This window comes from Rhipicephalus sanguineus, chromosome 5 (genome assembly GCF_013339695.2).
Source record: "Rhipicephalus sanguineus isolate Rsan-2018 chromosome 5, BIME_Rsan_1.4, whole genome shotgun sequence".
Lineage (NCBI taxonomy): Eukaryota > Metazoa > Arthropoda > Arachnida > Ixodida > Ixodidae > Rhipicephalus > Rhipicephalus sanguineus.
This window is the reverse complement of record NC_051180.1, coordinates 140,896,952-140,969,040: the sequence shown is the minus strand read 5'-3', so window position 1 is coordinate 140,969,040 and position 72,089 is coordinate 140,896,952. Positions and strand designations below refer to the sequence as shown.

Below are 72,089 nucleotides of genomic sequence, written 5' to 3'. Positions count from 1 at the left end.
GCCTGACAGCGCAGAGAGAGAGCACGAAAAGTTAAAGAACAAAGAGTAATAAATATCCGCAAAGGAAGCGGAATTAAATTCGGGAAAGTATAGAAGCGAGACCTTCAAGCCGCAAAGGGTAAAGGCTTTTGACCCCTACGGAGTCTCATTGGAGTCGGAAATAAATGACAGCAGGCTTATATGGTGAGAACAAATAAAAGGCAAAGCGGATGGAGCGAGCAAAACACATTACTCATCTTCTTCACGTGCCACCGATCGCGAAGCTCGGAAAATGAGTGAGCTCAGCTTTTGCCATGATTTATGTGTGTAGGTTATTCTTCGCTAGAACTTATTTTTAGGGCTGTTGAATGCGACTTGGATGTTTTGATTATGTTTGAAAGATTGTTTCTGCGTTGTGAATGGGGTGTATTCGCTGTATATTATAAGCATGCACAATAATTGGCTTCGTTTCAGCCCTTGTTTTCAATAAATATCAACCGATAGATTATGACGAACTGCAAATTGAAGTGGAGTTTAAGAAAAGATTGCACACTTGCGGTTTGAGATTTTGGCCAGGCAGTGGTGTGTTGTATATATTTCTTACCTTAAACGCCGCGTGCCCATTACTTTCATGTCACGAACGGCGTATGACTATATGCGCGTGACGCAGCATGTGCAGTTGGCAAGAATGCAGTGATTACCGAGCTTTAAAAGACAGGAAAAGGCAAGCAAGAAAGACGACGGTGTTTATTTGGAGACGAGATACGCTCGAAAGGGTGTAGAGAATCTCCCCAAGAAGTGTGCGCGCTTCTATTCAGCCTTGTACATGAGATCATTGTCATACTCGAGATAAACCGACCAGCCCAAAAACGTACGTTCATGCAGTTTATTGTCATATGAATTCTTCTACAAGATGTGGCAACAATCTCACTAGTTGCTCATGTTCTCAGCCTGTTTATCGATCGTGACCAGGCCAGTAGCCAGTAATTTTTTTACAAGGGTGGGTGGGTGGGTGGGTGCCACTTGCTGAGAACCTTAACTAGTTGAGAAAAACACCCATTTTCATTAATTATTTTTGGTAAAAACACCTACATCCAGAATATTTCGAGGGGGGGGGGGGGCTAGGCCCTCCCTGGCTACGGGCCTGATCGTGACCATGACATAAAGCAGGTGCTGAAACACATGCGCAGATATAAAGCACGTCTGAAAAGTAGCATGCGCACACGTGTAACCCGAGCCCATTTTTTGTTCGCGTTTTCAATATGCACACAACTTGCATATGATGCCACATTAAGATGAATTTACAGTTTCCGCGAAGTTTTCGTTTGGTATTTTGCTCCAAATAGCGTCAAATTCCGACATATCATCCAATCACTTCAAAAAACAAACTCTGTCTTGCAGATAAGGGAAGCCAATATATTATGACACTGTTGATATGATCGAATTTGGCGATGACAAGGATAAAATCTTTGGATGAACTGCCCGATTCCAATTGAACTTGTGACCCATGGTTGTAGATGGGGGTGGCGAAACGTCGGGAATATACAGCACAGTTGGTTGTTGTGGCGACCATAAATCTCCCAGAGTTCTCTGCGGACGACACTTCATACACAACGCCTTTGCGCCGACTGCCCGAGTGACTTTCTCTGTGGCTATAAAACCTAAAACGCGCGCGAGAGACCGAACCGAGCTGAGTCTGTAGCGAAAGTGAGGAATGTTCCTTCCGGAACGCCGTTATTCATGGCCGTCGCTGACTTTTTTACGACGCCGGACACAAGGGGGGATGGATGGGTAAAGGGGGAGGGGGTGCGAAGCAGCGTCTTTCGGACATTTTATGGCGCTCACTTCCTGGCAGTGCAAAAGGCAGCGTGTCGCGACGTCTTCCACGACAGACCCGCATCGACCACCAGAGCGTGTTGTTTCGTATCACAAGATAGGAGTAGCACGCGAGTCGCTCGTGTATGTATATTCAGATGAGAAGGACGCGTTTTTGTCAAACTATTCGAGTGCCCCCGCGAACGCAGTTACACGGCCCGGAACGCCGGCCGGCCAGATCCGTTTCTCGGCCCGACCGCGTGGTAGCGCCGTCAACGCTAGGCCTTCTTTCTCTTTCGGCCTTCCATGCGGACCAAAGGCGCATCCCCCGCGGACCCAGCCGGCGCCGATGTTTTCTTTCCGTGTTCTGCCGGGCACCGAACAAGTTCCTTTCGCCCCGGCGCACCGGAGGAGAGAGAGAGGGGCGCAGGAATGGGAAAGGAGAGAGAAAGGATAATTAAAGATGAGGAGACCGCGGCGGCGGCGGCGGCAGGCGGCGTTGCCCGGCGGCTCTGCGGCGGCGCGGAGACCTCAGCCCTCCGGGACAAAACCACGCCCACTTGCGAGTTCGATGTGCGCAGACGTCAGCCGACCAATGGCGTTCGCTGGCACCCGGAGCGAGGCGCCCTGCAGTGAGGCTAGAAAAGGTCGAGGGAAAGGGTGAAACCTGCTCTTTCTGTCCCTTTCACATGAAAGGGTAGAAAGAAATCAGAGAGAGAGAGAGAGAGGCATAAAATAATCTAAAAAAAAACGAAGATTCTTCGAGGGAGCCGGAGGACTGTGCTCGGAGGGACGGCGGAGAAAGCGTCGCAAAGAAATAAAATAGCGATGCGCGCACACAAAACGCACTACCGCGCAGAAGATGGAAGAGTGGGCAGGAAAAATGGCTCCTTCCCCTCGCTAAGCCTAGGCGAGACGCGTGAGAAGAGAGGGCAGAAAAGAGAAGAGAAAGAAGCGCGCGTGGAGCGCAGAAACAAAAGAAATGCGACTCGGCCGATGAGAAGAAGCAAGAAAAAGATTGAGGAAGAAACTTTCGTCTTTCCCTCACGTTCGCCGTGTGCCTTGCACTTAAAGCAGGCTATTTGTTACTACTCGGGAAAGCCGGGCCAAAGTCTTCTCGACGGCCACTTTTTTCTTCTTCTTAGTCTTCTCTTCTTTCATTCTCTAAGTCTTCTATTTATCTTTCTTTTTCGGGTTTGCCTATAGCTGCCTACTTTATTTACTTATTTATTCCCTCGGTATTCCTCAGGGCTATCGACTTCTTTTCCGCGCTGTGCACCAGTCGCTCGCTCTTCGAAATTTCTTGCTTCTTCCCAACTTTCGTTCCGCACTCATAGCGAAGCCTTTCTTTCGTTCTCAACTCTTTCTTTATCGGCGCCTCCAGAATCCTCCAGCCACCAACTTTCCACCCCCCCCCCCCCCCCGGCCGTTCTATTTTCACGTTGTTCGTCAGGGTTCATTCGGCTTCTGCGCATGTTGTTCCCCTAGCCAGGCCTGATGGTGAAGCGAACTTTACCTCTTTTCGAGCTGCCAGTCTTGCCTTCCTTCTTCAACTTCTTCTTCCACAGCACTGCTTTCGATTGGGACTCGCAGCAGCTAGTGTCGTTATTTTCGCTTAGTTCCATCTTAGTCAACACTCCTTCTCCTTTCTTCCTTGTATTTGCCGCAGGCCTTATTTGGTCTTCTTATCCTATCCACGAACTTTCCTCTCATCAGTCCTAGCTTCACAAAAGGTGGAGAAAGAAAAGGAGAGAAAGCACCGGAATGACCTTTACGCGCCCCCTGCAGGCGGGCCAGGGCAGGCGCAAGTACAAGAAACAAACGCATTGAATACCGGCTATACAGCCAACGTATATTGCGAGCAACGATGAATGAATCTCAGGGTGAGAGAATAAAAGCGGTGTTGTGTGGTGCTGAATCCAGAATCGAAGAAATGGCGTCTTCTGGATCGGCGACAGGGTTCATTAATTGCTCGAGGCGTGTAAATTATTTCCGACGTCCAATATATAGACTCCCATCCATCCCCTCCCTCTATCTCCCAGACTGAATGCCTGAAAAGAAATTCCTTTGGTTCGAAACGCGGAAGTAGTTGAAAGAAACTGAGAACGTTGGCGCCCGGTGTCGACGTTACACTCGGCGCGCTTGCAGAAGCGTCGGTCGAGAAGGATGTCCGGCTTACGGAAGATTCGGATAGCATGCCAGCAATGTTGAAAGGATATTTTCTTCGTTTACGGTTTGAAATAAAGTGTCTTAATTGCATTGCAAACCTCACAAACAATGGCGAATACGAAACGTTCCCTTCTCTAGTACGTCGGGCTAGTTGATACTACTGGCTTAATCCATACCATGTTCTACCGAACACACACTACATACTACACAGAAACACATGTCTGTCATGTGTGGTTCTTTCTAGTCTGTAGAGTGTATTTGCTAGAATAATGGATGCATTATAAGCCCTTCTCTCATCGTGGAGACACACACACACCTCGTCTCTCAAAAGAGTGGTAAGCCCTTGAAGGAAATATAGTGTTATGCATAAAAGACGTTTCTTATATGTTCTCCGGAAAATGCATGTGGACGTCTTGGCCCCAACAAATGATTGATTAGTAACGAGCGTGTACTTTGTCGCAAAGCTTCCCTTAATCGAAACGCGAGGGCGAACAGCAGCGCCACTTTATGTACACGGGACGTTACTCTGGCCTGGTGCAATTCTCTGACCTCACGCAATTCATGACCTAAGGAGGAGCATGACGTCATGGATTGGCGCCTGAAGACGTCTTCCTCATTTGTCCTCTACGTGCCTTACCACGCCTGAATTGCCGGTGAGGCATTACATTATTTGACATTACATAAGGGTTTCAGACTCTATTTGACGAGAGTAACGTTTGGGTCAAACAGCATTCGTGTTATCTTCACTCTCGGAAGAGCGTGTAGCGAACGCAACCCACGACCTATGACACGGGGCGTGAAGAAAACAAGAGAGAGAGAGAGAAAAATGCAGCGCTGACAAGTGAACGTCAAACTTACAATATGGTTGCGCAATACTGAACTGAGCTATATTGCACTATCCCCAAGTATCTTGTATTGCAAAGCTGTTATCTGCCATAACCGCGCTCATTTCCATTTAGCGGCCCTTTCGCTGTATATAAGGGCACGGTCACACGAGGTTATAGAAGATTCGACATGGTGCCAACCGGGAGTTCATCTCTTCACTGAAGTATAGCCAGAGGGGTTGTTTGGGGGTTTTCAATCCCATCCCCTCTGGAAATATGTACATCTTGTATGTGTAATACACGTGCGCGCATACAAACACACGCCCATGCATGCATAAAAAGGAGTCCCCGAAAGAAATTTCTGGCTAGGCCCCTGATGTCTTCTACTTTACTTCTTTTCATGTGTTGGCTACTGTAACGGTGACGCCACCCGTAACATCATGTGGTGACATCCACGACCTGTAAACGTTGTCATGTCCTGGGCCAATACTGCCAAGAAGGAAACATGTGTTGCGAGCTCTGTCCGCATCCACGTTGTATATGTAAAGATGGTGTTTGTGAAGGTGTCGGTGTTGAGGTGCCTGGTGCTGCGTTTTCGAATGTGAACGGTTTAGAAGCCTATAGGCAAGGTCAGAGCGCTCGTTAAGTGTCCTGTGTGATCTTACCGCGAGGGATGCTATGAGAAGAATTGAAAGCTGGGCCAGTTGGTGATAGTTCTTGAACATATTGAAACAAAGCGCAGCCACGACGCGCCACAAGAGAAAAGAGGAACAAACAACAGCGCTGTGGTTTTTCCCTCTTCTCTCTTGGTCCGCGGCGTGGCTGCGCTGTGTTTCAATATGTTCAAGAATACTATGTGAACTGCTAATAACGACACTCTAATTGTCGCTAACAAAGTTTTGCGAGGGTTCGTCGTGCAATTTTCTATATGGCCTATGCCACCTCAGCAGCGTATACATTTACTCATCCTAGGACTTCTAGTTTGTCCGTAGACTTCTTACCATTTACGGACACCGAGTTACCGGAGAAGTATACATCATGGGAGCAATAACACCGGTAGCGACATCTGATGATGCAGAGCCTCACTAGAAGCGCCCTAGAGGCAAAGACGGATACAGAATTTTTCGGAAAGGGAGGTCAGCTTATTGAGGTACCTGATTGAACATCTCCTTGGTGGTGCACTCAAAAATTGAGGGGCAGGAGGGAGGGGGGTCAAGACATCCAGATCTCCCCTCCCCTCTGGATCCGCCCGTGCTTACATGTTCTTCTTAACTGCTGGTGTAAAGCAATGGAAGTGCGACAGCCCGACAACTCGCAGTACCTTAACTACTGTTGTTTTCACAGCAACATCCAAGAGACTGAATCTTCTTTTTTTTTTTTTTAAGTGTATAGACCCTTTCCTAATCCGCAAGTGCGCTTCCCTGCGCTGCATATCTGCCCAACTAATGGCGGCACCTGTCTTGCTTAGAGTGCAGACGAGGTCCTAGTTGCACGTGCTGGGGCTTGTCTATTATGCATGTTTATTTCAAGAGAGCCGAGTCTACATTTTCCACGTCCATAGCGTAAGAAAATACGCTAGAATACGCTGTTTTCAGTAAGTGACTAGCCGCCATTAGTTGGGCAAACTGCATAGCAGGAAAGCTAGCTTCACAATTGCGAAAAGGGTCTATTGTATTCGGACAATACGTGAACGGTTCCGGTAATCCGGTGTCCACAAACCGCAAGACATTCATGCACAAAGAACACTACAGCGCCAAAGCTTGTCAAAGAGAATGCTAGCTTGTCCCATGTGCACCAAAAATCCATATCTTCCGCTCCGTGTGCTTCCGTTTATACTTTCATCGGTAACGATGCGCACAGCGATGCGGATAACCAAGCAACAGAAGCGTTAGCTGTTTTATTAAGAAGTCTATAGGCTAATACACGAGTCTGAATCGTTTTCAATGATACCAAAAGGTCACCGCTCTCATTAATTGGAAATGTGCAAAATTTTTAACACCATTAAACCTAAGCACGCCTAATCAAATCAATCAACTGATTTTTTCTGCCACATTGGAAGTTGTCTCTCATGTTTCACTTCCGCGCTTCTCATTACGCTATTTTACTGTAAAATAAAATTGTCTCCTTTTCACTCGATAGAAATCGCTCTGAGTTAGAAGCTTCAGCGGAAGTTTTCACTACACGGGTTCAAACGCCCACGGCCAGCACTAAAAAGAAAGGGCAGTGCTCACATTCCCTATAAGCACTAATATTCCCCGAGTTTTATTCCGGCAAGAAGAGAGACCTATCTATCTATCTATCTATCTATCTATCTATCTATCTATCTATCTATCTATCTATCTATCTATCTATCTATCTATCTATCTATCTATCTATCTATCTATCTATCTATCTATCTATCTATCTATCTATCTATCTATCTATCTATCTATCTATCTATCTATCTATCTATCTATCTATCTATCTATCTATCTATCTATCTATCTATCTATCTATCTATCTATCTATCTATCTATCTATCTATCTATCTATCTATCTATCTATCTATCTATCTATCTATCTATCTATCTATCTATCTATCTATCTATCTATCTATCTATCTATCTATCTATCTATCTATCTATCTATCTATCTATGTTCCAAACAGCTTTCAATGAATGAATCACGTGACGTGATACGGCACTGCATTAGGGTAGCAAAAACTACTTACAAATGAAGTGAAAGGCAGGGGAGAGCGGCGGAAGCAGGTTGCGCGTAATATACAAGCGCGCAAAGTCCCCCATGCAGTTAGTTGATCTGGCAAACCAGAATGTACAGACTAGCGATGAAACATAACTAAAGAGATGAAACCAGCGCAGTTACTGCCAGCGCGCGCTCGGCGAATTAAACAACTCCTCGGCAAGGCCGACGAAATATATTGCCAGGCCACGAGTGTACTCCTGACATCTCGGCCCGCGTTTATAAGCCGCCGTCAAAAAAGCCTCCGCCGACGTGTGTATACGTCTCTCAACCCTGCGCCGGGTGCACACCTATTTTTCACGGCGCCCCCTCACGTCCGGACGCTATACGACCGAGACACGACTACCACCCAACCTGTCAGGCCAGCCTGTCCAAGGCGCCATGTGCGATCGAGTCGGCGAAAGCGGAAACCGAGCGTCCAGTTCCAAACGCGCGCGGCATTCAATTTGGGCCACCCTATTTCTCAATGCCTCGCGTATCGCGAAAAAACTTTTTTTGAGGCATTCGTTTTCACCAACTCGCTCTCTCTTCCCCCGTCTCCCACATGGCGTGTTCCCTTTCAACGCACGAAGGCCTCCCTTCTCCGTGGACGGCATCTTAGTTGCGGGCCATTATCGTACGTTTCCGCCCGAGGCGGCAGGCCAGGCGACCGGGATTCGTTTTCACCACATCTCTCAGCCGTCACGAAGGGGCTGAAAGAAAATGCCCTCCAGAAACTTGAAGAAGCCGGTCGCGAGCGCGCTGCGAAAACGACCACACCAGGGGCGACCACCGGCCTTGCACTGCAGTGAAGCGGGGCTGGCGGCGCAAGATCAAGAAGCTGCGAACATCAACAAGACTCCTGGACGGGCCGGTCTTGGGGGAAGGTGTCTGCTTGACTGGGCTAGCTCGGCGTGAGAGAGGGATATTGTGCGTGCGTGTTTGAGAGCGTGTACTGCGCGTAGGCCTTGCGCAAGCCAGAACATAAAAAGAGGAGAAAGTCGCGTCATCTGTATGGCGGCAGCAGTAGCAGCAGCGAGCGGGCAGCTATATATATTTATAAAAGCTCCACGTCAACCGAACACCACCGCCCTGACGGAGAAGTTCATTTTTCAGAGGGAACACGAACGCACGCACGCGTATAAGGTGTAAAGGACGAGGCACGGTCGGTCGTCATGCGGTGTGCCGCGGTTATAAGCTGTGTGCGTTGCAGCGGCCCCATCCCACCACCCATCCAAGCGCCTCGCTGGCGCTGCCAGCGCTGTCGCGCGGCCGGCGGCGATCGCGTCGGCCGCAGGAAATGTCGGGATCAAGTAGCGCGTTGACACTCAAGTGGAAGTAAATAGAGCGGCGGCCGCGCCTCCTTTGGCCGGAGAGAAAATAAACGGCCGTGCTGGAAATAAAGCGCGGATAAAGAAAAACGAAAGAAACGCTGAGAGTACGCTGCGCGCGTGCGCGTCACCGCTTATGGATAAATCGCGCGAGGAAATCGCAATTTTCTCGCGCGCAATCACTTCTCCGCGCGGTGGTTCCGCCTTCGCTCCCGCCTGAGGACACTCCCTCTTTCTTTCTTTCTTTCTTTCTTTCTTTCTTTCTTTCTTTCTTTCTTTCTTTCTTTCTTTCTTTCTTTCTTTCTTTCTTTCTTTCTTTCTTTCTTTCTTTCTTTCTTTCTTTCTTAACCTTCAGCTCCACCCTTCGCTTTCTCGGACTTACGCTGCAACAGTGCCGGACCAAACATTTCCTTTTTCGTTTGCCGTAACTTTTTCTAGAGTCAGCACATCTTTCTTCTTTCTCTCGGCCTCTCAGCCGCGTATATACGGCGCTATAGGCTCGAGTGAGTGCGTAGAGCCAACAGTATTTCTCTTACTGAGTAAGGCCCGGCCCTGTCGGAGTAGCTGCTGCAGTAGCACTCTTGATTGCTCCGCCTTTGTTTGCGGCGCGTTTGTTTTGGGGCTCCCATGAGTGGTGAGAGAAGTCGGCGCCGCTTTTCCCAGCCATCTTTCGTCGTTGGTCCCCGTTGGTGCCAAGCCAGCCCTGTTCCGAGGTTGCGCTTCGCCGCATAACTCACGCGGCCCAAGACAGAGCGCGAATGTCGAGCCCGGAGCGAAGGCTCAACAGGGTTCTTTGAATGGGCATCGAAGGGTCGCGGTTATTTGACGTCGAGGCCAATGCGTCCCGGTATAACTCACCGCGGTGTTCGCATTCAACGAAAGGCCGGTCTATGTGTATATACTGGTGCCAAGAATAACGGTAAACATCGTTTTTTAAACCGGATAGATTGCGCACGGCCTTATAGAAACGTGCTCTACATGATGTTCTATGGCGTTGCGTCGTACAGACGCATTATTAACCACTTCGTGTGTTGCAAGGAATCGGATATCGAGGAAAGAAAACACGTTTATGTAGGCCTAGTGAAGGTCTAATAGATAATGCAGTCCTGTATTGAGTGAAATGTTAGTTACGACTGGCGTGGTTACGCCCTGTAAGGCCAACTTTGAAGCTTTTGGTGCTTTCATGTGGTCTAACTTACAATTTCAGTCTTAGTTTGCTGAAATAATAATGTGTGTCCGCCTATTATGACCTGTATTCATCCTCGACTAGACCCGTTGAACACTACATTTTTTCCCTGTAATATTTGGACTGGTGTATGCGAGAGGCCTTATGGGGGCGTGTTATAAATATGCGTGCAACGAGTCAATGTGTATGTTCTGTTACTTTACTATGGAATGGTTGCAACCTTTGCGTCTTCTGTATTGTAGCGCGTGAGCGTTTGACCAACTGAAGGGATGTGACGTTGGAGTCCATGCCCATCCAGCTGCATGAGTACTTCCACAAAAATTGTGGAAGTAAACGCTGTTTCGATTATTGGCATTTTCAAACCAATTGAAGATTTTCCGGTGTCACTGCGAAGGCTTGATGCTTTTCAATCACGGCCGCCATGTTGCAACTCATACTGAACGGGACTGTGTACATTCTTCGAAACAATGAATGACTTGTAGCACCTACGCCTTTCTCAATATACCTTGAAAATAAAACCGATGTCCTGTCCTAATCAATCAAAGTTCTGTGCATATTTGCTGCAAACCACAACTACATCTTTTTATTGCTATTACGTCCTGACTACTTTCATTATACTGCAGCCAAGTCGGCGTGAATGACTCGCTCGCTCGCTCGCTCGCTCGCTCACTCACTCACTCACTCACTCACTCACTCACTCACTCACTCACTCACTCACTCACTCACTCACTCACTCACTCACTCACTCACTCACTCACTCACTCACTCACTCACTCACTCACTCACTCACTCACTCACTCACTCACTCACTCACTCACTCACTCACTCACTCACTCACTCACTCACTCACTCACTCACTCACTCACTCACTCACTCACTCACTCACTCACTCACTCACTCACCTTCACCTGTCTCATGCGCGCGCTTCTCAACATACGCCTATGAGCGCTGCGCCTCATATTGCATGCCATTTCTAAATACTGTAAGGGCAGCAGTTGCCCCTGTACACGTGAAGTGATAGCAAGAATTGATAGGTGAGAGCCGGTGGAAGTAGCGAGGACAAAATTTTAGCACACTGCGCACAATTTCCGGTAACAATTACGTAGTAATTTTACCAATACACAACAATGAAGTTCTTTTTTTTTGCGCTAGTCTAGTGATGAGAGGGAGTAGAAAAGGAGTCATTGTGTCGCACATGCAGGTTTCCGGCAGAGCTTTGGACTAATTGTGGCAAGGTTTAATCCAACTGACTTTCAGCGCAGATTAGACCTCGCTGTGATCTAAGAACCATCGACGTACTCATTAAAAAATTTAAGGCAAAAGCCCTAGCTGTACCATGAAGTACAAAATAAGGCGTCCGTCGGCGAGCGTCGGCGTTACTGTCCATGGCAAGAAAACTCACGCGACCAAGTGATGACATCAGTGTTGGTGTCATGAGTTAGCGTCACGTGCCATGGAATACATTGTAGTCTTGACACAAAGACATACCATGGTTTCACATTCAATAAGCGTTAGGAGATTGAAGTGCTGTAAACCTGTAAAGGAAAGGTGAGCCCTGCAGGGCTCCGCAGTTGGATCGCCTGCGCTTCGCGGGAAATAATTTTTGCATAGGCGTTTGCGGTAACTGGTTGCACATTATAGGTTAGCGTTGTAGTGTATGGTTGTCGCTGCCAGCTCGTTTCCCTGTGCGGTTGTGTTTTAGTTTATTTGCAGGCATCAATGATCACATCGTAAGTGATATCAGTAACGCAGGAGCGTAATAAACAGGCGACATTGGATTATGGTTGCCGACTTCGACTAGCTCATCAGGAACACAATATTTGACTAGAACGCTACCCTAGTGCATTCCTTTCGTTCTATAAAAGTTCCATAGGAAGCTTCAAACGTTCACCTTAAGTAAATGTAAGCGCCTGCGGTTTCGTAAAGTACGCCAGCAGGCACACTGAAAGATTCAATAAAAGGAAGATTAAGTTTCGCTCAGCAAAACTTAGTCAAATCTATAGTTGTACATTATTATTTACGAGCCTTCTTTCTTAAAAAAGAAAAAAAGAAGATCAGTTTGATGTAACGCTTGCATTATATTTGCCATTAGCGATTATGCAAATTTCAGTACCCTCGACCTTATATGATCCACCTTTAAACAAGACAAGCATGTCACCGCCACTGAATATATATGAAATGATCAACTCTGTAAACCCAAATTTATACATCAGCTTGCAAGCAGGCATCAATCACCGACTCAAGGCGCCGAAAATGCTGTACCATGTAGTACAAGTGCTACGTACCCTTTAGGTTAGGCTTCTCTCTTCACTTAAACGTTCAGTGGCGATGCAACCTTTACAAGCAGAAAAAGAAAGTGGCAGAAAATGAAACGGGTGGGAAAAAAAAGTACATTACTTAACATAGAAAAGATATATTTGTGCGGCATAATTTAAGTTACATTTTAAAACATCGAAAATGTCGTTGAGATTGCGTACCGCGCTCAAGTGGCAGCATCAGCCAGCCCCTAACATTTCTCTTGCCTATTTACAGGCATGTTCTTGGGTAATACAAATAAGCGTTAAAATGAAACGCCAACTGTATCCTTTCAAACATCATTGCTCCAGAATTTAATGTAACCGAGCTTGAACGAAACACTTCCATTGAGCTGCGACTCGCTTCATTGCAGATTCAACAGGCGTCATAGCCAGACAGTTCATACGCAATTCTTCCCCCTTCCATTCCAGCCACTTGTTTTTATATTCCGGAGACCACATAACACGCAGGCGACAAAGGGAGGGGGCACATTTACTTTCAATAAAGGCCTCATAAAACCTAATGCAACTGAATCCACCACCCACTATACATTTGGAGTAGCAACACGCGAGCACGGGGGATGGCGCATGAAGCGATATATTAAGGGCCTATAATCCTAATGGTACTTCCGAACGGACAGAACGACAAGGGGGCAATGAAATAAAGAAGACAGAGACCGGGGGGGGGGGGGGTGAGGGGAAGAGAGAAGCCATCGAGGGTGGAGAATGCAACAGGGGAAACAGCGAACTGAGAGAGAGAGTGAAAGAAAGATTCGAAAGTGTATAGCGTACCGTCGTTCGCTCATACCAGTGCTTCGAGTCACGACGGGGAAGACGTCTGTGCGTCCATCCTCTCATCCCTCCGCAGCCGGCAAGGATCGCTCAAACGTAGTGAACTGCGAAGAAAGAAGGGAGGGGCGGAGGGCAGGGGTCTTCCTCAAAAAGCGCCGCCATAAACGGTTGCCAGACAGACCATTTCGACAATGACGCGGCGGCCAAGGACGCCATTTCGCGCCTGGCGATGATGACAGTTTTATGACCAATTTGGCCATTCGCGGTTTCCTGGTGTACGGCAAACCACCGACCGAGGGCTACCCCTCCCCCCATCCCCCGAGGTTGTGTCCCTTCCATCAACCTCCCCACTTCTACTCCGTGGTCTCCATCTCACCCCCTTCTGGAGCCCCGCAGCGCAGACAACGGGATGCGGTTAGTGCCGGGCAAACGTTGATTCCGATGGCATATAGGCCCTGAATCCGGAATGACCCGAAAACGGCCCGGCCGTGTGATGTCTAGTTTAGAGACAAAGAGGGGACTGCTGCTCTCGGGGCGCTGTGCTTGTAGTCGAGACGCGTATCGAATGTGTGCTCGCAAACGCCCTCTCCCGTCTTTATTCGCCCTCGTCGGCCCATTTTCGTAAGAGCTCGCGTTCTGAGCACCCGGATGTCATTGGCTAAATTGATACAGTCATTGTGTATAGGCATCAGTGATAGCATATTTTAAACGAGGCTCGGCAAACCGTTCGATTCCGACTCCGCGCGTTACCGTCAATAGGCCGTAAAGGGCATCGCACTTCCGAGCGCTTAGATGACAGTGGTTCGTTACCGATGGGAAATGGAGAGACAAGGCGGAGAGATGTTAAGGCGCAGTTACGCGTCAAGTACAGCTGTTTGTCAACAGGAGCTTGTCTGGGGCCGGAAGACAAAGTGGTCTTCACAAATGAAATGTGATCTGGATCATGAAATTTCTTTTGTGTCACACTGTTGCAAATGCTGCCATTTAACTTGGGTACTGTAAATGATACAAAGTTGAGAGTGCAATGCGGAAGTCATTGAGTCCGCTAAACTAACGCTAAGGAAATCACCGGCGAAAGCCCATGCTCAGCGAGGCACTCTAAACTTGAATCACTCTAGATTCCCGTGGTTCACTTTAATGCACGTCAATTTACTCTTCAATCAATTTAATGTACTCTGATTCGCATTAAGGTCACTTGATTCATTTTCGATGCACATTTAAGTCACTCAATTCCCGTTTGATTCACACTTAAGTCGCTCGATTCATTCTTGATTCACAAAAGTCACCTTATTCACTCTTGCTTCACTGGATTCACTTTATTGTACATTGATTCCCTCCTGATTCACTGTAAATTCCCTTTAATTTGTACTCACAACTATTTGGCATCATTAACTCTGCGTTTAACATCACGAAAATTTGGGTGCCACTCGTGTTCGTGATGCCACCGGATGGAGCCACGGGACATATAATTTTTCGACCGATGAGCCATGTAAGGCCCTTCATAAGCGTTGGGAAAGAATAGAATGTAGAGCCTGCACTCCTGATGTTATATGCAATTCAACAGGATGACAACGTGGGACAGAAGGTATGAGGGAATCGCTCAAGCGGACTTCAATTTAACATCGCGCTTCTTCGTGGTATTGAATCTATATTTCTGCCTTCGAGGCGCACTACGGTCTTGTTTCGAAGCCTCATCGTGTTTTTTTTTCTTCTTTTTTTTTTTTACGGAGGCCACAACAGTTTGCTCAGGGAAGTATATATGCATGTGGGGTTGCGGAGGAGGCGGTTGTACCCCCCCCCCCCCCCCGAAATTTTTGCATATTGTGCATATTAGCACCTAAAACGAAATCCAGGGTGCGCGGCGAAGTCAGGCAACGCTGGCAAATATGGCGGCTGTAAGAAGGTCCATGTGGGAATTGTTGCTGCTGTAAATACTGCATTTTGTAGATTGAAATGGGACGACGCGGTGTGTCAGCGCTTTGTCTTCTGTTTTCTTCCTTTGCCCCGTCTGTGTGCTCTGTAACGTTTCTAAAACGCGGTGTTTTATCGAAGGTCCTTGCTGCTGAGTACCTTATTTTGGTTGTCGCGAAGGACAAGGTCGACGATGAAATAAATGTTGTTGCACTCTTCGTGCACTGAAACGTCTGGTGTGAATTCGGACGTGCAAGAAACACCATTGCGGGTGCGAAGTGTTTTTAATGAGCCTGTGACATCGGACGGCCAATGCTCCTGCACTGCTGGCTTTTTAGCAAATGTGCAAACACATATCGGTCGTTCTTATCCACTGCAGTGCAGCAGCGCTGTCACAGGCCGCGTAAATCAGGAAGGCAGACAAACTGTTCGGCAGTGTTTTGTAGGCAGGTGGGCTAACTCAGTCGGCAGTTGCCAGTGGGCATTGTTTATCAAATGCTGATTGCCATGAGCAGCATGGCGACACGTCAATATTGTGCAGCGACTGAGTCTGTCAATCACTTCCTCGCGTTCTTGTATACGTTCAAATCCGAAGGATGATGAGGTGACGGTACACTGAGCGGAATAACGAAGTTTCGTGCTGCATATTCGGTGCGGCTACAAGAAGAGGCGGAGAGAATCAAAGACTACTAACTGCTAAAAAGTGATGGTAGGAAACTTGTTGACCATATTTTTAAAGCAGATAGCCTTATCGATTTGTCTGTGCGTTCGTGTGTGTGTGTGTGTCAGATATATCCGCATACGTGAGCGGAATTGTGATGGTCGCAAATAATTCTGCTTACCTGCTGCTACAGCGTGTCGTTATAGGTAAGTGTAAATTGACCCCTTCATAGCTCCGTGAACCCTACGATATATAAGACATCGGACAGGTTTTACAACTTACGCGTGCCCACAGGTCAAAGGAATCGAGCACACAGCATCTGAAGATCAAGGTATTAAGCTGCTATACGTCCTAATATAGCAAGCATCTCTCGCCTTGATGCCATCCCCAGTGCGCGTACGAGAAAGTACGCCACGCAGAAAGCACGCTGATGTCAACACTACGAAGATTTCGATTTTGTCCGCCGCTGTTGCACTGTGGTTACGGTGATTGGCTGCTGACCCGAAAGCCGCGGGTTCGATCCTATAGTTGCGGCGGTCGCCTTTCGACGGAGGCGAAATGGTAGACGTCCGAGTATACTGTGCAATTTCAAAGCCTCGGCTGGTCGAGAATACCCAGAGCGCGCTCCTATACGGCCTCTCTCGTAGCTTGAGTCGCTTCGGGATGTTCCCATAAACCGATTCAGATTCATTCTAGCTGTGTTATCCATATAATTCGTTGATACCCTTCGAAGAGCGCAGCAAATTTTTAGCACAGCAACGTATTAATTGTTCCTGAAGTGCCGAGAATGAACAACCATCGACGGAGTAAGCTTGCCGGTGCGGAGGTTGGTTATTTACGCCGGTCTTCGCCGTTCACTCAAAAAAGGGAAACTTGCGAAAAGATACTATATCCTACCTTTCCGCCTCACCAACGGGCCTATAGGGAAACGCAGAAAAACTGCTTCGCAATGCATTTTTTTTTCTTTGCTGACGGCGAATCCATTCACTAGAACCGCTACCGCAAGTGCGAAAGTGAATGTCGTCTGCTAGATAGACCTGTTTCGCGCGCTCTCCGCAAGGTGGCGCATCGGATCACATTATTCGCGAATACACACGTGCACATACAAACACATGCACGAACATACCATCCGGAGAATCATAACATCCGGTTTGCTATGAAAATAATGCGGCTTATAAACAAGATTGTTTAGGGTATAGAAATATCATATCACGAGTGCATTCAGGGACGTTCGGATAAGCAGCGAGGACAATTCACAAAATAAAATCGAACTGTCATAACAAACGGGTGAACCGGCGCTGTTGGAAAATAAAGGCATTTGAGTTGAACTTGTGGTTGGGCTATTTGGTGTTTCTGTTTAATTACGCTTACCGCAACGCAGACGCCTGCAAGACGGGTACAGAAACACAGTGATCGTTCCGCGCGTGTGCGTATCTCTTGTGACCATTTGATTTGCACTTACGTAAAATACAATGACGTAATGACAACTGGGGCAGTGGTATGAGGTGCTTCTTGTTACTTAAAGGAGTTTTTCATACAGCGGCTTTTCGCAGCCCACTGTGGTTTTACCTCTGAGAATGCTGCCGTGCTGGCCCAAGACATGAAGTCAGTGGGGCCTCGCAGTTTACATTTAACATACACATACACACCTGGCGTTATGTTGTCAGGCCCAGTCTTCATCGCAGTTAGAAAACGTGATGTTATTGTTTGAGATGGTATTCACTTTTAAAAAAATTGAACCAGCCACAAGCGCAGTTGTCACAATATTTTAGCATGTTTTAGTTCTTTTTAGAACAAGAAGTGACAGCACAACGATCCCCTCCCTCTCTCCACTTACTATTATTATTGTTTGATGTTGGTTAGTACTTCAGCACGTAAGTAATTTTCGTAAGTGCAAGAGATACAAGGCAGTCAAGTTAGGAACTTATTGAACAATCTTAAGGTCCCACAACATGCTAAGGTTATGGAGGAGCAGAGAAAGAAAGAAAAAAAGACTCCCGAGGAACAGTTATTAATGGTGCAGTGCCCTTAATCATAGTCGCGCCTCTACGCTGCAACGCAATACCCTGCAGTCCGTTTTTAGAACGCTTCTTTGTAGGGTTATTTCGCGTAATGATACTATAGCTTGAGGCGGGTCAGAAACTTTCGCTCGCGGTGGAATAAAAGTAACCGAAATCGATAGAAACAGACCCCGTACAGGGACTGCACAGTAGCCGCACTGCCAGGCGTTCTCAGATGTGCTTCGAGCGGGAGAACCTAGATCACGGCGATAAATAATTCAATTAGGGAGGTTATCAGAATGCTCTCCACTCTAAATGGGCGGGTCTTATACAGCACTCCCCTGTATAGAAGAAAGCCACTGAAGGCTGGAGACCCCCTAAGGTACAGCAGAACGAACACACGCGGTGCATAGTTAATTGCGAACACCGCAGCTTTCGGAAGCGCCATGCTGCATGCAGTACAGCAGCGCGGCGAACCGTGATTAGGAAGCCTCGGAAGAAAGAAACAAAATGCCTGCGCGGAGCCCTCCGCGTGAAACGTAAGGTGTCGGGTGAAACAGAAAGGGAGGCTCGTTTATGCGATTTGCGAGAAAGATTAAAAAAGACAGCGATTGCAGCCGCGCCAGCCAGCTAGCCAGCCAGTCAGCCAGATGCCACGCGCTGCGAAGCGTTCTGGATACGTTCTCAGCTGAAGAAGCGAGCTCTGAAGCAGAGGATGCGGCCGGATGCCAGCTCGAAGAGCATGGTGCTGCTTGTATGTTTTGCGCTATCTGTACGGCGCGGTGGCTTCTGTTTCGCTCAGTATGCATACAAAGCAAGCGGGAAAGCGAATAGCAGGAGAAGCTGCGTAATCGTGAAGCGTAACGTTTTACTTACACTTAGTGAAAACAAAGAGCAAGTTAGAACAACAGAGGCAGCGTGCGCAGCCTCTAATTGGTCATCAGGGGTAAGGAAAGTTGGTTCTCGAGAAACGGTATCATTTGTGCGTAGTAACAGCGCGAGCGGTTGTGCGGTTGGCTCGCTAACAGCGTGCGAAGCTGGCAGATTAAAGTGGCCGGTGCGACGATAGCGCTCCGCCCGTGGAATCACACTCGCTTGCCGCGTTTTTTTGCGCAACGCCTTTACCACATCCGTACACAACGGAAAAGTCGTCTCGTTAAATTAAATTTTCATTAGTGTGGAAGAGCGCCTCGGTGCAGTAATCCCATACATTTGTGGCATACCAATGCGTGCTGAGTAAACGGGCGCGCTTCAGTGGCAGCGTCAGCTCGAAGACGTCATTTCCCAAGAATTCCCATCATTTGAAAGACGTGTACGCCCGTATCTCTGAAATTGTGCTGTACAACAACCAAGGTGGTAATACCTGTGTGTCCACATTCCGAACAATACACGTAACACCAGCGTCAGTGAAGGTAGGCTACACTGGAGGGTCTTATATGCTTAAAGACCGGAGTGAGACATTTAATCTCATCTCATCTTCATTCCCACGCGTGGCAAGAGGTAATATTTTGCAGATGTGCGGTACGGGTGTATTGTTTGTACTTTACAATATGCAGGTGTGTGAAAGGTATTCCCCTCGATGACGCGCTACAACTAATGTACGACAGCGTAATGAAGCTGAATAATCATCTGAATGCTGTACGCAGGAATGCTGTCAATGAACTAATTTTGCTTCAGTAGAAAGCGTGAGAAAATGCACTCTGTGCAGAGCACGCCTCATACATCAAAATTCCTTACGTTGTCCACGGGAGAAACGAAATGTATATATATATACTGCACGGAGAATTCATTGCCCGGAGGGAAGTACGCCGACCGCAATCTTCGATCGGGATTATAATTCTAATCCCCCATAAAATTTAGTAAACGCAGACGTGTGGAATATGGGCAATGTGAATACGACAGTTCAGGTGCACTCGATAATGTCAGATGCAAACAAAAAAAAAAAAAAATCGGCAGAACCCGCGTACCCAGGCAACCGATGTTACGGGAAAAATGCGGCGGGAAGGTGACGGTGGTGTAATTTTTTTATTGAGCGGAACGTTACGAAATGACGCTGAAGATATGTACAAATGTTATACGCACACACATATGTTGAAGAGTCGCACGTGTGTTATATAACCAGTCGTTTACAGTTGAGTAAAGATGCCAACAGCAACATGCATATTGCCAACACCAGAATGGGTAAACTGATATTTAGTGCTTATATACTTTTCCGTTATGATGGAGAACACACGCACGTTTCCGGAACTCGTGTGCATATGTGGAAGGGGTTCTTTAAAGTTCTTAAACAAGGTCATCATCACAGTGTTAAGTGAGCACCAGCAGCTGGACAGGACTTGTTATCGGATCCGTTCGGGATCGTGGCGACGAGGGGTCTGTGTGTAGTGAAGTATGAGATATATAGTATAGCGTGTTGGAAATCGTGGATGCCTCTTACGAAGAAATGATCTAAGCTGCCTCTTACCCTGGACGTTAGAACGAGGTCTTGTGATGCCCTGTCCACGTCAAAAACGTCGTTGAAGTAGTGTAAGAACCAGGCGATGTTGGATTTTGATAAATGAATGTTGAAGTTACCGGCAATTATGAGGGGCATGGTCCTCTATGCAGAATTATTGTAGGAAGGATTGACCCCTGTTTTTTGTGTAAACGATAAGATACGTTGATAAGAACAGCTGGACGGACTCCTTTTGCGCGCTCAAGTAGATGGCGGCGAGCGCAATGTCTTTGTTATTGTGACAATATGCGCAACGCAGCCTATTCGACTGCTTGTTGTGTGTGTTCGGTGTCTGGTGGCCGGTGAAGTGTGATACCGCCTACGTTGAAGTTGCGCATCACCGTGTTCTTATTATATGGCCACGCCGCCGCACCTGAAATGAAGCCGCTTGCTGTCGACTACACATTGGAATCCCGTGATTGTAGTGTGCTCATCACTCCAGGTTTCAGAAAATGCTAAACGCCAGTTTTTGTGAGCACAGCGTCTTTTTTAATGTCGTGCACGTGCACGGACTGTATGTTGAGAGTAGCCGATACAGTACATCGTTATATCGTTATGATAATAATATAACCCCTCAATACCTTTGTAAGGGCCGGTGGAGTTAGGGAGGAGCCGGGGTAGTAAATAAAAGTCATAAAAAAAGAAAAAATATAACAACTAACCTGTATTCAACGAAATCCTGTCCAGTCGCTAATCAATTTGATGTGTTTTACAGTAAGCCTCAAAAGGACAGACTGGAGGACAAGCCCAACACGGACCCGTCTCTCAAACAGTGGGACCCAACAAAGAGAGGAACGGAAAACCTGCACAAGAGAGGCAAGAGAAAAAGCAAAGAATGGAAGACTAGTCAAGACGAGCTCATCGGAGATCCATGTATAAAAACATTTGTATGTCAAGATGAAGAGAAACCGTAGTATGTAATCTAGAGAATATTTCCCTTGGAGTCGCTAGGTGGTGGAGTCAAATTTTTAATTTTTTTTATTTTATCTTCTTGAATCGAAATTTAGTACATTTTGTTCTTTTATCTAATTTATCGATTTTGGCCTGCGATACCTAGGTGGTGCAGGCAGGGCGTAGATATTTTTTAAAATTTAAATTTAATTTATTTTTCGCCCAACTCCACTTTAATGTAATGTATGTACTCCACTTTAATGTAATGTACCGGGCTCATTCAAAATGTACTGCTGGTGTCGCAGTTCGTGTCCGACATTTACCTTAATTTCTCGATTAAAGAGCGCTGCCATGGCCACAACATAAAAAGTGAAGTTGCGGCCTGTGGCTTGGCTCCGAAACGGCGTCTCGGGCCAAGTTCTCCGCGCGTTTGCTGTGGCGCCACTGCTCGGGGACAGCTTGTGATGGAGAAGCGCTTCCGCATTGCGTTGGTACGCGTAACACTGACACTAATCAGGCCGTAAATAATGCGTTTCCTAGCTACACATTCGAGGCGGAGTATTTGAGTCATCATTAGAAATACCGATTAAGTCACAGACGTAAACAGGTTGCCACAGGTGGGGAAATCTTTTGTAGAGTGGGCCATAGTATACTCTTTGTGGTGGTTGCCCGCCTGATACTATGTATCCACTTTCAGAAGTAACGAAACAACTCACCCGAAATAAAGAGAACTCTAATTATTACGAATTGTCGTCGGTATATTGACGTTTCTCTTCTAGATGAAGCAGTGAGTGACGCAGGCACATATCTTACGAGGGCGCCCGAGTGGTCCTAGCACCATTTCCTATAAATCCAACCTTTCCTTGATAGGCATGTTTCTCCCAATAGCTCCCCTCGCTTCCGCGCTTGTCATGAAAATCATCATGTTCACCATTTTGTGCCGTGGCCTTGTGATGCTCGTTTCCGAATGGCTCAGCGGTGTCGGCCGTACGTGCACCCTGTGTGCTGGCAGCTTGACAGTGTTCTCGACGCTGGATGTTAAGTTCCAGGGCTGGGCAGAGATACTCAGAAAAGTATTCCGGAATACAAATATCGAAATATATGGACTGGAAGCCTATAATACAAATACTGAGATACATTTGCCTTTAACGTAACGGGATATTTCGGAGATACTTTTGCAATAAGACGAAAAAAGTATTCCGGAATACATGTTTACAGCGATACAGATACCGGAATACTTTTTTTATTATAAGGATGCTCATACTCATACTACACAACGACATTGATTAGTGCAGCATAATGTTAATAATTAAAGTTGCAGTGCATTGAAACTTTCAGTTCATTTGTTTATTTATTACAGTACCCTCAGCGCCATTAAGACGTTGCAGGGGGGGGGGGTACAAAGTACATAATTAGTAATAATGACATAACTACAAGTATCAATTGCAATAAAAATACGCTATTTCACAGCAACAGTAACAAGCATTGGACACCGAAATCGACATACTTGGTGACAACGAAATGAGCTATGCTAGAAATAGCGCAGTTTAGCAAATCACTCGAATCACTAATGAACACCAGTGAATTGAGAAAAAGCATACATTTAATTGCAGATAAGATCAGCATTGCTGAGAAGGTTGCTGTGTAGGCTTCTCAAATAGGCTGTCTTCTAGACAGCATCGGTTCAGCCTCAGCACAAGACTCGCGAAAGAAAAAACGTCTCTCTACCGCTGAAGGCGAGCACAAATTCGTGTTACAGTGAACAAATACCGCTTTATAGCCGGATTGCACTGCAGCGTGGCGATATCTCTTCTCGGGTCATCCAGATATCGAAACACTTCCGCCTTCACGTGTGTTGTTATATGACCGTTCACAAGCCGAAGTCGATCCCCATCTTCAGAATCCTCAGCTGTCTGACCCGGTCGGCGCCTGGTCAGACGGCTGAGGATTCTAATTATGGCCGGCCTATGTGGCCGCTGCCCACGTAGGCCGGCCATAATTTCCTATACGCGCAATGGAGCCCAATATTTCAAAACTGCACAATTCAAACATTGGCTTCCTAAAATCACGTTCTTTGGGAGTGAGAGGGTTTAAGCCCTCCCAAGTCGCTCCTGCCAGCTCTCTAAACAGACGTGTAAACAGGCACAGCTGCTCAGAGCGCTCCATCAGAAACTGCAGCAAGCGCTCGTTGGCTGGGCCGAAAGGGTCACTCTTCAATAAAGCTGTCACCACCACCGACGCTACCAGCACCCATTTCAGCAAGCCGCAAGAGGCGAAGTCGGCTCCGGTGGTGGGGGAGTCTGGTACCACAAAAGACAGTTCCACGTTTGTAATCAATTAGGAATGCACTCTGACACGTTGGAGAGGTGGCTGAAAGCGCGACATAGATAGCCATCTTCTAGTCACTTCCGCCGCGACTACGGGAACTGCTTTTGGAAGTGCCGCCACTTTGAGACTTGAACGCACGCGAAGCATTGCAAAGCATCTGTTCCAAGGCGGTATCCGCGCGGGGGGTCGCGAAGTAATGGCTTGCCACCCGAAGAAAATTAGGCGTGCTGAACTGGCCTTGAGAGACAGCGACTTTCGTCGGCAGAGGCCGACAACACTGTCTCCGCGATTCTGTCGTTTGCGGCGTCACGCGCTTTACCACATGGGCCATTCTGTGCTTGAGGGGAAACCACCGCCTCCCTATCTGTCGGCGATCGGCGGCACGCTTTTGCTTGTCTTGGCACAAAAACAAAAAAAACAAAAAAAACGTTATTCCCCCCGTTGTAACTTGAAGGAAAGCCAGCAAATTCACGGGACATGAGGAAGAAGCACACGCACACGCCTCATGTCCCGTGAATTTGCTGGCTTTCCTTTAAGTAACATGAACCAACTGACCCAGATTTCGACACGTCTGCCCCGTTGGAAACACGCCTCAACTCATTTCCGACAAAAAAAAAAAAATATATATATATATATATATATATATATATATATATATATAACGAGACACCCATGTCCTGCATAGCATCGCGATAGAAACGATACATCGTAAAGTATTTGCCTACTGAGATACAAATACATTTTTCAAATGTATCTCGATACAGAAATACAGATACGCAAAAGTATCTCTGAAATACTATCGCGATACTGCCCAGCCCTGATGTGAACCGCGCGTTGGTTTCGCGATAGTCTTGGGGTCTCGAGCGAGCCTGCCGCTGCGTACTACCAAGCAGGATGATGCCCATACTGCGTGCTTGGCACAGTCCGCAACCCGAACAGTAAGTAACGCTTCTGTTTTCTGTTTGCTCATCCGTATCGTCACTCAGGCACGTGCAAGTGTCGTCCTGCACTGTGTGTCGTGGGGAAAGTACGTACAATGTGTGTCGAATTCTGCATCGTGTGGGGGGGAAGCACCTGAATCAACGCGCGAGTGCGCCTTGTTAATGATATTTTGTGTGATGCGATTCCTTTGCTTGCGATAAACCATGAATGAAGCAGCATGCTTTCAGGAAATACTCACTGAAGCGAAAGGCCACATTTATCGCGCCGTCATTTGCTCATAGGTGCATCAAGGACAACATTGTTTTCATTTTACTCTCATACTTGATTTGTTTGCGCTTATCCACAGTGTCGACTTATGCTAATTCTTACGTGGCTTAACCCTGCGCCCTCGTTCTTGAGCGTTTACGGTGGATGCAGAAGTGAACTACCCTGGGCGTCCTTGTTCCACCGTCGTGCAACTGCATGTGAACATTCATCGAGGCACAGAATATCAGCAAGTGAGGAGACTTTTCGATAACAATTTTGCACTGTGCACTTTGTCCGTCTCCAAGACAAGAAAAAAAAACGGACATAGTTTCCTACATTCATGTTCCTTTTGAGGGATGTGAATATTGAGTTTAGTACGTACAGAATCAGAAATCAGTAGACAAAGGCACACATGTCGCCAGACAGCTCTGTCGCAAGTTGGCAAAGCATGTACTGTCATATCCTCCTCCATTCCGTAGCATGCTTTGTTGTCAGCCCTTTCGTTATCATGATACCTGGCAAAGAATTGCATCTAAAGTCACTGAAATGATGTGTATTTTCTGAAACATTGTTTAGGGAATGAGCTTGAAGCTGCGAATCTTTGCTCTGTGGCCTCATTCACAAAGGCAGTGCAAATTTCGTCGGTTGTATTGGGAAAGTTATCACTGTTTGTGCAGTTCGTAACACTACAATTACTGAATTTCATCTGTGTATATTGAAAACTTAAGTTTACTCTAACACTAAAACATGGAGGAAGGATGGAAGGAAGAAATAAATAGATGTCAAAAAAGAAAATTTAGCCTGTTGTTAGACTGACGGCTACCCTGTGCAAGAGAAGATCGTAAAAGGAAGGAAAGTTAATTAAAAAAGAATTACAAAATGAAGAAATAAAAGTAAGGAAGAGTGTGTCACCTCTTAAAAGTCTGTCTCTAACATCAGTTTTGCATAAGAAGCGCACAATGCTTTCAGTGCTAACATAAAAGGCGGCGGACCACAAAGCAGGGGTAGCAACAAAACAGAATCTAACAGCTGTGAAAGCTCTTTTTTCTGTAGCAAGAAAAGAATGCTTTGTCTACATTGCCAATTTGTGTATTTTGTGCAGAATAACTACGGAAAACTTTACAGTGATGGAAAGCTTTAAGTACTAACAAGAAGAGCTGGGTTCTGGTTTGTCATTAGCACATCTTTAGATTTAAATACACAGTAAATAACCAAAACTCCCTACTGTGGCATGCCTCGTATGTTAAGCATATCTGTGTTTTGTCACAGTATTTTTAATGCGACAGTTTTATTCATTTATTTGGCAGAACTTACAGTAAATTTTATGGATGAATGAAATAACTTTCTTATAAGAGCATCCTTGCTAAAACAATGACCTACAGCGCACACTGCCCATCGTACCTTGTTCTTTTGCTATGTGATAAGGCGTAGTAAAAAAAAAGAGCATGAACAAGCTAATCTGCACTGTTTTTCTGTGCCATATTCTTCTACATATTAGAAGAATAGCAGTGTACGCTAAGCTTCGTAGACTAAGTGCAAAGCTCAGAATGAAATACTTAGCAAGCAGCGTCCCAATTTTCGCATTTATTTTTTGTTGTTTTAAAAAAGTCTGCAGTGAAAGAAGTCGAACCAGAGTTTTCAGTAAAACATTCCATCTCATGAATGCAGAAAGCTTAATGAACTTCTTTATTTGATATCCTTTTCAGGAAGAAACTTCTGCCGAAACAGCAAGAGTTAATGGCCCACCTGTTTTTCTACAAGGTGATCAACTGTGGGAACACTTTCCTGTGGCTTACAACATACTCTTTCGGGGATCTCGTACATCTCCCAGCATTTGGACAAGCACTGGGACGAGTGCACTGTGTTATGCAACAGACGTGACTGTTTTGATTCCAATAAAACACTACAACCAAAATTTCTTGTATCAGTTGTTGAGGTATGACTTTTGTCATGCATTAAAAAAAAGAAGTACTTGCGCATGCAAAACAAAGTGCTGAAGCACTTACCTATATATGTTAATGTACATTTTCTACGAAACAAGTGGAACAGATGATTTTTGCAAAACACTGTACAGAAGAAATCAATGGAGGGCAGTTAGATAGGAAGCGATCAACATTGATCGAACATGGGTGGGTTGATTTTTTTTCAGTGGTAGCGCAATTACATGACGATTTTGAAAATCAAGTACAGGTGCATGAGGCAGCAGCAGAGCATATGTCACCGACTTTTTTTCCCTTTTTTGTTAATGAAAATCTGCTACAGTTCCTCGTATTCCAGCGTGGTACGTGTTACCTTGAATCACGAGGAACCAACCTGTGTACTGCCGTGGCAATAATATTCTACCAGTTATATATATATATATATATATATATATATATATATATATATATATATATATATATATATATATATATATATATAAAACCTTACTTTCTAAAGAGCAGCTGCTTCATTGTGGTGCACACAGTCAGAATAAATATTTTTAAGTTTGTAGAGCAGTAAGTTGAAGAGCAGTCCCAACTACACGCGCACCTTCGCAACATAGAAGTACAAAATCATTAACTGTTTATTTTGCGGGAGACTTGTCGCTCGCAAATGTGTGCACGTAATGCTTGACTTTCACTTGAACGGCGGTGTGATGTTGAATAAAGGTATAGAGGGTAGCTTGTCCCCGAGTATAAGATCAATTAAATACTAAGTATGAGTAATTAAGAACCACTGTATGTCATCCATAGCGCGCATAAGTGCTACCTGCTGAAATAGATGATAGTCGAACCGCTGAAAAGGTGCCGCTGCCCCTGCGTGCAGCTCACGACAGTGCGCGCCGTACACGCGCACTAAATGCACATGTTGGAGTAGGCATGTTGAAATACCCTTGTAACTCTAGCACCTACATATGTAACGCTAATATGCGAAAGCACATGGTCTTCGAACAGCTAATAACGCGCTGCTGTCACTGAGACGCATGTATACTATAGCTCGCGGCACAAATGACCGAAATTTCTCACAGCACACGCACATGGAATAAACGTACAGGAGTTTCGAGACCTGAAGGTACCTTCGTCACGCTGGCGTCCGCGAATTTCCGGTGAGCGGAACATCCGCGACTTATCGAGAAGCACTAAAAAGGACACACGTTAATCGTTCTTGCGGCACGGCGCACGACGAACCGAAGTCGGAGCTGAAGGTTGTTACCGTGGTCTTCTCGAGTTCACGTAGACACGGAAACCATTTTCTGACCTAATGCGCGCTCAAACGCAAGCATATGGCACAGGAACAAACGCTGAAACTTCCGCCGATTGTTTACAAACCACGTGGTAGATATAAAAGCCTGGCGAAAAGCAAGCAAGCGTGCGGTGTCGCTGTAGTGCAGTGGTTATGGTATCTGCTTCCGGTGCATGTGGTCACGAGTTTGATACCTGTGTCGTGTGTGATGTACATGTTGTTGTCATACTTGTGTATAAACGCGTTGATGTTCATAATCTAATTACCCCTTGGGATGAATAGCGCCGCGAACTGGCCGTTAAACGGCGTCACAGCATCAAAAGTACATTTTTCACACCGCAACCGCTTTAGGGCCGCCTATAGAGACAGGACGACACGCGTAAGCGCAGGCCGTACCTAGCCAGGATAAATCTGACCTAAAATCACGGCTAAGCATCGTCACGGCTATTCTGAAAGCCACTTATAATTGTGCCGCTTCCTCTGTGACATGCCTACGAAGCCGCTTAATTAACGTACTGACTGTAGCAGCGGCCGTAATTCAGCCTAGGTCGAACATGACGCGAGATACGGCGGCGATGTCATGGTATGCGGGCCATTGTTAAGAGTGACACGCGGTTTTGTTTTGCACGGTAGTATTGGCATTTTTCTGCTTAGCGGTGGCCACCCGCTCCGGTTGTATGAGCGGTTAAAACTGGGGTAGGACTGAGAAGGGCAACAAAAAAAAATAGAAAAGAAAACAGTAACTTTTAGGTAAGATAAGAAAATGGAATTCTGAGCACGTATTATTATTTCAAGCGAAGAACGTGGACTTAGATCTGTAACAGCCATCGTCGAGCTTCTCTCGGGAATGTTTCTGTAAAGTCATATACCGATATTGGCCTCGAGATCTTGGAGTGGCGCCCTCTCGCGTGTGACGTCAGAGCGGGGACTCCGCTCTCACCCGCGCTACAGCAGCCGCTGCTCCTGTATGCGGATCGTCTGCTTCAGGCGGGAACTTTGTCGAACGAACAGCCTCGCGACGGTCAACTAACGCCTGCAACGAATGTTTTCGAGTGTAATCTTGGACTTGTTTTAGTTGTGGCCCAATCTACAGGGCCAAGAAATCACCCGGATGGCCGACGAGTGCGTCGATGCCACCGACCGCATTGCTGGTAAGAAAGTGAAACTATGTGTGAGTGTTCTCGCTCGTTATCTTGTTTCCGCCGTACGATACTAATTAGTTTGGGTGTTTCTTTCGATATTTCAGTAAGCGTGCCGTTCTCCAGCATCTACAAGTATGTATATAAAGCTTGTGAAAGGTCGCGGTGCCTCATCGAGGGTGAGGCGGTGTACGACGCAGGCCACGTTGTTGAATGCGCGGTCGAGGCCGTCAACGGAGATCGCATCACCGTCGCAGCTCTCGTCCTGCAAACAAGTGCGCAAGTGCCGCGTTGTTGCACAGCACCCTGCCGATGCCCATGATCGCAGTTTGTCCCGTAATGTTGGTTCAATGAGAACGATATTACGTCGTAGTTCATATTAACACAGGACAGGGCCGTCGCATGGGTATTAGAATATCACTAATGTCAGCTGTGACCAATTGATGGATATAAGGCAAGGTTGATTTTTAAGAAGAAAACTTTATTGAACTGAATTACAAGTGAATCGACGGGGTTACAAGTGAAGGAAGAAAACGCGACTCGGTGCTGGAGCTCGTTCAGTTGCGTCCGACGCCGCTCGTGTCTCGGATCTCTCTCTCCTCTCCGGCGAGGCGTTGCTGCGCGTTCCCGGCTCGCAGTCTGACTTTTTGTTGTTTCTTGTGCGGGGCCGAAATGCTCTCGGTGAATTCGAGCTGCAGCCAGCGCTCCCCGGATCTTAGCCCATCGTCTCTGTTTGGGCTCCAAGCACGTACGCTGTAAACATAGCGGCCGCGTGAACTCGATGCACGTTGTAAACACAGCGACCGTGTGAACTCGAGGCACGTTATAAACACAGCGGCCGTGTGAGCTCGAGTCCCGGCTGACACGGCCCTCCCGAAAATTGCGCCTGTCCTCAGGCGCACGTGTCGTTCGGCGGCGATGGTTCCGTAACCTCTAGGAGCGGTTCTTTATATCTCCGATGCTGCTCCACGTTGACAATTTTTCGGTTGATCTTGCCCGCTGCGTGGGGTACTCTCTTGATCTCGGCCCTGTAGTGTTTCACGGCGTTGACTGCTTGGTGAGCGTCGGTCCACCCGAAAAGAACGTCCTTCGCCAGAAGGTGCCGTAGCTTGTGCGTGAGTTTTGCAAATTCTGGTATGAACTTTCGGTAGTGGTTAGCGAACTGCAGGAAGGAGTACAGCTTCTTTGCGTTGCGATGCGGCTCGAACTTCTCGACGGCGGCAACTCTGGAGTCGTCCAGTGTTCGTCCTTCGGCGAAGATCACGTAACCCAGGAAAGATACTTTGTCTTGAATCAACTGGCATTTCCGGAGATCCATCTTCAAGCCGTTGATCACGACTCTCCTGAGTGCTTCGTTCAGCAAATCCAAAGCCTCCCTCACAGTTGTGGCTCCCTGCCCGACATCGTCCATGTACGTGGATGTCCTAGGCAAGCCGTCGAACGTGCGACGCACGAGTCTTTGCATGGTTTGAGGAGCCTTGCAAAGCCCAAATGCCATTCGGAGGTATTCGTACTTTCCATCTGGAGTGACGGATGCGGTCTTGTGGACGTCGTCTGGCTTCATTCGTATCGTCAGAAATGCCGTCTTCACGTCCAACACAGTGAAGTAAGCCGGTCCGTCACGCATGACATCGTCAATCACGTCTTCCATGACAGGCATTGGATAAGAAGGGTTGATGGTTTTCTGGTTGAGCTTGCGATAGTCGTGTATCATTCTTCGTGGAGTCGTCGGATGGTGCGGTTGGTCGACGACTATCGTCGGAGCGCGCTATTCGCTTTCGCTCGGCCTTATGATGCCTTTGTTGAGGTAATCATTCACTTGCTCTCGTATGAACTTGCGATCAGCCGGTGAGCACCTATACGGCCTCGATGATACGGGTATATCGTCTCTGAGTTCGATGCTGTGTTCAGTGTGAGGACACACGCCCAAAGTGTCAGCTTTGGAGGTAAACGCTTGGTGATGCCTTAGCAGAATGGCGCGAAGTTCGTCCCTCTCTGCTTCGGTGGCATCCTTTGTTATCCTCCGTGTGGCGTCTTCGACCAGACTCATGAAGTCTTCGTCGGGTGCTGGGCATTTCGTGTTGAGGCGCACGAACCCGTCGTCCTCGGAAACGCTCTCATTCGATTGCCGGCAGAATGACGCGATAAGCGTTTTCCCAGTGCGGTGCGGTGTGCCTTGTTTCGGGGGTGGCACTTCGGACGAGGAAGTTTTCCCGGTGGTCTCGACTGGGACGATGGTCACATCGTTTGACGTGTGAAACGTTACGTCAACGCTGGCGACTCGTCGCCAGTCCGAGCCCAGAATCAGGTCGATGCCGCTGGGCAGTTCCGTTACCACGACGTCTTCGAGTCGCGCATTCGTGGTGCCCAGCGTCACGTCAATCGTCGCAGCAAGAGTTGGACGTATGCTGCGGTTGAGCACTTCAATGTTCTCGCGCGAGACCCATGCGTGCGTTGGAATGTCGTCAGTCAAGGCGTTGGCACTCATGATGGATATGTTGGCGCCACTGTCAATGCATACGCGGACGGGTCGGTTGTTAGCAGTACCGGACACGATTGGTAATGTGCCGCCCGTCGAATGCAAAAAACAGTTCGCTTGCCTCGCTGATGCAGTCCCTGTTCCGTGGCTGCTGTTGTCCCTCTTCGCTCGTTTCTCGTCCGCTCTGATCGTTGCTGGCGTTTTCGGCTTGCTACAATCACGGGACAGGTGACCGATGTCGCCGCAGTTGAAGCACGAACGAGCAGAGGTGGGCCGCGGGCGCGGAGCTCCCGAAGAATCGCTGCGCGAGTTGGCCGTCGGCAAGTTGGCAGAGCTGCTGGCTGGTACCCGCCGGCTCGAACCCTGACCACGGCTCGTTGTCGACGGTGGCGGCTTCTTATCGTTATCGGCACACGCGGTCATACGACGCCTTGCGTCAAGCAAAGCCGCTCTGTCGATAAGTTCAGTCACGGTGCCGCAGAGTTGTGCTGCCAGTGGGTTCGCCCATGTGTCGTCCTCGATGCCGCTGAGAATCAGGGAAATTCGTTCTTCCTCTGCTAGACGGTACGGAGCCTTGTTCAGAATAGCGTTCTTTGAGTACATGTACTCGACGAGGGTCTCATGGCTCTGAAGGCGTCGCTTCGTCTGCAGTTCGAGGAACTCCTGCATTGTCAGCTTCCGTTTGAATCGGAGAGTGAGCGCTTCCTTCCATTGCTCCCAGGTGTCATGTTGTGAGCCGTAGGCGCTGTGCCAATCTTTGGCAGATCCCGTCAGGCGGCTCGCTGCCGTCACCAACGTGAGCGATGGCGTCCAGTGGGCGAGCGCTGCGATTCTCTCCACTTGCGCAATCCATTCGTGGCCACTTTGATGCGGTGTCCCATCGAATGTGGGGATCGAGGATGACGTGTCGCTTGTGGAGTGAATCTGGATCGGGCTCGTCGTCGGTGGACCTCTCGACAGCGAGTTGGCGAGCAGGGCCTGCGTGTTCACAAGCGCGGCGAGGATCTGGGCCATGGATGGTTCTCCCCCATGCGTTGAAACGGTCGGCGCGGCGGGGCGTTCCGCGCCTTGGTTGTTGCCGTCGTTCAGTGGCGATGACTGCGTCGAACCCGAGGGCATCGTTGTGTCAGCGGGGACGGAATGACACAGCCCGTGGGTTGGAGTCGTCACCCGTTTCGTTGGCAATGAAACGTTGTGACTGGGGTTGTACGATGTCTCACGTTGTTCGCTCGTGGTCGCGCCGTTGAGCTGGGCTTGCAGACTGTTCAGCTCCGCACGAAGCCTTGCGTTGTCGGCGGACAGCGTCTCCAGGTGCGCCTGCCTATCGTCGTCGTCGGCAGCCTGGTCGTTCGTTGACGAGTCCGTCGGCTCCAGGGCTTGGCGTGTGGTGTTGTAGCGGATAAGTCGTGCGATGAGCTCGTCCTTTCGTCCGGAGCATCGTAGACCTCGTACTCTCAGCTCGTCGACGAGTTGCTTTTTCGTAGCGGCGGCCATCGTGCTGCTATCGAGGGTCGTGAGCAGGCTTTCGACGATGGTCGCTTCCGAGTCTGATGACGATGCACGGCGTGGCGTCGCTCCGTCTCGTGGCGTCGTTTCTCCTTCCCCATGCAGTTCGGTCGATTCGAATCCTGTCGGCTGCGCCATGTCAGCGGGGAATAAATGATGGGTATAAGGCAAGGTTGATTTTTAAGAAGAAAACTTTATTGAACTGAATTACAAGTGAGTCGACGGGGTTACAAGTGAAGGAAGAAAACGCGACTCGGTGCTGGAGCTCGTTCAGTTGCGTCCGACGCCGCTCGTGTCTCGGATCTCTCTCTCCTCTCCGGCGAGGCGTTGCTGCGTGTTCCCGGCTCGCAGTCTGACTTTTTGTTGTTTCTTGTGCGGGGCCGAAATGCTCTCGGTGAATTCGAGCTGCAGCCAGCGCTCCCCGGATCTTAGCCCATCGTCTCTGTTTGGGCTCCAAGCACGTACGCTGTAAACATAGCGGCCGCGTGAACTCGATGCACGTTGTAAACACAGCGACCGTGTGAACTCGAGGCACGTTATAAACACAGCGGCCGTGTGAGCTCGAGTCCCGGCTGACACTAATAGTTAATCTCTGATTATACCACTCAAAGGGCCACAGAGATTAACGTGGCAAAGGCAAGCTGGGTCGAGTTTCACGCCACGCAGCCTAACGAAAAGCTTAAAGAGCTCCGCTTTTAAAAAAGTGTCTGTGCTGCCTCAGGTGAAAACTTTTAGAGAATGTACACTAAACAGCGGCAACAGGTTTCGCTTACGAATTTATGATAAGCAGTCCGCTAGGCGCGCCCTTGCCTTCATAAGTAAAATACGTATGTACGCCATCCAAATGCAGTCGTAGTCTCATATCCTGCGCCGCTCAGCTGAGCTCACGAGGCGGGCTTTCCTGCGAGGCGATTCGGAGGCCGCGCCGTCGGCTCCTTCTCTAGGGGCCTTCGCGGCAGGTTGTGAGACGGCACCGCACCTGGTGTACGTCGCCTATGCTTATAGCCTGCGTGCAATAAACGGCTTAAGTATTGACGAGGCCCTTAAACGCGGTCACAAGCTTACCTAAGAGTGTCGCGTATACGGTGGGTAGCAGAAGTCACTGTCCGCGAAGTGCTTGCTGCACACTGTCGATGAAGGCGTGGGGCGCTTTCCCATTCTGAACTTGACTATTCGCTTCTTCTTCAGCTTCGAGCCCCTAGGATAGTTGTGAAAGCTAACGCCTTTTTCACGAGCGGACGGAGTACGCTGAGAGCAGTACTTCACCACTGCGCAGCACTCGCCGCGGAGACAAGCGGCCGCAGTTCTACGAAACAAAGAGCTGTAGTTCCAAATGAACGTTAAAAGCAGACCAACGGTTGTTCGAACAGCGTCAGTAGCCACCATACGCAAGATAACCAACTGAACTGCTTTTTTGTTGAGATTTACCACAACGGTGGTTTCAACACGGTGCTGGGCCTACGTAGCAGATGAAAGCGCGCGAATCCCCGCTCTGACGTCATACAGGCGCTGTTCGCAGCGCCGCCGTCGGTCGCACACCAGGCCAATACCACAGGGGATGTAACCGACCGACCGACCGACCGACCGACCGACCGACCGACCGACCGACCGACCGACCGACCGACCGACCAACCAACCGACCGACCAACCAACAGACATGCACAGATGGCTAAAGACCAAAAGTCACATCGTATATTATAACTGTGAGGACTGTGTCTTTGTGTGTGAGCTCTCCCTCTTTCTCTATCCCTTTCTGTATACCTCCTAACTACCCCATGATTTACCCCGTGCTTACCAGTTATTCTAGATGGTTAACATCCCTGCCTTTCCTCTCTCTTGTTCTTTCCTTGATCGATAACCACGTCCCCAGGCAATGGGCATGTCAGAGGCTCGCCACAAATCCCAAGCGTGAACATTCAGGGAATGTACAATTTCACGTTACGCCACTCCCGACCGGGATCAAACCGGGGACCTTGTGCCTGTGAGACGGAAAAAATGCGACGTGATGATGACGTCACAGATTACGTCATCATGACGTCGTCCGTGATCACGTTATGCTTTTTGGACCGTTCGTGTTGACGCCGTCGACGGTCACCTTTCGCGCTTCATGATGCATCTAACACTTTCGCTTAATAACCAGCAGAAAGCTTTTACTTTCATCCTTTAAACTGCATCTCACAAGCTGGTTGCAGCAGGGTGGAAGCTACGAGGTGTAAACATATCACATGCTTGCGCAGCAAAACGTAGTTCTATTTGTAATTGCATTATAATTGGAGAAGCTTAAGAAAACTGCATTTTATTTGGCACGTGCTACGTCACAGCAATACGCGATACATCACGAATCACATGTACGTCATAAGCATTTGATTATTGTGTGGGTAGCTGCCGATAATTGTGATGGCGAACCAACATGGCAGCACCCATGCAGACTCGATCGCCCGCTTCGATTCGAAGTCTCGTTTGCTACTTTCCCACTGTCCTTACAGCAATAAATCAATGGTGGAATCGGCTATCGCTTTGTGTCATCTCACGCTGAGAACAAAGTATCAGGTACGTTCTGATGATCAGCTGTTTGTTCATTGTACCCGAGAATTTAAAAAAAATCACAGCATATCCGTGGAGTGAATGATGATGAGTGGGCGAAGCTGCGGAGGTTCATCGGTAAACCGCGAATCTTCCGTGAATTCTGCCCAGTACATCATCACCGACGTGAGATCGGGCGCGTTTATACTAAAGGTTCGATGAGAGTTATGACGACTTGCAGCTCACTTTAATTTTACATGTACGCTGTGAATTTTCATTGTTTATAAAAACATTGCTTTAGAAAACATCTTGCGTCTCGTTAAGCAGCTGGCGTCTTTTCGTTTTGCTTTAGAAACATCTGGCGTCTTTTCGTTTTGCTTTTAGAAAACATCTGGCGTCTTTCGTTGGTTTATTTCATCAATCAACGGCGTTTTGAACAAAATTTTTATTGTTTAATCACGCAGAGGAGAAATCTCACCAGGTACACTCTAATCACGGTAACGTTTAGGACAGCATAAAAAGACATGTAACCTATAATTTATAAGTTACATGGCTGTTACAGCAATTTTATCTTTGTTTTTTCTTGATTTCCCTCTCTCATAAAGGTTACATCGACAGTAGCGCGCCAAGTTAAAAGCTAAAGCACCGCGATGAGCATTGTAACCTTTAGATTGTAACTTATATAAGCGCAATGACTCATCCGTCAGGGGACCTACACTATGGACTGGAAGTTTATTGATCAATGTGTCACATCGCGATCTGTCTTGTTCAAGGCTGGCTTTATCAATTGAACAGCGGATGATGTACACGGGTCTTGACAGCAGAAAAGCAAATCACAGAAGCAGCGATTTTACATTGCGGCATACTGAGGCAAGCGATGGTGGGGTATGAACTAAAAGTGGAGTTCAATAAGGTGAGCCCGCTTCCAAAACCCGTAATTTATGAAGTGACATAATCTGCACAGACATCGGCAGAAGCACAAGAACGAAAAACTATCGTATGTTGGTCAAATGTTTGTGCTAAACAACTTATTAAGTAGCTCTTATATCTATTTTGCTTTTAAGCCGCAGAAGTAATTAATTTGCCTCCGGGAAGCTTCGCATATGGCTACAAGAGAAAGTACTGTGAGCACACGACAACCGACCAAATTAAACTGACGATGCGATCGAAGAACCATCCCGTGGCGCGAGAAAAATATTTTTCCGAGACTCGCAATACAATTTATTCGAATTTCGCTGTCGTGTTGTCTAGTTCGTTTCTTTTTTTTTTTCGCGTTATAATTAACGGATCGTAAAGTGCAGCAAAGGTCACGGGACAACATAGCACCAAACACGCTTAACCGTCATCAATTCGCCAACACGGGAGAAAAAGATGCCGCTGAGTTCACAAAACAGCGTGGGACGGCCGCTCCAGTAGAGAGGCCGCGTAGAGAGATGTATGAGCTCGCGGTGAGTAACAAATGTGTCGTCCTCGAGGCGCCGCTTTAACTTTACCGAACCAGGGACGGCGTCATCTCTCCTACGCTTTGCACAGCTTGAGGTGTATGCCGGGAAGAGCATTCGAATGCGAGGCGGTTGGTGCGGTTGTTGAAGTCGCGTTTGTGCAGTGCTGCTCTTTGTTTCATCGATTTATCCAGGTTTTACACTCCGCGCTTTGTTGCGTACGTGCGTGGTCTAATCGTGTTGTGTACGTGAGTGGCGTGTAACTAGTGATACAGCACGCAAGGACAGTCATTAACGTGCGCGATCCGCCGCAAATCATCCACGAGGCATTGAAACGGGCACGTTCAGTGGGCTGCGCGGCCGTTGCGACGAGCTGCATTGCTGATTCTTCGCTTGAGACTGGCAATTGTCGAGCGGGTTGCATCCGTTGTTACGTTGCCCGAAGACAGTAGTAAATGTGATTTGCAGGTAAGCAATATTCTCTCTTCAGTACGTTATTTGCTTGTGTATATGTACCTATGCCGCGTGTTTACCTGAATTCATGCTCATGCTTACGCTACTGTACGAGATGGGTCGTGTCATACTTTTATGTTTTAAATAAATCGTGTCATACTTTTATGTAATGCATGGTTATTGGCAGTATTTGCTCTGCGTTTGACATTACAAGATGAGTGTTTGGGCGTATATTATCAAACATCCGACTAAGATCATTCGTTATCATACACGTTTATGTGAGAAGAGATGAAGGACAGAAGTTTAACCCTTCTTGCTGTCGCCGTCTTGGTACCTTCAACACGCTCGATGAAGGCTGCAATCATGGTGTGAAATACTGTAGGCGGCATAAACAAAGTGCCCCAGGTCAGCTTTGCCCAGACGAGCTCTGCGTGCGCAGTAACTCGCTCCTGTCAATGGCAGTCTGGGCTGTTTGTCATGTCCTTGTCACCGGTACATGATATTTCGTGGCGTCTATACGCAACCCAGGGGCGTAACCAGAAATTTTTTTCGGGGGGGGGGGGGGGTTCAACCATACTTTATGTACGTTCGTGCGTGCGTTTGTATGTGTGCGTGCATATATACGCAAGCAAAACTGAAAAATTTCGGGGGGGGTTTGAACCCCCCCAACCCCTCCCCCCCTTGGCTACGCCCCTGACGCAACCTTTCGCCATGCTTCAAACTCGGCTGCGGTAGTTTTAGGTGGACGAGTGAGGGTTTAAGGCGGTAATGCGGGCTAGTTGGTTGTGATCACTGGTGTTCATTTCGGTGGCGCAAAGAAAATTAGACACATTAAAAAAAAAAAGCCCTCGTAGAGTGATGTGGCGCGTCGCGCCTGTGCAACGGGTTTTTGTGTGTTTCCTTGCAGTAAAGTCAGTTGATCTCTAGCGCCCGTCCTGTCTACGTGTCCTCTCTTGTCTTTATAAATTGTTTTGCGCTACCGAAATCAATAAAGCTTTAAGTACACGAAAGACAATGAAATGGCGTTAAGAGTGCGTTTTAAGTGTAGTTTTAAGTGTCTTAAAGGAAATCACAGCATCCTTCCGTGTGTAGCTAAATGTAGCAAACCCGAGACACTGAGCCGACCGAAGTAAACATTTAATACACACACACACACAAAAGGACGTTTATGACGTGAAAAAATAAATTGCTAAATCCAGTGCTTTGGCTGAGCACGTTTCAGGGGACACGCAATCGACTGGGGGAAGGCACGTGCTCGCGCTAGAGAAAAATGACTGTCACGACGTCTTTATCTCGAGTCGCTCTTGATACCGACCATGCCGTGTGTGTGCGTGCGTACGTGTGTGTGTGAGTGTGTGTGTGTGTGTGTGTGTGTGTGTGTGTGTGTGTGTGTGTGTGTGTGTGCTCGTGCGCGCGTGTGTGTATGCGCTCGCGCGTGCGTGTGTGTGTGCTCGCGCGAGCGCGTGTGTGTGTGTGTGCTCGCGTGTGTGTGTTGCGCTCGCGCGTGCGTGTGTGCTCCTGCGCGTGTGTTTGCTCGCGTGTGTGCTCGTGCGCGCGTGTGTGTTCGCGCGTGCGTGTGTGTGTGTGTGTGTGTGTGTGTGCGCGCGCGCGCGTGTGTGCTCGTGTGTGTGTGTGTGTGCTCGCGTGTGTGTGTGCTTGCTCGCGTGTGTGCGTGTGTGTGTGCGCGCGCGTGTGTTTGCTCGCGTGTGTGCGTGTGTGTGTGTGCGCGCACGTGTGTGTGTGTTCTCGTGCGCGTGTGTGCTCGCGTGTGTGCGCGCGCGTGCGTGCGCGTGCGTGTGTGTTTGTATGTGTGTGTGTGCTTTTTCCTTTAGTCGGCTCAGTGCCTCGGGTTTTCAACGTCACCACGTATCAACCCAACCAGACGGGCTTCCGTCAGACTTCAAACTTCTGCGTCTTGACCTAACTTGAAACCTTACCACAAATATATGCTGAAGTCATCCTCATTCCATAGTTGCACTCATACAGATCCCAATGTACGGCATTCAAAATTCAGATAATTCATGCTCATATGCTGCTGTAAGAGTTGGGGCGAGTCAGAAAAATAAATTGTCATGCTTTTACGCATTGTTGCCGGCAGTATTTGCTCTGCGTCGCTCGATTACGTCTAACTGCTTCGCTATCAAAACGGGGCAGCTGAGAATATGTTACGCGATAAGCGATACGCTGTGGCTTAACGATTTTTCAGATAGCACGAATGCCAGCAATCGTGCGACGTAGGAGTTCAAAGGGGGACATGGTCAGTGTGGTTGGTATGTCTTTCGATGTCCTTAGTTCCTTGGCGATAAAAATTTGTTCTCTGGCACTGAGATAACTTTTTTTGTGTTCTCGTTCTGTTCTAGGGTGCAAGCAACGTGTCATTGTGGTTAGAAAAAAATGAATCAGTATACATGTGATTTAACTGTCAAAGCCGGAATGTTTAAAGGTACGTAGACAACACAAGTGATTTTTTTTCCCGCCATATTAAATGTGTTGCGTTGGAAATGTTTACAGCATACATCCCGCCCAAGGCATGCTGGGATGATCTCCTATCAGGCAGCTTGGAAATTTCCAGACGCCGATATGCCTTACGTTCGGTGCAGCCGAGGCAATGAACTGTCAAGTGGAATATGCCCCTTGAGGAAAACAATTAGGTACGAGCATATTCAAGCTCCACGTGGAATGCCAAGTATGGTCACTGAAAAATGTAAATTGCAATGTTTCTGTTTCTAATCACCTGCTGTCGTGTTTCTGCTACTAAACTGTTACTTACATTATTGTATTACTGACTCTTGTGCTAAACAGAAGTAAATTGCATTTGGGATTAACGTGCGTTTTCAAATAAGATTTTTGTTTTCCGATAAACGTATTGCACAGGATAGTAGATTTGAGGAACGCTTATGTATTGGTCAAGTAACACCCTCTTTTTTTTTTGGGGGGGGGGGGGGGTGGAGTATGTGTCTCACATTACGTGCTATCGGCAGTTGTGTGCAAAGTGGCAGTAACCGTTGGAATAGTGCAAAATAACGGTCCTCTCCATTTAGGATCGACTGTCCAGCGAGGAGACTGCGGAATCAGCAACTGACATATTGACTGATGAAACATGATGGTGCGTGCAGCAAGAGAGGGTTTGACTGCAGATCCTGACCACCTGCTTCTGTAAATTTGTACCAACCAGAGGCGAAAACAAGAAGAAACGCTTTGAATACCTGCGGTCTTCTATCAGCGAGACAAGTCCCTGAAGCTATAAATCAATAAACTTTGATGCATTCTGCTTTGGAGGTATAAAGCATTGAAATATGAATTCTTTTCGAATGGTGCATGTTTTTTTTTTCTTCAGAAAATTTCTTGTGAGCACGCACAACCCGAGCAACAAAAGTAAAGGACTGACAATCACCCTCTTTTTGGCTGCCCTCTGGGTTTCAGCTGTCCTGCAGTACCAGCATTTATGGTATGCCGCACACACTAGTGTACTTAAGGAGAAGCACGACGCTGATCACGTATTATTTGCAGGGGGCTCCACTCAGTATAACAGCTCTACCCGTGGCCCACCCACCCAGATGTCGCCTATAACAAAGGGTATGTGCCTCTTTTTTGTTTCGATCTTCTTTCTGCGACACACTTCGTACCACTCGCTACACGCATGATCGGCCCAGCCAAGTGTCGTCTAGCAAGAGAAGCGTGGCTCTTCCTTTAGGGCTTCTTTCTGTGCACGCCTAACCTTTTGTACTTCTTTCTGCGGCTTTATTATGCAGCGTACAAATATGTACGCAGAGTAATAGAACTTTCACGGCGGTGTCATATGGCCTGCCCTGTCCTGAATACACACGCTGGAGCTTTGGAATAATTCTGGTACATGTCTGCATAGATCACGACAGTTGCGGTGTCCGTGGCAAGAGATGTACGCTTCCCTAATCGCAAGAAAAAACACAAAACAATTTCCTTTGGAGTTGGCTTAGAGCTTGCACGCATCATAACGTCACACCTTCACCCACAAGCATCGCGTCGTTCAAATGCGGTCTGCCACTAAAACGATAAAGCTTAGAATAACAGAGAGCTAAGCTAGTTGGTAAGTATTCATTCTAAAAAGACAGGGCGTGCAAACACGGACACAAGAAAGAAGTCAGGACACCACAAACGCCGGGTGGTGTTTGTGGTGTCCTGACTTCTTTCTTGTGTCCGTGTTTGCACGCCCTGTCTTTTTAGAATAAAACGATAATTAAGAAGAGCAGGTGATTGACAGATATTCTTAATCATGAGTTGTGCCATGTGTATCAGACAAGTATCCTCTCTTGATCCAATTACGTAGATGCTTAAGCATTACAATTTGCATCTCTCGAGAAAACCGCGTTCCGGCTCTTGATATGCGCTCTTGGTATTATTGTATGTTTCGCGTATGCATACATTTGCATTTACTGCGTGTTTTTCTGATAATATCATTCAGCATTCGTATATAATATGCACAAACGTACCAGCCAGCTACTTATTACGCGATGATTTCAGACATTTCTTTGGGTTTTGCGAGAAGTACGTAAAACTGACTTAACGTGGCGTATGGCGAGTGGTCTGTATATCAATTTTGAATATACTCTACGCCGTGAGGAGCAGTGTTAATTCTCCGCGCACTTCTTTACCGCCTTCAGCAGCTTCCCTGCTTTGTCAACCTCCCATTTTGTCAGTATCCACGTTTCCAATGCTGATCCCATATTTGAAGGTGAACAAAATGGCAAATAGCCCTATAACAAATAGACGGCTGGTATTTATTATCGGATAACACATAGTTTGATAAGCACGAATTACACTGTGAATGAAAGTGCACGAGCAGCAGAAAAATAATTTAAGTGTTATAATCACGCCAGCCTATGCTTAAACTGCATAGAAGTTGGACCAAGAGAGGATGGCCTGACACGTATACCATGATACTGTTATAAAATATCTGGTCTTCACTGATATTGACGGGTCGACCACATTTTAATAATAATCGCGGTTCATCATTGCTGTAGTGCATGCTAACTCCAAGTCACCTCAAATATGCGAATGTTTTGTTAGCTGCCTCTTCTAATGAGCGAAGGCGACGCGTTTGGCATCGGTCACCGCAATTGTCACGTTCTATAAGCAGTCATGCACTTGATTTATTACAATGCACCATCGCGTGTGTTCCGAGAAGCACCTTCCATGTGACACCTTCCGCAAAGGTTCGCATTTCTTAGCGTACGTATATGGACGGTGTATTAAAACCGCACAAGGATGCGCGGAAAAAACACGAGGCATGCGCAGCACGAAGTGCGAAAGAGTGGAAGGTTGTGCTTCCGTTGCTGTGGCACAACTGGCTGATCCATGTGATGAGCGTAACCTCCTGGAATGCGTCGAAGAAAGAAGAGCGAAGGAAAGAAGAGGCGCAGAGCGGTGGCCGTATAAAATCTCCTGCAAGCCGTTTTGTGTAAACACTATACCGTGTACTGTACAACGTAACCTCTATTTTTACGTGATGTGTCCGTATAAAATCTCCAGCAAGCCGTTTTGTGTAAACAGTATACCGTGTACTGTACAACGTAACCTGTATTTTTACGTGAGAATGCTCGATACTGTGAACCGGTACTAAAGGTTACTAGATAACTTCTATTTTATAAGTACCCAAATTTGTGAAAATGTGCACCTTTAGTAAACGTTACCCTGCTTAGAGTGTACTACCTTGGAGGTAAACAATGGCTGCTAATGGGAATGAGAGGCAAGAAGTCGGCTTTTAGCTAACACTTACACTTCTACTTCTACTAACGTTTCCTACTGGAACATGCCAATGGCTGCTAATGGGGAATGAGAGACAGAAGAATTCGGCTTTTAGTTAACGCGCACGCTGCGAATTTTTTATTGTTCAACAACGCACAGGAAAAATCTCCCACCGGCACCACCTTGGAGGTCAAGATCTGGTACTAGCGTTACGACTGGGACGAACGGGTGCCGCTTTAAGGAGCTTCGCCCCTAAAATGAATCTTGGAAACAGTGCAAAATAGACACGACTATACACTGCTGTCGAAGCATCCGGACGCAGATATAACGCAAACACAAGCGTCGATTTAGAACTTACGGGCCACACAGCTCACGACGGCGACTTCATAATTTCGAGACGCAAGGAACCAGCGTCGACGTGTGCTGCCATGTTGCTGCTGTTCTTTCTTTTCTTTTTTTTCCGGCGCTACCGTTGCTGCCCAACGTTAAAAGCATTGGTTGCTACCGTATGCTCGCTTCTCGTCCAACGAGCGTTGTTCTTTTGCGGCTCTGCTCTTAATGCCCAACTCTTAGCGTTGGTTGCTGCCGTGTGCTCGCCCAACGCGTGAGCGCAGACGCTGTGGTGACACCGAGCAGACGACGCGACGCGGATGAATACATCGTCAGGGGTGTTCGCTCTTCCTATTGGCTAAGCAGCCACGTAGATTCCACACTGATAAAAGCTGCAGCTTGTGAGATGAGGTCAGAGATTATGAGACTACTATATGCTACTGCCCCTGAGGCGGACTACCAGTTGGGTTACGCACGGAGTTCATTGCCATGGAGCCGAACATACACCGGCACTGCTAACATATGTTATCCTCAAAAGCCTCCGTCATTACTCTGGTAAGACTGCGCATCATGACTTCATATCTTTTCAAGGTTCTGGGCAACCCTATAACATAAGTAGCTGTTGATATAGCTGTTTCATCTTCCTTCATATCCTTTATGCTAGCGCCACCTATTGCAATGTCAATATGAGCGAAAAATTCTGCTACTCATACGCAAACGTTCGCTGCACATAGATGCTAAAAACAGTGGCGTGAAGTTTGCGATTCGTTCTAATTAAAATATCCACGCACAATATTCCTTGGTAGGTGTCAAGTGATGCGCAAGCGCACAGCTTTATTAGATGCATCTTATGCTCGGGGCAGTGTCCGCTCTGCGGCGTCCGCACCCATACTGCGCATGCGCCAACTCTCCCCCTCTCCTCGCGTGAGCGCGAGGAGGTGGGGTGGAGGAGGTGGCGTGAGCGATGCCTCCGCTTCGTTTCTCCTCTCCCGTTTCTCTCTCTCCGTCACAGCTGTGCGCTCGTATATAATGCGGCGCGCGCTCGCTCCCGTTGCACTCTCCTTCGCAACGGCGCTATGGACGCTCGCGAAGCTGAACGTAAACGGCAACGCCGGCAAGCGAATCTCGTAGCTGCGAAAGCGCGCGTTCGCTGTACTTCCATCATTCTCTCTCTGTGCAACGGTGTGCGAAACGCCACGAACAACGTCAACGTCGGCGCTAGTTGCAGCGGCAGCGCCATAGCCGCGGAGCAGAGGAAGGCTCGGGAAGCCGAACGTAAACGTCAGCGTCGGCAAGCGGTAATTCAAACCCCTCGACAACCACCGTCTGATAAGTCGCAAAAGAGAAACGGAAACTCGATGCGCACCCTCCGCGATGCCTTCGCATCCCACCATGGTTGCCCGTAGGGGGAGATGATGTGTAATTTTGTAGGTTGCGGCCTGACCTAGAGCGTCGTTTCTGGGCGACGTGGCATGGCGTCTTTCATTAGCGTTCGTCAGCGTCTGAAACGGCTCCACAGAAGCTGTATACCTAGCTATTTGAACACGAGCTTGGCAAAAATTTTCGCAAAGTCTAAATTATCCTGACGGTTAAAATCCTCCATTGTCGGCTTTACATCTCGTCGTAGGGAGGGCTTTTATTCCCCACAAAACCGAACGAAGTCGTCTTAAAAAAGTGCTCTGGTAATACTGACACCGAATTACCAGACAAACCCTCCTGGGAGGCTGTCATGCGCAACGTGGAGCTCAGCAACCAACTCCTGGCAATCCAGAGGGCCCGGGACATCGCCGAGAGGCTCAAGCTTCCGGCACCTTCCTGGATGGAGCCACCTGGCTGAGCTAGCGGGACCTCCAGTCGCGTTCAGCTTCTGCCACTTTTGGACCACAATAAAGTTCTCACTCACTCACTGAAGAAGTGTTGTACGTTTACATTTTGCCGGGAAGCTGCTTACCTCTACTTCCCGTATGCATCTCCCACATGTGTTTCCACGGGGGATGGTGAGGGGGCAATATGGGCAACTTAGGTCCGTATCGGGGACATTTGGCATAGACAGCAATGTAGACGGGTAGGGAAGACGGGGAAAGAGGGTACCACGCGTGTCGGATGTGCCGGCGCGGCTGCACCAGCGGTTGCGACAGATGCATGGGAGGTTCGGTCACCGCGGCGGCTCTTGAGTCGACGAGGTGTTGCCGCGATGCTTTAGTACGACGTCATACGTGGTGTATTTAAAAGTGGAATGCGCATATCAGAGCTCGAATCGTTGGAATCTTCGCCGCTCCTGTGGAATATATAACTGGTAGCGCCATCTGTGTTGCTGCTCTTGTGGCCATGACGACGTAAATAACCGTGTGTAATACTTATGTGCAGTCCACGTAAATGTTGTTATGTGGTCAATTTTTAATCGGTAGCAGTTCTAGGTGTTGCTTACAGCTTCGCTGTCCAACCACTTCCACAGCGTGGATTAGAGGCACCTTAAAGCGAGCCTGTCTAAGTCTACCCTGTGCATTCGTCATCATCCTAGTAGTACTACTAGTAGTAGTTGTAGTAGCCGTCACGCATGTCACGTGACCACAGGGTGGAGTGAATAAAGAAATAAATCAAACGAAATGATGATTACAATGATGATGGTGCCCGAAATGATGATGATGATTAGTTTCGGTACAAAATACTGCGAAAGTAATTCACATTTTAATTAATTACATTAATTTGACGTTTGCATTAATTGTGACAAACAAAGGCAAGACAGTTTTTGTGCATAAGAGGGTCATGTAGATAACAGGAGGGCGCACATTTGGCAGTAATCCGGCAGCGCCGGCAGCAAATGTCGTGGCGCGAGGTGTTCGCTGAAACGTTATTGCCAGAGTGATTAGGTTACGTGATTTCACTTTAATCATTCAAGTGTAAGCACACGTATTTCAAATCTAGCGGCGGATTTACACCACGTGATCTCGCTAGCCAATCACATACACATGTGCGCTTGCAGCCGATGGTTTTCACGGCGCGGAACTGGCTGAATTTGTAAAAACAAAAATTTCCTTTTTGCCGTTATCTGCACACTTTCTGACCCCTGTTCTCCCACCCCAAACGAGGGTGGCATACCAGAAACTCGCATTATGTTAACTAACCTCCCATCTTTCTTTCTCTCCAGGACTAATTGAAGATGATCTGTTGAAATTGCTTACGATTACTCGATTCCGAAGATCACATTTATATGAACGTGGACGCGCTGTAGTGTTAGCGCAGGTGGACCATCGGTTAGCGCAGGTGGTGGGTAGTATCGCGTCGAGTCGAGGCGAGAGGGGGTCTATATGTACAGCGGAGTGTTATAAAAACAAAACTAGGTCGTATTTAATGGCCAAACATGCGTAGAGCAGGATTACCATGTCCTGGTATAGGGATAGCTGACAGTCAGCCATATATTGTCGGAGATGTGTAAGCGAATTAGTTTGAACAATATATACAATGACCCACACAGCGAGTGCACAACCTCCCCAGCTGCTAGAAAGTGCATATGCGCATTGCGTATTCGCGCCACCACTAAGTGTCCAAGATGCTTACCCAGAATGCATTGTACGCTTTAATAATGTTACATGCCTACTCTGCTCCATCGCACTTGTGTCCGGTTACACCGTATAACTACGTTCAGAAAGCGTTGCCTCCGCGTGCATTGCCAGAGTGAGCCTAGGTGCACATTACTCTCACCTAAGTGCCAAGTGTGCTCGAGCACGACAGGGAGACTTACGACGGGTTGAGGATAAGCGGAGTGTGGTCGCTAATGCACCAGGCGATTTCTGTGTCACTCCGCCAGCTTGCAGAACTTTCTCGTCCCTGGAAGTGGAAGTTTTGTACCAGCGAGCCTGCGGCAACAGAAAAAAAATATATAAATAAACAAGGATCGTGCTACGGTTGCGAAAATGTTTTCCCATGTTGAAAACCTTCACATGCTGCTTAAAGCTCACAGCTATAGGTGTGAAAGAAGTACGCATCTTTTTCTGTTCCTGTGCTAATAACCACGTCTACTTTGTGCGGCGGTTGATATACTTGCTATTTTAGTAAAATTACATCTCAGATTCAGAAGGCGCCAATAGAAAACGTGAAAACCACAGATTAAAAAAAAAAACGAATGCACATGCACGTGCAACTAAACTTATAGCGTACTAGTCGTAATCCACTTTTACAACGAAAGGGCTCTTTATTTGTTCAAGATTGAAGCGCACCAACTTGCCCAATTAACCGTTCTGATGTTTTACAATGAAGCTCTATATAGCTATAGGCTGTGTCCGTGTGTGTGCAAGAACCCCTAGCGTAGATATGTTCCGCAGATGTGCGCACATTCACCTACCTATCACTGGCCCACTAAAAATGAAGAAGAGAACACACGGATCGTGAACACCAACGTATCTGCCACACATTGGGCAAATCGCACTACTAACCACTGCCCCCCCCCCCCAAAAAAAAAATGAAAAAATGAAGAAAGGAGCACACTGGCGCCAAACACCAATTAAGATCGTGCACGAAACACCAAGCGCTTGCCGCGAGCCACCCAAGACGAACGATGTTGCGACAAAACGAGGCCTGCTGCTTAAATAGAAAACTTTAAAGACGCATGCGTGAATTCAAAAGGAAGTTTTTGGACAGACATTTTGATCATATATAGTTGCAGGGTGTGTGATAGGCCAAGGTTCTAAATTGTGTCACCTCTGTGACACAGAATCCGCCTTCGCAGAGTAGAATGGCTCCTCATTTTTAAATTATTTTTTAAGAGATGAAATGTGCTGGTAATACTGAGCTCGTAGGCTTGATGCCCTACACACTGCGGAGGTGCAGGGCTTGAGTCCCGCTTTACATCTGAGTTCTAGTGTTCGAAGCCATGGACACTTGAAACGAGGGGGTTTAGAGTCCCTGCGTGTATACTTCAGATGTCGAGCGTTCGATGCCCTACAGATATATGATCGGAAGGTAGTTGCTTCATCGAAGCAACCACCTTCCATCTATCTATCTATCTATCTATCTATCTATCTATCTATCTATCTATCTATCTATCTATCTATCTATCTATCTATCTATCTATCTATCTATCTATCTATCTATCTATCTATCTATCTATCTATCTATCTAATCTATCTATCTATCTATCTATCTATCTATCTATCTATCTATCTATCTATCTATCTATCTATCTATCTATCTATCTATCTATCTATCTATCTATCTATCTATCTATCTATCTATCTATCTATCTATCTATCTATCTATCTATCTATCTATCTATCTATCTATCTATCTATCTATCTACCGGGTGCCCCAGCTAAATTTAGCCAGAGTTTAAAAATATGCCGACACACTCAATGACGACGCGACCAAATGCTTATTGCTGACTGTTGCCTAGAGTACGTCATACTATTTTTGGTGTTCTATAAACTGCTTAATTAGGTCCGTTTAATGAACTAACTTTTGAAGCAATGAAGCTGGGCAAGAAATTACAACGAGAAAGTTGTACATTGATTTACAAAACGTTCGACTAGAAATTTTCTGATATTCTATCCATGAAGTATCAGTTTTACTGCTTACTACAGATGCCCGCGAAATAAAAAATATATATATCGCGTGACATGCCCACTTGCGCGCCTATTTACGCCCTGATTCCAGTACTCCTTAACGTACCACCTACAAACGATATGCTTCCCTCGCTCCGGTCCATGACAGCGATAAGCAGACGCAGCGGTTATCGCTTGTGTTGCGGCTAGCAAAACGTGTTCGTCGCAGCGCCGCCAAGATCGTCGCTGCCCTCTTGAGGCAGCACAACCGGGAAAATACTATGGTCGTTTACATGTGGAACGTTAGAGAGCACTGGAACGTTAAGGCACGTTCACACCGAACGCAGCGCACGCAAGCGGGCAAGCGGATTTTCAAAGCGGAAAGGCAGCGAGGGCGCGCGGCTGTTCAAACCGACCGCGTTGCCTTCTGGACGCTCCGCCGCGCGGGTGGAGCAATTCACCAATCGACGGTTGACGTATCGCCATCTTGCGACATTACGCGATAACGGGCGAGCGCATCTCGGCCCTGAATGGCTGCGGCCAAAGCGGCCAACTATTCCGCGCGGAGAAAATCGGTCCGGGCGCGATCCGGGGAAGCGGCCGCGAATTTTCCGCTTTTGCGGATAATCCGCGTCCGCTCTCCGGATCCGCGCTCTGTGTGGACGTACCTATAGGGAGCACCTGCGTGTGCGTAATGCAATAAACAAAGAACTGCGAAATGCTAAAGCCCACTATTATGAAACCCTTTTTGCTTCGGTACAGAGGAAGAATCCAGAAAAAACGTGGAAAATTATCAACGATGCCATGAGATAAAAAAAATGTGAAACAGCCTTTTCATGAAGTCACCCTAAGCAATGAAAATGTGACGGGCGTCGCTTTAACTGAATGCTTCAATAATCGCTTCGTGAACATGATGACGTCATCGGATAGCGCGGTCAGTGGCACAGTTGTTAACAGATGTATGCATATCATTTTTTTCGAGCCGAATGATGACACTAAGATTTCTCGTACTTTTTAGCCCTAAAAAATAGCAATGCTGTTGATGCAGATGGTATTCATACCAGACCAATAAAATTTGTAATTGACGTCATCGCAATCCACCTTGCATTTGTGTTTAATCTTGTTCTAGAAACTGGTCATTTTCCAAGTGCTATGAAGAAAGCCAGGGTTTCGGTGATTTTTAAAGGCGGTGATCGAAATGACTTGGGGAACTACAGGCCAATTTCTATTCTTTCCGCCTTGTCTAAGGGTTTAGAAAAGGTGACCTCAGCTCGAATCAATGATTTTTTTGAAAAGAATAACATTCTGTCTGACTGTCAGCACGGATTCCGCCCAGGCAGTTCGACAGAGACAGCGTTGTTATGTCAAAAGGAGCTAATAATTGATACATTGATGCAGAAAAACTAACTCTAGGTGTGTTCATAGACTATAGCAAGGCGTTCGATCGTTTAATTCATGAAATTTTAATTAGAAAGCTAGATGGCTACGGTCTCCACGGGGTGCCAAACTTGTTGTTTCGATCGTATCTCTCTGGGCGGACTCAGTGCGTTGCTATTGAAAATTTCTGCTCCTCGTATTGCGAAATTAAATCGGGAGTACCACAGGGTAGCGTATTGGGACCGACCTTATTTAATGTCTATGTAAGTGATATTGCTGAAATTGTTTGTGATGCATCCATTGTACTATACGCTGACGATACGAGTTTGTTTGTCTCTGGCCATGAACTTGATGATCAGTTGCAGAAATCTCGCAGTATTCTTTTGAATCTGTCGGCATGGTCTCGTAATAATGCTCTAACAATTAACAGCTCAAAATCGAAGGCCGAATATTATTGAAGGCGAGAGGCAAGCAGTCTTGTTTCAATCAAGAATTATTCTTGGATGGTGCTCCCATTGAAATTTTGAGGGAATACAAAGCATTAGGCGTTACGTTTTCAGAACACTTGAATTGGACACATCACGTTGAACTAATCTCAAAATCGTTGTCATCTGCCGCTGATGTGCTATCTCGCTGTCGGCATTTTAAATATATTACGCCTCGTTTGAATCGCATCTTCACTATTGTGCGCTTGTATATGGGCCACCACCACAAAAGCTAACATTCGCGCAGTTCTTCAACTTCAAAAACGCGCACTTCGACTAGTAGCTAATGTACCTCATTTTCATACCAGCGCGCAACTTTTTCAAAAACATAACATAATAGGTGCAACAAATCTTTACGAATACCGACTTTTATATTCATTTTGTTTCGGCTCCGACAATATCAAATCCTTCTTAAAACATACGTCACGACTAGAATACAAAAAAGTGACTCGCGCACTCGTAGCCAAGACAGGTGGTCCGTACCGTACAGACGCACAAATTATCTTATGCAGTCACTACGACATAGCCTACCTTCGTTATTAAATAAATTGGAAGGGGATAGGTTTATTCCAAATACTTTGACTCGCAAACAAATTAGAGAGTACTTTTGTAAATCGGAATGAACATATAAACGAAATCGTTATTACTTTTTCTCATCTCCTGTTGTAATATCTATTTCGCGCTCAGTGTTTCAATATACAAAGTAGCATCATATTGTGCATCATAGTCAGTTTATAGCAGTGCTTTTCTTAGTGTTGTAAATACCACTGTTTCTGATTCTGATGTATGACAATGTATTTTCACATTTATTCTGACTAAATGTATTACATTTCCATGTTATTTTTAAATACCATGTATTCTAGGAAAACACAAGGGTTATTCAACATGTCGCACTTTTAGATGCGAAGCATCTTATGGCGGAGCTCAAACTGGTGGTGGTGGTGTGCGGCGTGACCACCCTTACTGCGCATGCGCAAACCCTCTCCCAACACCCTCCTCTCCCCTTTCCCTCTCCCCTCCCATTTCCCCTCTTTACGTCTCCTCTCTACTCCCCTTTCACCCTCTCCACTCCCCTACCCTCTCTACTTCCCCTTTCCCCTCTCCGCTCCCCTCCCTTCTCCGCTCCCCTCTCCATTACCCCTCTTGCCTCCCCCTCTGAAACACGGGTTCGACATGCCGAAACGCTGCTTCGCATCGCCTCATGGTCCCCTTTAGCAGGAGATGGTGTGATTTTTTTTAGTTGGCTTAAAATGGTGTATTATATTTGTATATATGCTAAACATGTGTATATATGCTGGTTTTAGTGTTACTGCTGCCATGTGAGGGCCTTCAGGCACACTCAAGCTGTATTGTGCAGCTTTTCGCCTGAAGGACCCCCAACAATTTCGTTGGAAAATAAAAGCACTTCTGATTCTGATTCTGATTCAGTGTGTTAATCAGCCGCACGAGGTGTACCTTGTAGAGGTTGGCTTGAACAGTTATCTATGGTTCGACATTAAAAATAAGCGTTTCACACTCGGTGATCCTGCCGTACGGGACAGACCTTCAAGCTTCTGGTAAACGGGAGGTGTGAAAGAAGTCTGTGGGAACATGAGCAATTGCTCTACCGATGCCCGAATAAGCGCAAACGACAGTCTCCGTTTTAAAGGGACAATAAAGGGAAACAAATGAAATGGATTAGATTGATCAATTGTACTTTGAGGACTTTAATATCATGTCTTTCACCATCATAGGTTTGTTAGTCGAGTAGAAAATCAAAGTCAAGGTTTCGGTTCTTGAATTTCGATGCGATAACTACGCGCGAGACGTCATGATCTCACAGCGTATTTTTTTTTGTATTTTGGCCACATTGGCTCAGCGAAATTTAAAGTTTGGAATGTTAAGTCTGACGCCCTCACATGATGATGTATTTCATTTCTACTGATTAGGAGCTACGTAGGACCTAGTAGACGCCGCCAAAATCTATGACGTCACGGCGTTCGGTGCGAAAATTTCAAGGTGTCGTCGCCACCTTGATTTTCTCTTCACATGTTTTCTCGCTTAGCAGTTGTCTTCTCGCGGCAAGCGTGGTGATATTGGAATCTCGAAAGAGTAATTTCCTCAGAAAAGTCATGTTTCTCTTTATTGTCCCTTCAAGAAGCCATGAAAAGAGTAGGATAACATTGTTTTTTAACCTTCTCCGCTAAGCAGCTTATCCCCGTTACCAGAGAAACCCCCACCTTCCAGAAGTGCGAAGCTCTCTTTATTTGCGTGTCGGGCCCTCCTAATAAGCACGTAGTGATGTCTTGAGTGCTCATATATTGGGAACGTTCACGACGGAAGCGAACGTGGCCAGTCGGGAATAGCGTTTGAACCCTCGCGTGCTCTGCGGCCGCCAACGCCCTTTAAGAAAGGCAGACTGCCCGTGAAGGCCCTATCACAGATCGCCTTATCACACGAGACGTTCTTCTTGTTGAACCAGTGAATAAATGGAACGGAGTCACGACCGCGTTCGCCTCGTTTGTGTCACACAAAGCCCGCCTGAAACATTCTGGGAATTCCGGCCCACATTTGCCACTGTAATTACAAAACAACACATAAATATATTAGAAATCAGCTCTGCAAAATACCGCAAAGTGCCAGAAAGTTTCAGAAAGGCAAATTGACAACCAGCCGTTTGTAGCACGAAGCCACAAGGAAATCCCTACGAATTTCCCTATGGCTTCGTGCTACAAACGGCTGATCGTCAATTTCCCTTTCTTAATACATCAATTTTGTCGATGAGGCAGCGTTGACAACGTTGAAAACATTCACGTCATCAAAGGCAAAAGAAAAAGACGGAAACAAGCGCTTTTGTACAGGCTCCAAGAGCGTTCGTGAGAGGTTGTCTGTGACGGGTGTTATATTTCCGTATAAGTAGTATCGTGTGTTCCCTGTGTGGTCCACTGATTGTGATGCTAGACTGCCGACCCGAACATCGCGGGTTGAAATCCAAGCCACGGTGGTCGCATTTCGATGGGGGCGAAATGCTGGAAGCCCGATTTAGGTGCGCGTTAAGAAATCCCAATTGATCGAAATTTACGGAGCCCTCCACTACGGCGTCTCTCATAACCACATGGTGGTTTTGAAACGTTAAAACCCAACAATTATTATTAGTATCGCTGTGTGTTCCTTTCAATATGCACACTTACATAAATTCCCCCAATTTTAGGCTGTTGTGGTGTCTATTCTCGGTGATCAAAGACGACCGCACTCTTTCGCACAAAAGATGTAGACCAGATTCCAAAAAGTGACGAGTACGAATTATTGCGAAAACGAAGGTGCATGACGAAGCGCATTCTTATTAAGTTTATTTCGAACTATATTGTTACATTCGTCTTTTAGTAGCCTACCAATTTACTCCATTCGTAGCCTACCAAATCTTGAGGAGGTTCTCATCACCACAAATCACACGCTGTTTTCAGTGTGTTATCCCCTGCGTGACGACGAGACTGAAGATTTGTTATTATCGAATATATAACTACTACCCCATCGCACGTGGTTAAAATAACAGTAGTACCGGCCACTGCTTCTAGCGGTGCCTTGTACTTATACAACTGTCACTACACAAAGAAAAAAAGCATTCCTTATTGAGCAAATGAACCTTTTCCTATGATTATGCATGACGAAAAGACGGTCAGGAAACAACAGTTTGGATTGCAATGTGCACGCCAGGAGAATTTTTATCAGAACAGACTATTTCTGCGCCCATGGAGATACACGGACAAGAGACAAAACGCAGTAATAGCCAAAAAAGCGGCTGTCAACACGTGTCGTTCCACACGTCATCTTTCTTTCATTACCTTACTGAACCCGGTTCGATCGTCCTCTGCGTTTAATACTTGAGTAGTCATAATTCTACACAAATGTCCTTGATTTTACTTGAGCTGGAGCCATAGCAAGCTAGAAGACACTAGTATTGCTTCAGACGTTTTTCTATGCAAACTGTACAAGAAAGGCGGCATTAATGCCGCGAACGGCGTCAACCAATGTTCTGTACCGACTTCACCACGAAGAAGGAGAGAAAACAAAAGAAGAAAATCAACCTTTCCATTTGTATGAAACCTTGTGAACGCAAGTGAAAATATGTGTAAAAAACGGCATCCTGATGCCCGACTTCTATCGTCTGGTTTAGAGCCATAGTTTTTACTGAACTCGCCACGGAACTCGTGACAAGTTGAAGATACTGCAAAATTTCCAACCATCCTCCACCAGGCCGTCCAGAAAGAGCCCTTGTTTCTTTTTTTTTTGTTTATTTGAAGTCGCCGTGCTATCAGAAACCTCTACGTAGTATTACGGAAATGTAGGACGCACCGTACAGTACCATACAATATAGAGGTGTGGTCAAATTGGCGGACAAGGGTAATCACGTACTTGCCTGCTTTTCTAGATCTTCATCCTTCGGCGTCGTCTCCCTTCTGCACTCAGTAAAAACATAATACTTGGCGACTAAACCTAACCGAACCTGGTGTATAAAAGAAATATCAACCACTGAATTATTATGCCCACGTAGCGCTGTAGTTGCTTTGCTTGTCGACCGCAGTTTACGTCGGTAATTTCGCATTTCCGAAAAAGAAAAAGAGAACATATGTTTCTGTGAGCATTTCAGTATATCCTCAGAAACCAGCAACACTAGCGCAGTGCTTTGCCCCAACGCCATGCCGTGTTGCATTATTGTTTCACTACCGTAAACGCAGGTTTGAACGGACGTTTCCAGCCACCGCCGGAGTCACCGCATTCGGGGCGAGTCGTCGGAACTTCGACTCCGCATGGTACTCGTGGCGCCATCTGGAAAACGAGTCGCCAACTTCGATTTCGTCGCCTCTTGGGAGAGGCTCTCGCACGAAAAGGCAGCGATGGAAGCTGGTGCTCAAGTTCCAAGAATGCTATGCATATAGTTTGTATACAAATCGAAAATGTCTCTGACATTTCTATGCGTGATGGTTACGTTTGAATTTGTCGTACGTTTGTGTGTGTCATTATTGGCCGATGATATCGTGCTAACAAGCAAATAATCATCATAAAAAAGAGCCCCCAGAAAGCGGCGCGACTTTCGCGAACAAGCCCAAAAGAAGCGTCAATTTAATTAATTTTTTTATTCTTGAAAATATTTTAAATATAATAAAAAATGTCACTGAAATACGAAGGTAAGTTGAAAAAAATCACTTTAATTATTTTGTACAGCGAAAATATGCGCAACTATGAACGAAAGCACATATTTACTTTTTAACATTGCCTCCAGGGTAATCTCCATTCGGTTGAATGCACGTTTGCCAGTGCATGATTAACGTTACTTGTAGATTTTCGCAACGTATGTTTGACTTCAACACTCAACTACTCAAAGTCATCGACAAACGTGCTATTGGTGAACCTGACGGTAACTAAAATAACTATGTTTGTTGCAAAATGCAAAGAAGACACCCCCCCTCCTCAAAAAAAAAAAAAAAGAACGCGACAAGCGACTGAAAAATTCTACAAGCGACTCGGCGAAAAAAGAAGCCGAAATCCGCGTATTATAAGCGGAACTGGCAACTCCGGTGCGTTTTGTTATGTAGGAATGTGCGGAAGGTACGCGCGAGTTTTGAACATCTTTCCTTTCCTTTCCGCTTTCTCTTGGAGATCACATTTCTCAGGATAACTGGAAATTGTGTCCGAGTTACTCTCTTCGGCATCTCGCTTCCCTCGCGTGTCTTTCTCCGGTGCTACCCAATCACTTGAATCCTTGTTGTGCCTTCGAAGAACTTACAATTCTTTGGCCACAAGTGGAGCAGCCGGTGTGAGTAAACGCGCCAACATCTTCAATACACCACGCCAAACGAAACGAAGGAAACAGTCCGCCGCGATGATGTAGTGGTTATGGTGCTCGGCTGCTGACCCGAAGGTCGCGGATTCGATCCCGGCCGCAGTGGTCGCATTTCGATGGAGGCGAAATGCTAGAGAGCCCGTATACCGTGCGATGTCAGTGCGTGTTAAAGAACACCAGATGGTCTAAATTTCTGGAGCCCTCCTTATGGCGTGCCTCATAATCATATCGTGGTTTTGGCAAGTAAAACCCCAGATAAAGCAAACAGGTGAGTTACATTACAAATGCAAAAAAGTAAGCACGAAACATTACTGAAGTGCTACGGTAGCCACAAGAATGTACAATAAGACGATGCCACAGTGAGGGAAATTTGTAACCATAGGTCGGCTAGTGCCTCTGCGTGTAGATCAGAGTCAGATATGACTGAGTCCATATGAGTGACTTTCTGTGGATGGAAATCAGGGCTTGACTAACTGGAGGTGAGTGCACGCTGTCACGACTCATGATGCATGTTCAGCAAGTCTAAGATACAGTGAAGTGGACGAAATCGGACGTCTGGACGAAGTGATTAGGTGTTTCTGTGAATCACTCCATCTCCGAAAAATTTTCTGAATCACGCGTTAGTCTTATTTCTTTTTCTGCCTACGGCAGTGCAAGCGAGGCTGCGTTCATGTGATTTCTTCTGAGTAAATCTGAAGGACCACATTCCTTTTTGGCTGCCCTGCCGATGCTCCCCCGCAGGGGCAGCTCGCCGTACATGGGAGGATTGGGAGGCCCTCCTTGCGTTGCAGGATCTGGACACACCGGGGTGCCAGTGTCCTGGCCCTGCGTGGTCTGTACACATATATAGGTGCAATGTGATGGACGTGCGGTGGCCCAGGTCGAGTATAGGATCCAAGCTCACTGCCCAATAAAGTTTCTCCTTCCTTCCTTCAATGTAAGCCACATAGCAACATTTAAACGAGTTGTCACATTGAAATAAGGCGTGCGCGCGCACGCACGCACGTACGAACACACACACACACACACACACACACACACACACACACACACACACACACACACACACACACACACACACACACACACACACACACACACACACACATCAATAACGACAGGGCGATACGCTCACATTCACAGGCGTGCAATGTAGCCGATGCGTGACACAGATAATCAATGATGTACTTGTTAGGCCATGCAGTCTACGTGGTTTAGGAATTCCTCTGTGCTGCAGACTTGCTCGATTTAATTTTCGTTTTTTTATAGCGCTGCAGGGCTAGCTTTCATAAGGGAGAAATTAATATAGCTCTGAGCTGTCATTCACAAAAAGTATCTAGCTTTACAGAAATCTTTTCGTGGCAGTTCTTACGTATGCTCATCATTGGGCTAGCACTTTCCCGCGTTTACTTATAGCATATCAATGTCTTGCGTCCTGTAAAAATACGCAATTTTTTCGTAAGTACATTACGGGCAATAATGTTATCTTTTAGATGCAATTTAGCTTCGCATAATAATACAATGAATGCAGAGCGTAATAAATGTCAACCATGGGCTGAAATGCAGGATAAGGCAAAGGAATGTGCAACAACTATGGAGGATGCGTGCGAGAGAGCGCGCTCGTGCGTGTGCGTGAATGCGTATGTGCGCACGCGCGTGTGCTTGTGCGCCAAAATGCCAGCGTGTGGTGTGTGTTTAGGAGGTATTCATTGGTTGATTGCATTCTTACTGCTCAAGAGGACCAAGTAATGCACGCAGCGTATGATTCATTAGGCCCTCCTTGTCGTTGATGTATGGTTGCGCAGTTCCTTCGTTATCGCTTCCATGCTACCCGGAACACTCGCCGAGGCGGCCCAGTCGTTAATCAGATCTTATCACGGGTGCATGACAGTCAGGATTTCCATGTGAACGCGCAGGCGCACCGGCGCTAGGCGCGAATGCAGATACGAGCCTGAAAGCGGACACTGATCGATGGTGTTTCGATGTCTTTCCGCATACGCTCTCTCCTCCAGTACTCAGAGCCGTCTTCAGCCTTTCTAATGGCCGATGTGGTCCGATTCCGCTAGATTAACGAAGGCTGCAGCGCGAGTTTTACGGCTGCATAGCTCAGACTACATTACTGTACGTTTTAAACCTGCAGTACGGAATATGTTTAATGGATCCAATGCCTTTTATTTTTTTATTGTAGACGTTCTTTACAAACTGCTTTGGATGACAATGCTTCAAACACAAGCATTTTAGTACACAGCGTTCACGCAGTCGAAAATAAAGAAAGGTGAAAAATACGCGAAGTTCAAATAGAGCAAGCATATATATATCTATAGAGGAAACGAGCAGCGGTATAGTGATTCGGAAAATGAAGCGCATATGAACATGCGTGTTCGCAAATGCCACATTGGAAAATTCCAGTGCAAGGGTATGTATGAACAAAATAGAATACGGAGTGCCATTGTGCCATTGAGTGCCAATAACAAAATTTGAGGTTCAATGCGCAAGCCCGAATAAGTGACGTTAATGGTACAGGCAGCAAGAAATAGTGATAATAACAAACATAATTAACAAAGCAAATAAATGAGAATAGATAATGGAAAGGTTGATTGGTGCGTATAGAGAATATGATTTCTTTATTGTTAGTAAATGTAAGTTTTGTGTTTCAAATCACTCGATTAGGCATGTGTAGCTGGTTCCAGTGGAGGCACTGCTAGCAGTAATAAGAAATCGGCCTAATTCAAGTGAACCTTGTTAAATTCCTTGGCACTCTAATTGATTTGGCTTTAAAAAAAAGAGTAGTATTAAAAGTCATGTAATTTATTAAACGAGGTCTTAGTAAAGCGCAAGATAGACGAACATGACCTAGAATTGCGTGTTTCAGGGATGCGGTGACTTCGTTTTTGTTTGTTTGTTCCTTCAACACTATGGCACATACCCTCAAAATTATCCAGGATCTGATTTCGTTGCCATTAACTTCGTTCACTTTGCCATTCACTTCGTTGCCATTTATTGTTTTGTCTATGAGATAACAGGGACTCCATAATATTACCGCGACTTTGGTATTTTCTGTAAACATGTCGTGCATTAGTGGTTAACTTGAATAATTATCTTTGTGACCGTAAAAAAAATTGTTTAATTTTCCTCCTATCTATGCCGAACCACAAGCAGTGATTTCGCAACGTAGACCACGTGTACCCCTTGCAATCAATGCGGAATAGCTGGCAACTGTGGTAGCGTCTTGTGGTAGCAAACAGGCATGAAATCTTCTGCGACGGCCCTCGCTGTAATGTGCAGGGACAATTATTCGCGGTCACTTGACATCAGACCGATATCGACAACAACAATTTTAGTATGTCGTCCTGAGAAGTCATTGCGGGTGAAGGCGACGAAGTCACTGTTGATATTCTTTAAGACAACAGATTTGCACAAGCGGTTATAGACCAATAGTGATAGCGTGACAGTGAGGACTGTGAATTCATGCGTATGCTCTTCCCTCTCTTTCACAGAAAACCGGAAAGTAAAGTGATAAGTGCAACGCACTGTCAAACGTTGCATTAGGCTGAACATTTTCGTTAAAAAAAAAAAAAAAGCTATACGACTGCTGCTTCATACCGAGAAGCGCGTAGAGCTTAGCACAGTTTTGTGCCTATAGGATAACTTCAGCCTCGTTTGAACTTCTGTGACATAGAATACACGTACAATACAATGGTGGCCAGCGTTTCTGACACACCCTGAACACTTTGCACAGAGAGAGAGAGAGAGAGTGAGAGAGTGAAGGAAGAGAATAGACGTGAACCTGAGCTACGTTCGGTATAGTAACCATGGCATGGAAAAAGGCGCTAATGAATGAAAATAGAAATAGATAACACTATATTTGTAACATTGTCCGGAGTTACCCATCGAAACCACCATTCTCCACGATAGTGATTAACATGAATGTACCTGAAAAAATATTTATCGACAATCAAATTACTTTTTTGTATCTCTGAGTTTGACAATAGTACCCATGTGAACACTTGGGCTCATATATGCGATGACTCGAGTACATTTGTGTTCTCCAATGAACTTCATTTGTCGTTCAATGTCGTTGCTGCTGATCATGGTAATAAATTATTCAACATTTAGTGTTTTGGAAAAACAGTAGTACGCTCCTCCGCACATGCATTCATGCTGTTGTGAAGCCAGCTTTCAAGGCGTCTGTACGTATGTTGTAGGCACCTTTAAAGCTGGTTTCTTTGCAGTAAGCATCATAGTGTGGAGAAGCCTACTGCTGTAGGCCTCCGTAACATATGTTGTATGGGCAGACACATCCAACTCTTCTCGAGGTTCACATATAACTGAAAAAACCAAATATTTTGATGCATTTCACAATCCTGCAAATTTATGGATTCAAGGTCCATAATTTGTTTACTTTTATTTATTTGCAGCACGCCTACATCGCCATGCAGGCATGTGTTGGGGGAAAAACAGAGCTAGCAAGAACAAAAAAAAAAAATCACCGACGATTACGACATTGCCTAATGCGAATTCTGAGCGCAGCTTCGTGTTGTGGTAAGGCCAAGTGTGTTTGAAGTTTTGGGTTTCCGCAAGGTGTCGATTCCGCCATAAATCGTAATTTTTTGGAAGTAGGACACCACCCACTACGCCATTATTCATCTTTCTGCGGATAAGCGAGGTACCCGCTACACATCTGTAAGGTATTATGTGCACTTTGTTGGTGCTGCATGTGGCTGCTGACGATTAAGAATTATGGCTGAGCACTTTGCAGTGGTCATACGAACCCCTTTACGAAGAAACAACGCTCTACAAACAGTTTACCCCCTTTTTTTCGCGCACGTGTGTCCCAGCACAATAATCGTCAAAAATCTTGCTTGCCTTTCCATCCTATAAAGCCGCTCGCCTGATATTTTTATGTCACGAACGTCATGAGCGCTACAGCATGACATAGTATAATTGACCGTAAAATATCAAGCACGGAGTTTCTGAGAAATGAAACGCAACAGAGGAAAGTGATGGTCACTGTTGCACGATAAAAATACGTCCAAGTCGGTGGAACAGTGTTTAGAGTTATATATGAACTGCTAGATCATCCTATGCTCTGCAATCAACGCTTAAATATTCGACTTTTCCGATGCCTTGACCTTAAACAAAACAGAGGTCTTAAGCCATCTCAGGACAGAGTATTGTTGGCGAGACCGTCAAATCATCACGAGCTAGCCAGTGTTTCTTGATTACCCGTGATATTGAAGGCAACATCAAAATGCTCACTCGCACATAGGTGTGTAAGTTGGAAATAAGCGTTATAATAGGTTAGCGCGGAGATCAACCGAGCGCGAATTCACATCATACAAAAAGAAATAACAGACCTCCGTTGAGGCTGCGAGAAACGAGTTGCTTTAGTAGCTGCGCGCTCTGCAGTGTACGCTCAGCATCGGTGCAGCAAGGAGGAGGAGGAGGAGGAGTTGGGAGATGAAGTCGCGGTAGTTTTCACCGGCAGCCCAAACACGAGACTGAGAGAAAGAGAGAGAAGCCAGCGGCGCAACGTGCCGAGCCATTTAGCCCATTTCTCACCGGGACACGCGTGTTTATTACGCGAAGACGCAAATGAGAGGGGAATTTGGCCGGCAAAAAAGTGGGGAATAAGACACCGCGGTGCCCACCGCTCGAGCTGCCGCAGCACGGACAAGTTTGCACGAACGACGAAGACGTCGGCAGCCGCGGAGCGAGCGCGCTCGGCCGTGCAGCCAGCCTCGCAGGGTTGTGTAGGAAAGGCCCCGCGAGCGCCAGCGCAGCCCGGCGACTCGAAGAAGTAAGGGAAGGTAGCCTCCGCCTTGGCGCGAGGGGCGCCTCAGAGTCCCTAATGCGCCTGCGGCCAGGGAAAACCCGAAGCCTGATTACACATACGCAATTACCCCGACAGCGAAAGGGGTATATGCAGAGGAGAGGAATAGGGAATGAAGCAAGACTTCGCGCAAGCGAGGAGAAGGCGAGAGTGTCTCGTGTTTGCGCAGCTCGGTATAGAACAAGCAAACTAAAAAAAAAAAGACTAAGCAGACCATCCTAGGAGAGAGACTATAGTCCGGAGGGAGAGCTCTGGCGCAGAGAACCGACTAGTCCGTGGTGCAGGGCTGTTAGGCCTGTGCCGAACGAACGCTCCATTTCACCTCGCGGCTTGCAGAATTACTTTTGCCAAGTTTCACACGCACGCGTGCGCGCGCGCACTCGCTCGCTCGCTCGCCTGCGTTCTCCTCGGTTACAGGAGACGGCGCCGCATGCGAAGGATGTCGGTCCCTCCGGAGACCTGGAGGACCGATGTGGAACCGCGAGTGTGTGCATGCGAAAACGGAAGAGAGGGAGAGAGAAGAAAGGGAGGCACGATCTTCTTGTTGCTTTCTTCGTTCAAAGTGGTCCTGTGTGTGTAGCAAGCCAGAAAGAGCTGAAGCTTCGCCTGTTCCTTGGAGGAAACGCGAGCGATTACTTCCCTTCAATTAGCCCTCGAATCCATCCTTCTTTCTTTTTCTTCTTCTTCCTCTTTCCTGCATTTCTTCGCCCGGCAGGACTCACTTATGCGAAAAACACCGCGGCGAATGTCTTTGGAACAGCGCCGTCTACCCGATCGCACAGGTTCGAACGTCTAGCGTAAGAAAACTGTTCCACTACTAAGCCTCACCGGCACGTCGAATGTGTACGGCGCGAGCGCGTGGAAGAAAATATAAAGAAGCAAAAATTACGCCTCGCCAAACGACACGCATGCTATACAGTACCGTTTTTACATGTGTACCGTGTAATGGCTCAGGTCCGAAGGAAGCGTTAGAGGTGCATTACACGCCAATGTGTAGTACGAAGGCGCCCGCGGAGGGGCTAAATCACGGAATTATTCGGAATCCCTGATGAGCAGAATCGGCGGGCATAAATTTTCGCACTTTCTCCGTCGTCGCGCTAAGTTTCTAGTACGCTTCGTGGCGAGGTCATGCACCGTGTGAGTGAACGGACGCGGCGCGTCCAATGAGGCGAACGCAACGCGTGCCTTTGATGTATGCAGAGTAATTCCTCGGGCGTAATGATCGTCGTTTAAATCTATCCGGGACGTTATCCGCGGACTTCGCGTAGCCGCTGCTGCCTGTGTTGCGCCCTAATATGAAAAAAAAGTAAAGGATATAAATGCTTCGCATTTGCATGTCTCGGTTGTTAAACCAACTTCGAAAATATTGCAGCGAAAATGCTAACTTCTGTTTGTAAGAAAAAGCATTTGGTGTTTCTTGTTTTCCGGCTCCTAATGAGGCTTAAACGCACTGCTTTCCTATACGCATTGACAGAGGAAAAACGAATAATGAACTGTGTGATCATTAGTGTTCCTGCATTTAATTATGGAGAGAACGCCATGCCTGGTCTACAAGTTAAACGCTCTATATAAACAGTGTCGGCCCCGTAAGCTCGGCCAGACATAAACACCTGTAATTACTATTTACATTCTGGTAGGTCATCACTACACTGACGGCGTCGAATATGTACAAAAATAAAAAAAAAACCAAATCGAGATTTTGACAGAACCATCTCTATATATATGACTGCTGTTTCTCATTTCATCTTCGTGAAAATTTGCCTTAATGCATTTAATCCAACCTCGTTTAAGAAAACAAAACAACTTGTTTTTCGCGCAGTATTTGTAGTGCGCTGCGTTCGTTTTTACAGCTATTGGTGTGCCAGTTATTATTATCAGAGTACTAGTATTAGTGTATTAGTTATTTAGTGAGCGTTGCTAGTGTTAGTGTTACGTTGGTCGCAATGTTTCGTTTTATTGTCAGTCAGCAAAAGACGACTAGCGCCATCTATGTCCAAGTAGGTGAACCTGCAGATAAAAAAAAAGAAAAGCTGACAGGTCGACCAGGAGCGGCGGAAAGAAAGGGAGGTAACTCAATCTTGTAACACAAGAAAAAAGAAAAAAAGAAAAAAAGAATGCAATTGTGACTCTTCCCTACGGAACCACGAGGTAAAACGACGAACGGCACTTGAACGAAGCCTCAGCACAGCCTCCATTTCAAAGTTTGCGGTTCGGTGCGCTTTGTTGTTCGGACTCTGACCAGTGACGTGCACTGTATCAAAGTCCGCTATTTCAAGAACAATGGTAAATAATAAACGCTGCAGACACATGTGCACTTTTTAGTGTGAACTTATCAGGCATACTGCGTATATTTATCAATAGGAACAAACAATATGGCAGCTATAGCGTATGGTAAATATTTGACAAATGCAAAGAAAAAAAGAGTATCACTGCATGTCACCATTTTAATCGAGTCTTAACAATGAACTCAGGATAGATTGGTATAAACGCTAAAATTAATTCATGATGACGCCAAAGCAGACAGTTTGACCAAAGAGAAACCTATACCATAAGAGATTCATGTCATAAGAAAGAGAGAGAAATAACTTTTATTGTGGTAGCCGGCAAATTGATGGGGGGCAACCCAAGATGGCGGCCAAGAGCCCTTGGGTTCTGGCGGCATCCTCAGCCTGCTGGATGGCCATGAGTTGGTCCTCAGGGACCGTGATGAGCAGCGTGGTCATCTCACTGTCTCCCATTCTGAATTTCTCGGCTCTGTCGGGGAGCCTGTGGACAGGCCCAAATAATGTCATCTAGGTCCGCCCTTTCTTGACAAAATTTACATTTGGCCGCATATAGTTCTGGATTATAGCGATCATACCTCACCGGGGTTGCCATAAACTCTTGTTGTGGGATCGCAAGCCAAATGGGGTACGGCAAGTTGGAACTTCTCAAAGTACACTACATATTGTTTCTTCAGGACCGCTTTAGTTCAGTGGATATCAGGTCGATGCATCGTTACGTCAGAATACGTTGACTCTTTTCCACTTCTGAACGCTAGCAGATAGTGTTGCTTGTTATTATTATTAGTAGCAGTACAAGTACAGCTAGCCTTACTGCTACTTGACGTCAGCAAATTGTTATCTGGCTGTCATGACGTCGCGGTAACATCGGGGCACCGGCTCTGATATTTTGAAACTTTCATCTAACTCCGTATCAAACCTATGTATCGTATCTTATACGCGTTAACCAATGTTATTACTTGGGGACCCGTCGCAGTTTCCTAGCGCATATGGTGCTGCGTTGCTAAGCATGAAGCCATGGTTCGATTCCTAGCTCCGTCGACCGTATTTAGATGGGAGCGAAATGCAAGAGCACCCATGCACATAAATTTAGATGCACGTTAGAGAACCCCAGGTGGTCAAATTAAATTCGGGATCCACTCAGTACTGCAGGCCTCATAGCCATGATTTTGGTTTGGGAACGTCAAAAGACATGATTTATTTATAATTCACTATTTGTTGACCGGGATGGTTTAAGTGTGTGTAGCGAGGAGTTAAGCTTCAACTAATTAGTGTGCGAGGACTCATATCTCAACTCAGGATGTTACTTGCCTGTGCGTGTACTTTCTGGTCTATACACACAGTATTCTATCTCTACCTTTATCTTATAGACCTATAGACCAATATATACATATTGAAATACGAACAAGTTCGTGTTACATAAAACACTTTTTTTCGCATAATGTCAGCATGATTTCGGGCTTGCACGCTTAATTTGAGGTCTGAAGCATCTTTGTCAACCACGTAATCATAGGTCCAAGCCAACACCCTTTTTAACTTGTCCATGATTGCACATTATCCGCGGCTGTTTCTGATGGATATTTTCGGGTTGGCGTGGCCTACATGGTATGGCGTGCCATTCTGCGAGACCCACTCAATAGATTTAATACTACATGAGCGGAGTTGCTGCTGCCGGCGAGATACGGATCACGTGGTGCGATTTGTGCACATGCGTCGGAGCCCGTAATCAGCGTTAGAGAACCCTATCAAAATGACCTCATATCAGACCTCACATGTGACTGGTGATGAGTGACACTTATGATGGGGTGTGGTGTGGTGATATGGAGGCCCGGCAAAAGACCGTATGCGGGATAGCTTATAGGCCACCGGTACTCGCAAAATGTTGCATCGCGCTGCGCGCGCCTTCTTGGTAGCCTGCCCGCGGTCCGCTTAAAAAAAAAAAGACATTATTTCAACCAAATCCCAAAAGAGGAAACTAGGCGGGGCAATTGCCTGCAAATCTCGCAAGGCTAGATCCACCGCCAACCTACGACATCCCCATCATCATCCTCATTAGGCACTGCCACGTTCAGTCTTAAGGTGAAAGACTTAGATGCCTATTCAAATGCGAAATTTCTTCCTCGGCGTCAACACGAGTGATGCAGGATTATCATCATCTGATGCCGTCACAATAAGACGTCATCACGACGTCACAGTCTGACAAAATTTGTGACGCAATCATGGCGTCACTCTGACGTCCCCATGACGTCACCGTCGTTTGGTCAAAGATGGGCTGGTCCTGGAGGCACCGCAAAACTTCATGAGGCCCATAAAGCTTGTAATGCCTCCGATCTTGGAGGCAGTGCGAAACCACGTTAGGTGCAGAAAGCTTTCGGGAGGGAATGGGGGGGGGGGGGACAATTGTACAAGCGACTGAGAAGAAAAAGATGCTTTCACCTTCGATTCGTCTTAAGCAAATACATAAGATACCATGCCACTTTTATATGAACATTTCCGCTGTACCTATATAGTGAAGATACGCACTAACATCTATAAACATTGCCATAAATTTTTTTTCTAGATATTCAAATAAAGTTTTATGAAGTCGTTCATAAGAACAGGCATATTAAGCGGAATTGGAGTGAGACGCCGTCATGAAGGTGACCAATACAACTTATCAGCAGCGTCAATGCGCATCGCACAGAGGTCAATTGAAGCACATAACCTCGCTAAAGACGGGTACAATGTGAATTCGCGTGCACCTTTCGTTGTTTCTCCTGCACAGAAACGTGCACTCCGTAACCGCAAACCAGGGCAGTAACTTCGGGTAAGGTACTCTAACGACATTAAAGGTGGTACTGTAATAATATTGAAGGCGGCACTCTAATGACGTCGCAGGCATAACAATTACCCGGTTAATCTTGATTCGTTCGGTCCCCCAATAAGATTCAGCATTCCACCAAAGCATGCATAACCATGCCTTGTCCGTCTACTTAATATGATCAGGCCATGGGAGCTTACCTATCTGTGGTTTGCATATTCAACTGAGATTTCATAATCTATACGTAATCTGGTAGTTTTTTTTCATAATCTGGTAAGCACACGCAATTAATGCGGCCTACTTATTTAATTCGTTTGCCCACCGGATCTCGTGCCGCGCCTTAAGTGTATACTAAACCACATAATGTTATGCACGCGCTTGTTTCTTATCGGTTTTCGCACCTCCCGCTTCACATACTTCCTTAGGAAGTATATAAGGCAAAATTTCTATGCACAAGTAATATATGCATGTATTTACGTGAACGTATTTATGTGCATATATATTACGAATATGCTACGCATTACACGGAGCTAACACCTCACTACACTTAACGTGCTACCTTTATGTTTGCTCTTGTTGACCTGTTTCCTGCTTGCCTCGTTAAGCTGTGCAATTAAAGCTCTCATGCCAGGGTGGCCTTCAATGTACTCTGTGCACGGTATAAATAGATCTTGAGTAGACTTTACTCAGCAAGTGCCAGATTAGCTTGTGTGCTTTTTTTTAGGGGCGAAGCTCCTTAAGGCGGCACCCGTTCGTCCCTCGTAGTAGTGCGTAACCAGTCGTAACGCTAGTACCAGATCTTGACTTCCAAGGTGGTGCCGGTGGGAGATTTTTCCTGTGCGTTGTTGAACAATAAAAAATTCGCAGCTTGCGCGTTAACTAAAACCCGAATTCTTCTGTCTCTCATTCCCCATTAGCAGCCATTGGCATGTTCCAGTAGGAAACGTTAGTAGAAGTAGAAGTGTAAGTGTTAGCTAAAAGCCGACTTCTTCTGTCTCTCATTCCCATTAGCAGCCATTGTTTACCTCCAAGGTAGTGCCTGGTGAGATTTCTCCTGTGCGTGATTAAACAATAAAAATTTTGTTCAAAACGCCGTTGATTGATGAAATAAACCAACGAAAGACGCCAGATGTTTTCTAAAAGCAAAACGAAAGAACGCCAGATGTTTCTAAAGCAAAACGAAAAGACGCCAGCTGCTTAACGAAAGACGCCAGATGTTTCTAAAGCAATGGTTTTCTAAACAATGAAAATTCACAGCGTACATGTAAAATTAAAATGAGCTGCAAGTCGTCATAACTCTCATCGAACCTTTAGTATAAACGCGCCCGATCTCACGCCGGTGATGATGTACTGGGCAGAATTCACGGAAGATTCACGGTTTACCGATGAACCTCCGCAGCTTCGCTCACTCATCATCATTCACTCCGTGGATATGCTGTGATTTTTTTTGCTCCGCAATATTTTTGTAGCAACCGAAAGGCCGCACCGATAAAGCACTATCACGTGTATATGTGTCCTTGAACATCTTATACACCTATACAATACACCAGTGACGCATCTAGAAATTAGGACCTACTAGACTGAACAAATTTTACGACACTTCACTTGATCCGTAGTGAGTATACTTTATCTGACAGATATCACATTTCAAAAGTTCATATCTGGTTGAGCCACAAGGAAAAACATTCAACATGCCTTCGCATTGTATTTTAGAAATGAGTGAAATGAGTCGCTCTGAGAAGCCACGACCGCTTGGCCCACGTTTTAGAAAAATCTGACCATACCTAATTTGCTCAGTTCATATGTTTGGGCTATCAAGGCATTGTGATTAGAAGGATTGTGATGCAGTTCAATGAGCTGCAAAATCACGTCATTGTTTTGTTGCCTTGTTCGTGCCGGTTGCGGGGAGTGTGGAATCTAGGAACAAATTATGTGCTCAGAAGGAACGACGTCCAATACAAAAAATTAGAATACATAGACAATAAAAAAGAAATAAAAAACACCCTCGTGTGTTGTTACAGCTAAAAGCGCGTTTCTACGGGTTTTCCCGAGGAAAAAAATGAATGAAGTACGAAGTGCTGAATGAAGTGCTGTACGAAGTTTAAGAGAACAGAAGATTTACCAAAGCCGTATACCTCATGAAGCAACCGCACTTTAAAAGCATCCACGCTTCGCGAGCCAGATACTTTCACTGCACGCGTGATAAACGAGCATCACCGACACGAGAGATCGCGTCGGGTCCATTTTCAAGCCATAGTCGTGTCGCTTTCTAGTCGAGCACAACCCAGTGGACACGAAAGACATTAAAGAAGGCACTTGGCAGCTCGCGTTCGCGATGCCATTACGAGATGGCGCCACCACCCACAGTACGGGCGACTCCCTAAGTGCCCTTTCGAAGAGCGGGGGATCGCACGGCGGGGACTGATGTCGGGGGAACAACCGCCGGGTTTGTGCAGCCTGCTCTGGAAACCCGTCATGCATGGGGCTCACGGCACTTGCAGGCACGCTAGCTAACCAGCTCCTCCACCGTCGCTTCACTCGCTGCGGTCGTTTCTAGCGCGCTTGACAGACAATCGACGCAGTTAATCTACGCAGACAACACCATTACTGAAGACTCGGAGATGTGTGTGCTGAGTCACTTCACCTTTGGCGAAACATCGTTTCTCTATTTCGGCAAATAGTTTATAAAGGAGCTTGACGCGGACCGCTTTCAAGTCGAGTCGAGAATATGAACGAAAAGTACGAACATGGAGAGATGTAATGTTTCCTCTTCAAGGATTGAAACAGTCTTTACAGTCTTTATCGCACTATTGCAACATGCAACGAATGACTCAAAAGTGTGTTGGCGGCGTAAAGCAGTCTATAACAGGGTCGTAGCCAGGGGGGGTGGGTGGGGGGGTTGAAACCTCCTCCCGCCCCCCCGAAATTTTTCCATTTTGCATGTGTATATATACACGAACACATACAAACGCACTCACGAACATAAAAAAAAGGATGGTTGAACTCCCTCCCGAAAAAAATTTCTGGCTACGCTTCTTAACTATAATTACTTAAACTGTCACCGCCACGTGACCAATGGGAGTGATCGGCAAAGGACCCTAGTTATCACCGATACAACAACATCAAAGACTGCATTAGCGGTGCTGCGGCGGCGGAATGATGGTTTCTGTCATGGTAATTCGCTTGAAGTATAGGTTTCGAGACAGCTTCAAATATGGTGAATGTTCAACAGTGACTGCTTGGAAACAAACTCAATGGCTAGACAGCTTTATTGCACGCTATTTTGGGTGATATTTGGGCTTAATCTTGTACAGTAACAAGAAAGACACAGTCCAAGATATAAATTTTACTACAAATTAGGATTTAATACACCAAGATAGACAACTTACTTTCAAATTCCTGTCAGGGCTTTAATAGCCGCTGCATTCTCTAAAACTTAAAAAAAAAGAAACGTGAGGTTGAGTAGTTGATGTTGTACACACGTGTTGCGCGCATGCAGAACGTCCACTAACAAAACGTACGACGGACAACAACAAGGTGATTCGTTTTGTTATTGTTGTGCTTTGTACTGTATGTTCTGTGCAGATATTTATTCCTCATAACTACTGGTTTCGATCAGCATCCCAGAATTGTTACTTTGGGTATTTGATAATACTTTCACTTGTCTGAATAGACGGTAGGTAATCTTACTGAATATACACGCCGTTGCAGAGAGTTAGTTCGTCGAGACTTCCATGTAGCAGACAACGTATACATTTTCACAGGAAGCTGTGAGTCAAAAGTGTCATTAGAACCACTCTATATACCGGTGCAAAAACAATTTCATTTCTGCGAATCGGTTCATACTAAAGACACACTCCTGTCACATTGTCTTGTATACGTCACGTTGCATGTGCTTTCAGTCCTTGTCGCGCTGTTCCCATATGCATATACATTCCACTCTTCGCTCATCGATAATGCGCAACGCCACAATATATATACACATCTGTAAAAGAAGAAAATGCTTGAGATTGCGATCCAAGTTTGCAGCGCTACCATAATTAGCCGCGATACCGCCAGATGGGGCGTAATACCTCCAGGAACCGAGCAAGGCCTGCCATTCTATAGCACTTCTTGCCCTCGAGGAGAAATCATGGCCAGTAGGCTTCGGCGCCTTAAGGGCTCGAAACCTTGCGCTAAGGTTGGAGAAGAACGAATCTAACAGGCATAACGCACGTTCGTGTACGCCTCTGTAGCGTTGCAGCAACGTGTCGACCTGTCTCGCGCAGTGCGCCGAGAAAACGCATTTGCCGGTCTCTCCCAGTTTCCCTTTTCGCAGCTACAGCAGTATAGCTGCAGTGAGGCGGCGGCTGCTGCTCAGTCGGGGCCTCGAAGCTCTTACATATCTGGGCAGTGCTCGGCCTCCAGCGAACATCTCACTCCCTCTCCTCATCCGCGTCTTTAATGTGCGCCGAAGAAATATTGAACGCCTCGGGAGCGGAAAACTCGCCGGCCCAAAACAGCAAGGCTCTCTAGGCACGGGTTGGGGAGAAAAAGGGGAGGCGATCCGGGG

At 46.6% G+C, this 72,089-nt stretch overlaps 1 long non-coding RNA gene across 1 annotated transcript; it reads left to right on the top strand.

Moving 5' to 3' along the window:
- The first annotated feature begins 37,236 nt into the window (after positions 1-37,236).
- On the top strand, positions 37,237-40,491 carry LOC125758460 (uncharacterized). Its single transcript, XR_007416095.1, has 4 exons — positions 37,237-37,363; positions 39,709-39,791; positions 39,860-39,999; positions 40,390-40,491. It is a non-coding gene; the product is annotated as an uncharacterized LOC125758460 (long non-coding RNA).
- Positions 40,492-72,089: the final 31,598 nt, after the last annotated feature.